This window comes from Nicotiana sylvestris, chromosome 1 (genome assembly GCF_000393655.2).
Source record: "Nicotiana sylvestris chromosome 1, ASM39365v2, whole genome shotgun sequence".
NCBI lineage: Eukaryota > Viridiplantae > Streptophyta > Magnoliopsida > Solanales > Solanaceae > Nicotiana > Nicotiana sylvestris.
In genome coordinates, this window is record NC_091057.1 from 166,885,653 (window position 1) to 166,957,741 (window position 72,089).

A 72,089-nucleotide genomic window follows, 5' to 3' on the forward strand; every position below is an offset into this window, starting at 1 on the left:
GTTCTGATAAAGTTGACCATGGGAAACTGCATTCATTCTATTTCCATCGATAATAGCCAGCTGCTCATAACGACTCTTCACCACTCTGCATCATCGAGCTCAACTTCCTATATGATCTTTAGGGAGGGAATTTCTACCTCAGCGGGAATGATGGCCTCTATACCGTAAATTAGCATATAGGGGGTTACCCCGGTTGATGTGCGGATTATTTGTGTGATATCCCAGTAAAGCAAACGATAACTTCTCATGCCACTATTTATGCTTCTCTATTATTTTCCTCAATATCTTCTTGATATATTTATTGGCATCTTCTACTGCTCCGTTCATCTGAGGTCTGTAGGCTGTAGAATTCTTGTGTCTGATCTTGAAGGTTTCACACATGGCTTTCATCAAGTTACTATTGAGATTGGAGCCATTATCGATAATGGTTGACTCTGGAATCTTGAATCGGTAAACAATGCGGTCGCAGACAAAGTCTGCCACGACCTTCTTGGTTACTACTTTGTATGCTGCTTCAACCCATTTGGTGAAATAGTCAACTGCTACCAAGATAAATCTGTGCCCGTTGGAAGCAGCAGGCTCAATTGGTCCAATAACATCCATTCCCCAAGCGGCGAACGGCCATGGCGAGCTTGTTGCATTAAGCTCATTCGGAGGTACCTTTACCATGTCTGCATGTATTGGGAAGCGGTGGTATTTTCGGACATACTAGATGCAGTCCATTTCCATAGTCATCCAAAAGTAACCAGCTCGGAGTATCTTCTTTGCTAAGACGAAGCCATTCATATGCGGATAGCAGGTCCCTGTGTGAATTTCCTCTAGTAGCCTGGATGCTTCCTTTGCATCGACACACCTTAGTAGCCCCAAATCAGAAGTCCTCCTATATAGGATCCCTCCGCTGTGAATGAAATTGTTGGACAACCTCCAAAGGGTGCATTTCTGAGTAGGATTTGCAAGTTCTGGGTATTCTCCTTTCGTCAAATATTCCTTGATATCATGAAACCAAGGTTTTCCGTCTGCTTCTTCCTCAACATAAGCACAATAAGCTGGCTAATCATGGATCTTTACCGGAATGGGATCAATGAAGTTCTTGTCTAGATATTGTATCATGGATGATAGGGTAGCCAATGCATCGGCGAATTCATTCTGGACCCTGGGAACATGTTGGAATTCTGTCTTTATGAACCTCTTTCTCAATCCCTATACATAATGCAGATACGGGAGTCTCTTGGAGTTCTTGGTTCCCATTCTTCTCAGACCTGATGTATAAGTACGTCCGAATCTCCGATCACTAGCAACTCTTGAATGTTCCTGTCAATAGCCATTTTGAGCCCTAAGATGCAGGCTTCGTATTCAGCCATGTTGTTGGTGCACCGGAACCTGAGTTTGGCAGACACCAGATAATATTTACCGGTTCCCGATACTAGGACGACTCCTATGCCAACTCCCTTAAAGTTTGCTGCTCCGTCGAAAAACATTCTCCAACTATCATAGGATTCTGCAATGTTTTCTCCTATAAATGACACCTCTTCGTCAGGAAAATACGTTTTCAGGGGTTCGTATTCTCCATCTACGGGATTTTTAGCAAGGTGATCTGCCAATGCCTGACCCTTGATTGCTTTCTGAGTCACGTAGACAATATCGAACTCATTCAACAGGATTTGCCACTTGGTTAGCTTGCTAGTGGGCATGGGCTTCTGGAAGATGTACTTTAAAGGATCCATCCTTGATATGAGATATGTAGTATAGGCACAGAAGTAGTGCCTCAACTTCTGAGCTACCCAAGTAAAAGCACAGCAGGTGCATTCCAACAGAGAATACCGGGCCTCGTACGGGGTGAACTTCTTATTGAGGTAATAAATGGAATGCTCCTTCCTCCTCGTTTCATCATGCTTCCCCAGAATGCAACCGAATGCTCCATCCAATACTGCAAGGTATAGTAATAAGGGTCTACCTGGCTCAGACGGAACTAAGACTGGTGGTGTTGACAGGTATTCCTTGATTCTGTTGAAAGCTTTTTGGCAATCATCAGTCCATTTGGTAGCGGCATCCTCCTTCAACATCTTAAAGATCAGCTCACAGATAACTGTAGATTGTGCTATGAACTGGCTGATGTAGTTAAGTCTCCCCAAGAAACTCATCACGTCCTTCTTGTTCTTTGGTGGTGGCAATTCTTGAATAGCTTTGACCTTTGATAGATCCAGTTCTATTCCTCGGTGACTCACAATAAACCCAAGTAATTTTTCAGTTGGAACCCCAAATGCACACTTCGCAGGATTCAATTTCAGGTTGTACCTCCATAATCTGTTGAAGAACTTCCTCAAATCTTCCATACGGTTAGTGGCTTTCGTGGACTTGATAATAACATCATCTACGTACACCTCTATCTTCTTGTGTATCATATCGTGGAAGATGGTAGTCATGGACCTTATGTAGGTGGCTCCTGCATTTTTCAGGCCGAACGACATCTTCTTGTAACAGCACATTCCCCACGGCGTAATGAAAGCCGTTTTCTCAGCATCTTCTTCATCCATCCAGATCTGATGATACCCAGCAAAACAATCCACAAATGACTGCAATTCATGCTTAGCACAATTGTCGATCAGGTTGTGTATGTTTTGCAAGTGGAAGTCATCTTTCGGATTGGCCCGATTGACATCCCGGTAGTCTACACAGACTCTGAACTTTTCGTCCTTCTTTGGTACTGGCACAATGTTGGCTAACCATGTTGGGTATTCTACTACCCTGAGAACATTGGCTTTGACTTGCTTAGTGACTTCTTCCTTGATTTTAGACTCATGTCAGGCTTAAACTTTTTGACCTTTTGCTTTACCAGCGGACATGTTGGATCAGTTGGCAGTTTGTGAGCCACAATAGATGTACTCAGCCCAGTCATGTCATCATACGACCAGGCGAATATGTCCCCATACTCTTTCAGGAATTTTGTGTATTCTTTCTTTTCTGATGGCGATAGGTGAACGCTGATTCGTGTTTCCTTGACGTTCTCTGCATCCCCTAGGTTAACAACTTCGGTCTCGTCCAGGTTGGACTTAGGTCTATTCTCAAAATTCTCAACTTCCTTAACAATCTCTTCTGGTATGTCATCTTCCTCTGAACCTATGTCCGTTTGTTGCGTTGTCTCGTTGCATGTCATAGTCATTGGTTCATCAAGATAAGTAATAGTAATGCTGTACAAGTAAAGTAATGAGAGAAAACAATAGTAATAAGTGTCAATTTATAAGAAAAGTCAAAATGCTTTGATAAATTGCATAATAATTGTTTTGAACATTGGAGATCTTATTGCAGGAATTGAAAACATGCGAAAAATAAAAAATCTTTTAGTAAATCAAAACAATGCTTGTTTTAGCCTTGCTACCCTGAGGCTCGTCGGGCCTTGGTTGTCCTGATGGTCCAGTTATTGGGGCGTGCTCCTCTGCCTATGGCCTATATGGAAGGGCCTTCCTCCCCCTCCTCCTCGAGAACAACACAACAATCCATGTCATTGTCCTCTAAGAACAAGTTTTTCATAGCTACCAGTGCTTCCTCTTCTTCTGGCCCACAGATAACAACGACCGGTTGGAAAGTCTGCTCCAAATGTGATATTGGCTACACCAGCGGATAGTAACGATCGCGCCATGGTGGCGACCAGTTGTTGAAATCTTCCCAGGTGTAATCATATCCCAGACCGAAAGTGGTGCCATGTTTCTTGAGTTTTATGGGCTTAGTGATTCCTTGGAGGTTCTTGCCAAGCCCCTTGCCAGGTTCATACCTACACCAATTTAGTATACTCTCTATCTTGTTGTACTACCATTTGTCTTTGTCAACAACATTCACTCGTTCAATGTGATGGTAAGTCTCTCCACCTAGCTTCTTTCTCCTTTCGATTGACGGAATGGTCTGGAGACTTTTTATGGGGTTGCTACTGTCGTCGTGAATGATCACTTCCTGGTGGTTCCATTCGAACTTTACTGCCTGATGCAGTGTTGATGCTACAGCCCCAGTGGCATGGATCCATGGCTGTCCTAACAGTATATTGTGAGATGCTGGCACGTCTATCTCTTGGAAATTGACATCGAACCAAGTTGGCCCCATTTGCAAATACAGACTAATTTCCCAATAGTGGACCTCTGGGAACCGTCAAAGGCTTTCACGCTGATTGCTCCATCCTTTATCTTGTGCAATCCCTTACCTAACTTATTGAGCGTTACCAGCGGATAAATGTTGAGGCTGGAACCCCCACCAATCAGGATCCTGGTGATAAAGTAATCCTCTCATTGCACAGTGATGTGCAGTACTTTGTTGTGCCCCAACCCTTCAGGAGGTAGCTCATCCTCATGAAAAGTAATTTTGTGACTCTCCAATACCTGTCCGACCATATTAGCCATTTTTCCGCCAGTAATGTTGCTGGGTAGGTAGGCTTCACTCAGTACCCTCAACAGAGCATTCTTATGTGACTCTAAGTTTTGTAGCAAAGCAAGTATACATATTTGCGCCGGTGTTTTGTTCAACTGGTCAATGACCGAGTATTCCTTGGCCTGTATCTTTCTCCAAAGATCATCTGGACCCATTTCAATGATGGGCGGCCGAGTAGAGGTCTGCTTGCTTGACTCGGCTAAATGTTCAGGGATATAAACTCTACCAGTTCTTGCCATACCCTGTGCGGTAATAGTTTTCTTGGTCCTACCCTTGCCTTTTCTTCTTGCCCCGACTGTATAGTCCCATGGTATAGCCTTGGTATGGAATGGTGTCCTGGTGGACATCGCCACTGGGATCGACGTGGACATCTTCATTCCTAATGGAGCATGTGTCTTGGGAGGTAAAACTGCAACTTTAAATGGTGGAGGTGCATTTGCTGGAGTCACGAATTCGACCTCAATTGGTATTGGTGTCCTTGCAGTTGCTTCGAACTCAAGTGGCACAGACATGTTTACCTCAGCATCCCTAGACGGCTGAATCTAGACTATGATTGGATTAAGAGTAACTATTGGTTTCGTTGGATCATTATCTTCTGTGATCAACCCAATCGACCCCTCGGGATCCCAATCATCCTCTATTTCGATCATGTGAACGCCTCCACCCTTATGGTCTGGTAGAGGGTTATTGCAGATATTTGGAGCAGGTTCCTTTGCCATAATAATTTTGTTGTCAATCAGAGCCTGGATCTTGTCTTTCAGAGAATGACATTCGTTGGTGGTGTGTCCCTTCATGCTGGAATGGTATGTACAGGATTTGTTTGGACTAACCCATTGAGAAGGGTTCTCAGGGGTTATGGAAGGGATAGGGGTGACATAACCAACGACTTTGAGTCTCTCGTATAACTGGTCAATGGGTTCGGTAATGGGTGTATACTATTTAGGAGGTCTGCGGTCAAAATTTGGTCGAGGTCTAGGGAAGTTTTGACGTGTAGGGGGTGATTGATAGTGGGATGGTTAAGCATTGTAGGCTTGGTTAACATGTGCGGGTTGGGAGTATCTGGGTGAAGTAGGCTGATATGTGGGAGCTGGAGGTGATTGATAAGTGGGTGGTGGAGTTTGGCAAGAGGGTGAGAGTGCTTGGTAATTTGGTGTAGGCTGATATGTGAGTGGAGGAATCAGATAGGTTTGGTATCTGATGGGAGATTTGGTTCTCTGTGCAACCATTACGGCCCATACATCCCTTTTCTTGGATGCACCACCAGACTGTAAGGCCTTGTTTATAGCTTGCAAGGCCTCAAAGTTCGTGACTATACGCTTTTGATGCCCTCTTCGATCCTCTCACCCAGCTTGATGATGTCAAAAAATTTATGGCTTTCAATCAACATTAGCCGCTTGTAATACTGTAGGTCCTGAGCCCGAATGAAGAATTTGTTCATCTGTTCTTCCTCTAAGGCAGGTCTGACTTTAGCAGCTTCGGATCTCCAGCGAGTAGCATAATTGCAGAATGATTTTGTGGGCTTCTTCTTTAGGTTCTAAATGTAGAACACATCTGGCGCATTTTTTGTGTTGAACTTGAACCTGTCTATGAAATCGGACGCCATACTCACCCAGTTTGGCCATTTCTTTGGGTCTCGGCTAATGTACCAAGATAAAGCATCTCCTTTCAGACTCCTCATGAAAAGCTTCATACTGATCCTTTCGTCTTTCCCTACTCCAACTAGCTTGTCACAATATGTTCTCAAATGGACCCTCAGATCACATGTACCATCAAACATCTCGAACTTTGGAGGTTTATGCCCCTCCGGCAGCTCAACATCTGGTTGTATGCAGAGATCTTCATAGTTTAAACCCTCAATTCCCTTGCTTTCTTCAACGCCTTGAATTTGGCTAGTCAGTTTCTTAAGTTCTTCAGCCAGGTTTCTGATGAGCAAGTCTTTATCATCAGACTCGGGTGTGCTTGAGATGGGTTGGGTGGAGTGTGTCATGGTCTCCACATAGATGGGGGTGTTGTGATGGGTGTGAAAGCGGTCATTCATGGATTTCAAAGGTTCTGGGACGAGCAGCGGAGTATTGTTGGAAGTATGGCAGGTGTTGCAGTGGTGGTGAGGAGCGAGATGGTTTTATGGATTAGGGATATTTTATGGAGGTGTGGGGTTCAGAGCATCTGGAGTGGTGAGGGAAAATGACAGATTTGCTAGATTCCAAACCCGATCAAGTTCTTCTTGGAATTTTAGCAGCTTTTGCTCAAGCTGGGATACACTTTCCTTAGGAACCAGAGTACCATGACCATGAGTGATATATACCCGTTCAGTTGAGTTCTCCTTTCTGGAATTGTTCACATCTTCCATCTTTCCTTTGTTCTTGTTTTTGACTGGACTAAGAGGAGGAGTGGGTGGAGGGCCCCTGGATCTCGTTGAATAAGATGATGTTACCATAATGCATGAACTAACCTTTGGGGAAGGGGAATAAATAAACAAAAAGTAAAAATAAAAAGGTAACAAGTTAGTGAGGATTATAAGAAAATGTGGCGATATTTAAACACATAGTGCCTGAATTATGTCCTAATTTGGGGACCTCTTTGTGCCCGAGGTAGGCCTAGCGACAAGTTAATTTGGAGAACTTAGAATGATAAATGCCTCATTTTATTGATAAAAAGTAGACGAATCCCAAATCGACACTAAATAACAGGAAATAAAATATCACTAGTGGCCATTGGCCTTATTACATTCATAAAGTGAAAAGATAAACTCCTATCTATTTGGTCGTAGAAGGACCTTCCTCAGGTTTAATGCTCTCGTTGATCAAATTCTCCAGTTCGCGTAGGTTCACCAGTAAAAATGCCTTGGCCAGTTGTTCTCCTTCGTTTCCCTAAGCGTTCTGGCAGTCGGTGACTCTCTTCCCCACTTTTCCTTCTAATTCTAGCAGACTGTATTCCAGATGCTCCAACTTTTCACTAGCTCTGGCGGCCCTCTCTTTCCACTCATTGATTTGGTCATCTGATGGAAGACTCCTCCACCAGTCTAGCAAGAGTGGGGGCGTGCTAATACGCATGATCGACTGGTTTTATTGCAAATACACCTTCTTCAGATTTAAGGGTGATACTATCGGAAGAGCGCAACCACTCATTATAAGCGTTGCTATGGTATTTTGTTTGGCACGAGTGGAATATGATGTTCAACATGATTATGCAACAATTAAAGCAAGTAGTCACATATTTGCACGTTAAGAAAACAATAAATACATTAGTTCTTCATAATTTAAAGCAGTAATAAGGGAAAGCAGTAAAGGAAAGAAATAAAGGAAAGAAACAAAAAGACAAGTCAGTTTTGCAATCGAAAAGAAAATTGAATGCTTGAAATAAATAAACAGATAATTGCGCATAAAGAAGCATACATTCACAATAATAGTCTGAAATGGTAAAATCCTAAAATCCCCAGCAGAGTCGCCACGTTGTCGCGCCCCTTTTTCTTAGCGAAATCAGGTTTATGACATTTGGAGGTATAACTCATTCCTTTTGGGAATTGGGTTTGCATTTGAAGAGTCGCCATTTAATGATTTAAGGTGCATTAGGACACCAAAAGAGGTAGATTTGAATAACCAGAGATAGTGTAAGTGAAATTATTCTAAGGGGAAGGTGTTAGGCACCCCTCAGAATCCACTAGTGTGGTTCCCGACCAGACAATTATTGTGAATTTGGGTGCAATTAACATATAAGCAAATAAGGCTCAGATAAGAGGGGATTTCACATAATGGTTTGAAAGTGAACAAAGTTTGAAATAACAAGCTGATTTAAAAAAAAGAGTTGAAATGCTAAAAGAAAAGAAATAAAGAATAAAGAGAGGGGTCCTAGGTTTATTAAAAATATGGATCACCCCACACAATGTACGGTAATCACTCCTCAATGAGGGGTTATACGTGACATTATCGCATGGTCATCATATCCATATCTACCATTCCCACCCCGTTAAGGTATTTAAAGCATGGATTGGTCTCGATTACTGATTGCATGCTATTACCCGTCCCAATCCTATCAGTCCTAGAGGCACTTAGGACTACTAATCCTAAAAAGGGAGGGATATTAGGCTTATTTTGTAGTTTCACAGGTAAAACCTCTAGGATGACATACGAAACACATATTACACATTTTGGGGGAAAGCATATAAACAAACAGGGACTCAGATATACCTCCTTAAATAAAGAAAGCATACAATTAACATGACTTACACATACTGTTTAGGTCTGATTTAAAAGGTATTAAAGACGAGTGAAAAGAGGTTGTTGAGACAGTTTCAGTTTATCATGTAACTCAGATAAGAAGTCCGAATCAGGCCTGCCTACTGGTTGTAATTATTAATAGAAGAAGATTCAGTTTAAGTACTCTCAAGCTTGCTTAGGTGTTTGGACAGGGGTCCTATAGGCATGATATCTACTGAATTCAGAAGGTGACGAGCTAGTAAAACTTGGAATGTATTATTTAAAGTCCTATATGCATACTTGCTAAACTAGTTAAGTGAGGGACTCAGATTACTAAAGAGAAGCACGATTTAAACGAATTGATAACAAGTTCTGCAAATGATGACAACCATTATTACTGATTTTAGATCTGACATTGAGTTAAGCAAATCAGATTCATTTAGAAACTCCTATAGGCATGCTTTCTAGGCGTTACTATTTTAAACCTTTATAGACGGGGTACCTAAGTGCAGAACTGTTTGAAACCTATAGACATGTTATCTAAATGCAGAAGCTGTTTAAACCTATAGATATGGTATCTAAATGCAGAAGTTGTTTAAAAACCTATAGACATGGTATCTAATGCAGTTGAATATGCAGAATTCAGAACGATCCTATAGGCATGGTTTTTATATGTGATTGAATATGCAGAATTAGAACGACCAATAGGCATGGTTTCTATATGTAATTGAATATGTAGAATTAGAACAACCTATAGGCATGGTTTCTATATGTAATTGAATATGCAGAATTAGAACAACCTATAGGCATGGTTTCTATATGTAATTGAATATGAAGAACTAGAACAACCTATAGGCATGATTTCTACCCTTTACATGCATAGTTACCCACCCCTTTTCACTAGCCAACCCCAAATGTTTATTACAACTTATTACATGTCAGAATGAATAAAATTACATCAAAAATACAAATGAAAGTACAACTAGAGGAAGCCTGATTCTGACTTCCTCTCTGAGTTGCAAGATAGACCAACTCAAAGACCATTGATCCAAAGCCTTTTTCCAATTTGAGTGTGTCAGAGTTCTCTAAGAGCCTCGATGGGACTCCGGGCAGTGCTCACACCCAAATTGTATCACCAGAATGGGAACAAGTGCAGTATGGAAGGGCCAACCCTCAAGTGTCCAAGTTCAGAGGGAGCTCAAGGGGTCCCAAGGCAAGGATCACAAGAGGGGGCAGAACTTAAACTCTAGGAGATAGTGCAAGTGCAGAAACAAGACTTTAAGAACTAGGGAAGTAAAGAAAAGGGAAAATGGTACTGGGAAATAGCTACAGAATTGATAAATTTGCACAAAAGGGGGTCGGAGATTAGGAACTAATTGCAGAGAGCCCATGCTTGGCAAGGGTAAGCTTTAGGCATGCATAACAATGGAGATGCTGGCATGCCTATAAGCCTACCAAACATACAACAACAAAGAATCATAGGGGTTAGGATCCCAGGGAAATCAAGCTTGAGTCATGGATAGTAATATTTAGTACTGTCGTTCCTCAAGCAAACCATAGTATCAAACACATTGGGGCAGGGGTTTGGGGTTCATAACAGGACAAGCAGAATGAAATTACAGCATGCTAAAGTATTGAAACATACATAAGCAGTAGACAGACAAGAATGTAAAAGTATTAAGTAAACACATTGTTATGATTGCTGAAAATCTTAATCAGAACATACCAGTTTCAAAGAGGCAAAGTACAATAAAAGCAAGTAGCCGGACTTGAAAGCAAGCCACAATTCAAATAACAAGAGAGAATGCTTTTTGAAGGTGAGTGTGAGTTCAGAAAACTAAGAGTGTCTGTGTGTGTTGTGTTAATGAAAAGCCAGGTATTTATAGTGTGAAAACAGGAAGAAATATAAGGCAAGAAAATAATTATGGAACTGTGTACCAATTAAAATTAATCAGTAAAAGAACTTCCTTTAATTAAGGAGTTAAAATCAAACGGTAACATGCAAGTGCTAAATAAGGAAAGAAATCACATATGGCTGAATATTGACCAATAAGGAAGTATCTCAAGTACACAGTAGGTAATAGAGGCTAGGTTCACTAGACTCTAATCAAGGAAAGCTCTTTAAGAATCCAATACCAATGTAATCAAGGTAAGGGATTAATCAAATTGAGTAGAAAAGGTAGGGGTCGAAAGTTCAAAGGAAAGTATTCAAATAGGTCCAAGAAACAGAGAAATCAATACAATAAGGAAAGAATCAATTAAAAGAGTGCAATCAGAATTACACAAAGATGTTTGAAATCAGTCCATAATTAAAGGGTTATTTTGAGAGGGAAATTTAGCATATAAAAGAGTGCATAACATTAGGCATGCGAGGCTAAACTCATGACAAAGAGAATAATCACATGACAGTTACATAGGTTAATAGAGAAAGGGAGAGTATCAAAAACATGCAAAAGGGTCTAGTAGAAAGACCTTTCTGAAAATACAGTCGAGTTTCAATGATAGCAGGAGATCAAAATCACATGAAGCAACAGAAGTTGAAACAAAGATTTTGAAACTCAGTCGAGCAGTAGATGAAACAACTTCAGAAACTCGAATAGGTCCAAAGAGATTAGGGTTTTGAAACCAAACAAGTTCAGAGATGAGGAACAAGCAAATCACATAGCAAATAGTCTCAAAACTCAAACGAACCCCCAAATTTTAGGGTTTTCACCATCAATCGAGTATAGAGATGAAAGACAAGAGAATCAGGCAAAAAAATATCAACAAAGAAAATAAAATCAGAAACCTTAAGAAAGAACCAAGACTTTTAACATAAAGAAACACAGTAGAAGAATCAACATAAGAAACACAGTAGAAGAACAACATAAGAAACCCGGTAGAAGAATCAACATAAGAAACACAGTAGAAGGTCAACATGAGAAGCACAATAGAACATGTTAAAAATCAGAAAAGCTTTGAAATGACTTAACAAAACCCTAAGTCTAAAACAGTAAAGGTTTTGAAGGTAAAGTTTTGAAAGAAACTTTGAGAAAACGTTTAAAAGGTTAGAGAGAACACAGATCTACAACAGATCTAGAAGAATCAGAGGAACCTCAAAGGTTAGGGTTTCGGAAGAACCTAGATGGTGAGAAAGGCTTGGAAAGTCATTGATCTAAGCAGGAGAAGTCAAGATCAGGCTTGAATAACCATGGCTGGCCAGAGCAAGGTCAGAGACAGCCATAAAACTCGAATGAAACAAAGTTTGGGCCAAGCTTCTTCAAGGTCTAACCTTGAAACCATAGTAGTCGAGCATGTAGGAGTCGTAAGAGGCAGGTACATGCCTTTAATGGCTTTGGAAACCATCGATTCCGGCGATTTTAGGGTGGAAACAAAGGGAGGCGGCTAGGGTTTGAGAGGGGGTTGAGAGAGAATTGAGAGAGAAAAGGATTCAGAGGTGGTTGGGGTTGTGAAATGGTTAGGGTTAGGGGGTAGGTCGGGATTAAAAAAGGAAAGAGTGTTTGGTGGCCGTTGATCATTTTGATCAACGGCCTGGATTAATCGGGTATGTGGGGCGGTTTAACATGGTTGGGTTTGGGTCGGTTCAAACAAGGATTGGTTCAGGGTGATTGGGTTTAAACATTGGGTTCAATTGGGGTGCCAAATCAGGCTACAATTGAAATGAACATGGGCTATCATTAAAATAGCCATTTTTCCCTCATTTATTTTATAAAAATATTAAAATAATTTTTGGAAATAAATTAATGGTACTAAAATTATTAATAATATATAATTATCAAATTAAAAATACTGGAGTCGATTTTATAAATATAATTACAATTAAATCTTGAAAGAGGCCAATATTGCAATTATATGTAATTTAGCTTTAAAATACTAAATAATAAAAATATGCAAATATTATGCTAGCTATATATTAATATAAATGTGAGAATACAATAAACTAATCACCCAAAATGATAATTTTGGGGATAATTACTAGGTTTTTCTTGATAAAATAGGGCAATAAATTGATTTAAAAATCTTTAAAATTAAGAGAAAAATAATAAAATCTTGGGACATACTTATATATGCACATGCTATTTTGAGAGTATTTTGCATATTTAAAATATACAGGAAAACATTGGGTATCAACACCAGCTTGTCGAGTGTGCATCCGGTATTTCATGTTTTTATACTCCGGAAGTATATTGGGGATCCGTCTTATGTTCTGTATTTCTGCACGGTTCAGTTGGATGATGATCTGACTTATGATGTGGAGCTAGTAGCTATTTTGGGTCGTCAGGTTCGGAAGTTGAGGTCAAAGGATATAGCTTCAGTGAAAGTGCAGTGGAGAGGTCGGCCCGTAGATGAGGCTACCTGGGATACCGAGCGGGAGATGCGAAGCAGATATCCTCACCTATTCGAGGCTTCAGATATGTTTCTTGACTTGTTCGAGGTTGAACATTTTTTTAAGTGGGGAAGGATATAACGACCCTGTGAGCACGTGATTTTTGCTTCATGGAAAAACTACTCCAAAAGAAATCGAAAAATATGAGGAAAAAAAATATAAAAAAACAAAAAAAAATAAAACAAATTACCTTCGGGTACAATTTTGAGAATATGCGTGACGTTTTTGATAATTGTTCTGTCCGTAAACACTCACCTTGCAATAGTTGAAAATACAAAAATACATGTTGCGTGCATTTAGGAATTAATGGTACATTCAGAAATCAATTAACCATAATTTGGTTAAAAGAAAATCAAAAATATATGCATGTGTGTTTCTTGCATTGAGTGATTTGATTTAATGTTAATTTGTGTGTTAATTATTATAGGTGTAAAATAATATGTGTATAATTTTATTTTTTGATTTTTTCAATTTATTTAGGAGTTTTGTTTAATTTTGTCAATTAAAGTAGAAAAGAAAAAAAATGTATATAAGAATACTCGGTTTGGGCCAAGAAATTAAAATAAATAAAAAAGGGCCCAAAAGAGTTGGCCCAATGAGTTTAAAATGGTCCGTCTCCTCAAAGGTGCCCAAACGACACCGTTTCTGTCCCAGTTGAGCAGGGCCGTTGATCTCAAATGGATCAACGGCCAGGATCACACCCCCCAGATCCGTTAACCTGACCCGGTCCATTCCCCTATCCGGTCTCACCCACCCTCATACCCAAACGACGTCGTCCCTATTTAATGAATATATCCTGGCCATTGATCACTCTCTATCCAACGGCCAGGATCAAGCCACCCCCTCCGTATATAAGCTCCCCAGCATGACCCACGCCCCCAAACCAAACCCCACCCTTCACCACTGTACACCGTCGTCCCAAACACAAACCCAAGCCCCGTTCCAAACCCTAACCGCCCCCATACACTCTCACCCTGAACCCAGCGGCCCCGACGCCGGTGACCACCAAAATAACACCCCTGATGCACCTCACCACCCCGAACACGGATTTGCTACCCCCTTGCCTCGAATCACCCTCCATCATCTCGAATCTTAATTTAAAGGTTCGAGCCCAACCCGGACCTACACCAACCCACCCCAGTTTCACACCAGTCACCACCCTGGCCTCACTCATGACCAAACCAAGTTTGGTTTGGTCCGAATCTACCTACAAATCCTTAAGCCCAAAATCGGACTGGTTTGAACCCTAGAACACAAGAACCTTGGAATCCGGTCAGTTTAATAGAGGGTTGGGGTCTAATAGACCTTAATCAAGGTGTTCTCGGTCGAGAACACCCCGATTAAAGTTTGTTCGACCTCAAATGGTCAAATTTAGTTCAGGCCTGGGTCGTTCATTGTTGAGCATCCACAGTAAGTTTTCTTTTTCTTTTCTAGTTTTGTTTGAATGTTGATTGAGTTTGTTAGCATGTTTAGTCAGTTTGTTTGGTATTTCTGATGTGTTCTTTCAATTCCCTCCATCTTCGTAAGACCTTTTTATTTGGTTGATTACTCTTCTGTTTATTGTTAAATACGTATGGTGAGATACATATTCGATTAGATTAATATCGTCGAATAGATAATTCATATAGCTTCCCTGTGTCGTGCAAAGTTGTTGAAGGCAGTTGATGCCTTGTTCGTGTTGTTTGATTGACCGACTGACTGTTCCATGTTATAATTAGTATAGCCGATTAGATAAACGTCGTCGATTAGTTTTTATAGGACTGAATGTTCAAATATCCTGATTCATATAACTTCACATGATTGATCGAACCATTGTCGTTCATTGGATGTTTGACATTGTTTGAAAGTGGTTTGTAACTGCAATGCAAACAATTAGAATTCAGTCTAGGGCAGCTTTGAATTTGAACTTTCAATAGCTCAAAATGTCCCACTGTTGCAGTAGGATAATACAGTAATAAGTTGGGGGCTAACAGGGGTAGTTTGGGGGTTTGAAAAGAGCAAAAATGATTAGTTTAAGTGAGCTGACAGTAGGGTACTGTAATAGGTTTAAACTAAGGCAATAATGGGGAACAAGTTTAAATGGCATGTGGGAGGTTGATTAAAATAAGTAGACACCCATAATTTTGATTAAATACTATAGGGTGTCCATACCTTTGGGCAGAAAACACATGCTAAGAGGGCTGTCAGGGGGATGGGCATCGGGCATTTGTTTTGATTAGTTTAAAGGAGTTATGGGCAGGAAAAGGCTGAGGTAATGAAGGCAGCCTGGGGGCCTGCCATGTCTGTCTATAAATAGGTTTATTTAGAACAAGAAAGGGGGTTCAAAAAAAAGGGAGAGGGAGGTCAGGGAGTATTGAAAGCATAGGCTGGAAAATTATTGACTATTGAGAGAGGAATAAAGCCGTTAGTTCTAAAGGGTTTGGTCCGTTACTATTTCATTAGTGTATTCTGATTTCCCTGTGGGATTACTACTGTATTCCGGGCTTCTGTATGCTGCTGATTGAGTCTGGTCTTATTGCTATTGAAGTTGTTGTTGGTTATTCGTCGAGTTGTTGAGATTATTGAATCGCTGTTACTATTGCATTGAATATTCTGGTTTTTTTCTGCTGGTTTACTACTCTGTTCTGGGATGTTGGTTGGTGTTCGACCACCTGTGGGTATATCACTGTTAAAACTGCTGTGGGTTGTTCATGAACTAGTGGTTATACTGTTGCTGTTTGTTACTGCTGTATTACTGTTGTTTGGCTGCTTGCTGCTGATATTCTTCCTCTCCTTCTTGTTCCTGTTGTCTAAATCCAGGTACACATACTAAGCTGATGTAATTCCATGTCTGAAGTTGACATTTGAAGCATGAATACACACACATGAAGAAGTTGAAGTTATAAACTGAATTTCGTTTTTCTTTACTGATTGTACTTAAGCCATTTTATGTATCACTGATATGTAAACTCCTGCCAATGAGCTGTATAACTGGACCGTTTTCATATACGCAGTCTTTTAGTTTATGAACTCCCTATGTAGGCCCTTAGCTAAAAGAAGGATATGATGCTAAAAAGCACCCTGCTTATTTCAGTCTGTTTGCAAAGATGCATGTCAAACTAGAATTAGGCCAATAGACTTCTAATTGTCATGACAGTCTAATTTTAGTACCCAAATAGTTTGAATCAAGAGTAAAACTAGATCTTTAAGTCCTTTTATGCCAACAGATTGTTTATTTTAAAACTTACAACAAACTGTTTAAATGAAATAGTATCAGTTTATCTTTCAGCTTTGCAAACTCATGAATAGGTGTAGAAACAATTAATTAGGCCCACGTCGGAACGAGGAGGGCCCAGATCCAGTGCAATACCATATGCATTGGGCCCAGGCCCATGATTTGGCAAACGGATGACCCATACGTGCCCTCGCATTCGGATTTTTATAAATTTTGTTATAAGATCGACTATAACAATTTCAAGTATGTAATGGGGTTAGGATCTCTTTTCCTCTTTCATTTTAGAGACGGACAAAAATAGAAGAATGTAGTCGCTTTAAGACATCCTTTTAAAATAAAATGAGACGAGCCTCGCCAAATAAAACGCACAAGCTGTGGGGCCCTCGTTAAATATATATATATATATATATAAATACTTAGTTTTCGGGACAGACCGTTTAGTAAATTTTACGGCCTTCCCAAAATAATAACGTGATAGTCTCTTTAGGTGCGTGTTTAATAGTTTACTTTCTTAAGCTTGGATGTGCATTTCATGCGACCCAAATCCAAATCCCAAAACATCAAATAAAATATGTTCTGGATTGTGGGTGCATTTCATGTGACACAGTCCAAAGACGTGTTTTAAGCGATGTTCACATTCTTTTTTTAAAAAAATAATAATAACAAAGTGGTAAAAAGTTAAAATTGGCACATCGGTTCATAATTGTATTAAAATCAGATAAATAAGCCGAATATGACAGTTGAGCGACCGTGCTAGAACCACAGAACTCGGGAATGCCTAACACCTTCTCCCGGGTTAACAGAATTCCTTATCCGGATTTCTGGTACGCAGACTGTAATATGGAGTCATTCTTTTCCTCGATTCGGGATTAAAATTGGTGACTTGGGACACCCTAAATCTCCCAAGTGGCGACTCTGAAATAAATAAATAAATCCCGTTTCGATTGTCCTTTAATTGGAAAAAACTCCTTGCACCCTCCTGGGGGCGGAAAAAAGAGGTGTAACAGCTCTGGCGACTCTGCTGGGGACACGTAGGAACCCAGAACCACTGGTTCAGGGTTAGAAATCGAGCTTAGAATAAATTGTTATGTTCAGCTTTATCTGATTTTGTTACATGATCTGTGCTTAATGTGCTAACTAATTGCTTTTACCGCTTTGATATTTTGTGAACTGTATATAAACTGTGCCGAAACCCATCTTCTCTCTGAGTCTTCTGAATCATGAAGAAGGGTGTACTTCGTACGACTTCTTTTCTGTATAGTGTCAAATCCCAATTTAGAACGAGGTTCGGACAAGTTGCTAAGCCGGTGAAGCTTCTGTATTCCCGGTACGCTGCCCCCCCTCGGCTCGAGCTGTCCGCTCGGGTAAGCCAGGTCTAGAACAAGCACCCAGGTTCTGAACCTAGTATAACAAAGCCACATGCCGGATCCCTAGTAGGAACGCTTATCTGCATCATGTGCATTTTTGACTTAGGGGACTCAACACAGGGGTTGGGTCCGTCTAGGAATAGCAACCTGAAACAGAAAAGACCATCCTGATGCATCCTACTCACTGCTTGTGCATTTATTTGCTTTGGACTTGCATGATGACCGGTTTTGAATATAGGGTTAATCTTCTGTTTAAAAGAAAATGTCCCAATAGCGTCGAAACTCTGACAAAATTGTTGAAAACATATTTTACATTTAATACGGTTTGTTTTATTTAAAAAAAAAAGAGTCTATCCTTTTCAGTTTGTCTGGTCTGCAGAAATGGAGAAGGGAAATATAATTTGTGCTAGTATGAGGAAAATGTCTTGATTTTTGTTTTAGCTTATTTGCCAACAAAAGCAAAAATAGTTTTTTTTTACATAGCTGTTTAAATTGGGCGAACTACGCCGGTTTGATTCTCATCGGATGTGAGATACGTAGGCAACCCTCATCGGGTCCAATTCCCCTTTTGCTAAAAAAAAAACCAAAACATGTTAAATGTTAATTTCATTAGATCTTCGCCCCCGAAGTGCTGAAAGGCCGTATTTGAAAAACCGAGTCCTTCATCTTCAAAATCCAGAAAAATCAAATATAGATAGTTCTGTTTTGAGTCTAATAAGAGTTTTTCTTTAATTACCCTAATAAATGTGCAGGATGAGCACGAAGCAAAATGAATCATTCTCGGCCTTTAGCGAGGTCCCTCTACAACTCCACATGTGGTGGAATGATCTGGAAGTCAATAGCAAAGAAGTAGTGGGAAGAGTATTGGGAGGTTTTGTCAATTTGTTGAGTATTAAGCCAAGGACAGATATTCTGGAAGCTCTAATACCGTTTTGGGACCCAACCCTCAATGTATTCCGTTTTGTTGACTTTGAACTATCACCTACGCTAGAGGAAGTCGCCGGATATGCGGGGTTGAATGAGAGGCTAAGAGGGCAGTATTTACTTTCACCAAGGCCAGTATCTCCGCATGCGTTTTTGGATTTGCTAAGCATTAGTCGCAAGGTAAAAAATGATGACTTGTCGAGAGGATGGTGTGCTCTCCAATTCTTGTATCAACGGTACGGAACTCCTCAGGGTTTTGAAGAACCAAACCTCGGATTAACTCATGGCGGGAACAGAAACAAATGGGAAGCATGACGTACTTTGGCTTTTATCACAGCATTCCTGGGAATCATAATCTGTCCCCGCAAAGATAAGAAAGTAGAGATGGGCCTTATAGGGATGGCTGATGTTGCGATCAAAAGAACCGACAGTACTGTGGTTCCTTTGATCTTGTCCGAAATCTACCGAGCTTTAACTATATGCCGAGAAGGAGGCAAGTTCTTCCAGGGGTGCAACCTGTTACTTCAGCTATGGATGCAAGAACACCTCCATCATCGAGCGGGATACATGAACCACGGGTTGACTGAAAGAAATTGTATTAGCGGTTTTGAGAAATGCATGACAGGCGACAAATTCCCTGAAGGTGTCGAGGCATGGTTCACACGATTAAGGTCAACAATAGCCGATCAGATTGAATGGGCATTCGGTTGGCTGACTGATACTGAGGTGATATACATGGCAGCTGAAGAATGTCATGTTCTTCTAATGGGACTTCGCAGCATCCAACCATATGCTCCTCATCGGGTACTGCACCAGCTAGGCAGGTTTCAAGTAATTCCTACTGATGAAGATCTAAGCAAGCACGCCATTGAGCTAAGCCCGGGAGTCGTATTTCCCGAAGGAAAGATTAGAAAACTGTGGCACGAATGTAGATTCTTGGAACCCAAGACCATGGTGCGAGAATTGGCTAAAGGTGAGGTAGACCTAAAGTACGACGCTTGGTTCGAAAGAAGGTTCCAAATTTGTCAGAGACCTGCTAAAAGAGCTCACGTCCAACAGTTCACGGATGATTCACAGGAGCAGTGGGGCTGATTAAGAAGGGAGGAAGGCTACCGAGCTGAAATCGGGATGCTAAAGCGACAAGTCGAAAGGCTTACATTTGAGAACAATGTGCAAGTCGCCTCTGAGCAGGCTGAAAAGAAAAAATTAGCCAAAGAGAACCAGACACTAAAAGCCCGCATTCGCCAAGTCAGTAAGAGTAATAGCGACCGACAGAAACGTCGCTCCGACGAAAGATTGATAGCAGATTTGAGAAATTAGGTCAGCAAAAGCCGGGAAGAATTGGAGAGATCGGAAGCTTGCATAGCAAAAATGAGGGTCAGATGGGCAAAAGGTACAATGGCCCGGAGGCAGCGTCTGCAACAAGTCATAAGGTATTATGAAATGAGCATCGGGATATTAAGGAAAACGAACTCCACTCTTCAGGAGCGGATCTTCGAACAAGCGCGAGATGCCCAGGCCGACAGAAGACGTTGCTATGATGCAATGACCAGAATGGAAAGACAAATGGAGATGTTCCAGGATCGACTTGCCAACAATGCTCAAGCACTGGGATTAAAAAACCGGCAAATAGAGCAATTGTTCATTGAAAGGGACAACATTCGAGGAAGGATTGATGAGATTGGGCACTACATCTACATGAGATGCCTAGCATGTGAGCAAATACCTCGGAAAACCCTCCTTGTTTCTATCATGGGCTGCGTCCACCGGATCATGAATGAGTTGAAGTGCTTGCAGAGAGACCTTACACCGAGGACCGTGGAAAGGCCGAATGATGCCTCGCGGGCCCCTAAGTTGGAATTTTAGTCCTTTGTTCGAGTCTTGTTTAATTGGCTTTGTTGTCTTCCCATATGTTGTTTTATTTTCTTTAATCAAATCAGATTAAGAACTTTGGAATCTGTACTACTGCTGTTCCTTGTTTGAAGTAATTTGTAATAGCAAATTTTGGTGATGAATTAATGGCTTCCAAAAGAATTTTTGTGTGTCTTTACTTTGTGGCAGAACTACGCCTGGTCTGATTTGCGCGGGGACGTGATACATAGGCAATCCACGTAAGATTCGACCACCATTAATAAAAAGAAAAAAAAAGAAAGGAAAAGAAAATATAAAAAATAAAATAAAATACAGGGGTTCCCAAAGTACTTTAAAGGGACAAATAAGCAAGCCGGGATGACGCATGTTGTTTGAAGCAAAGCATGTTAGAAACGGTTAACTGCCTAGGAGCATTGCATCCCCAATGTGTTGTTATCAAATCTGTTAAACTCTAACGCTAACAAGTTTGTTGTTTTCCACAAAAATCCAGTTAGTTGTTAAAGCATTCTGGCAACACACCCTTACCAAACCAGATCCAAAAGACCGGTAACAACGAGCATGACTACTTCAGAAAATAGTACCGAGGAAGAAAGGCCGTTGAGCCAGTTGTTAAAAGAAGCGATGGAGAAAATAAAAAGGATGGGACTAGAGATGAATACAATGCAGTTAGCTTTAGCCAAAGCACAAAAGAGCCTTGAGCCACTGGGGCACATGCCGGAATACCACCATTGCGGCCCTTCAACGAGCCTCCTAAATCACCGTTGTCTCCAGGAGAGAAGCCCCCAGGATTCCCAAGCTCCACCACCCTATCAACCTCTCCCAATACCAAATGTTCCCACTTTTGTGGGACCCACATCAGCCACCCTGCAAAGATCAACCAGTGAACCATTGTTTCAGGCTCATGATACGCAATACTATCCCCCTGAGCCCACATTTCATGCACCAGAACCCCATACCTACAATCCGCACTTAGAGGTACCGGCAGAGATTGAAAAATCGGTTAAAGTCCCAGAACAAGATGAGGTGATGAGGAAGTTCAAAAGCCTGGAGCAGTCCTTCAGGAACCTGCACGGATTGGGCAACCAGGTCAGCGTGGCCTACATGGATCTATGCCCTTTCCCGGACGTCCAACTCCCGGCTGCGTTCAAGATGCCTAAGTTTGATTTATATGAAGGGCACAGTGACCCCATGACACATTTGCGGGGCTTTTGTAGCAAAATTAGAGGGGCAGGCGGCAAGGATGAGCTACTGATAGCTTATTTCGGTCAAAGCTTAAGTGGATCGGCACTGGAATGGTATACCAGGCAGGATTCCAGCAGATGGTACACTTGGGATGATCTGGCCCAGGCTTTCGCGGGTCACTTTCAATACAATCTCGAGATAGTCCCTGACCGTCTCACATTGCTGAGGACCGGAAAGAAGCCTGGGGAAAGCTTTCGTGAGTTTGGTTTCCGCTGGAGAGAACAAGCAGCCAGAGTTGATCCTCTCATGAGAGAGGGAGAAATGGTGGACTACTTCTTGCAAACACTGGATCCAACTTACTTTGGTCACTTGGTGACGACGGTTGGGAAATCCTTCAATGAAGTGGTAAATATAGGGGTCATGATAGAGGAGGGTCTGAGGTCTGACAAAATCCTAAATTACTCAGCGATCAAGGCAACGACCCAGGCTATTCAGAGCGGCACGGGAGGTGCGCTGGGGAGGAAGAAGAAAGAAGAAATTGCCACGATTGAGGCAAGCAGTTGGTCCAGGTCTGGCAAGCCATACTCCAACCAACCCAGACCCCACAGGCCAAACTACCCATACAGCCCACCACAACACTACTATCCACCTCAAGAACCATATTTCACCGTCCATCAAGCCCAGACATACACCCAACCTCCGGTTCGCCCACAATGGCGCGCGCTAGCTCCCCACAATACATACCCTCCTCCACACAATACCTACCCGCCACCACAAAACACCTATCCACCGCCAAGAGCCTACAGGAACCCTCCAAGGATGGGTTTCAAGGGAAATCCGATTTCCAGAAATGATAGACTGTAGAGGCAAAGAACCTTTACTGAGCTGGGAGAAACTTATACTGCCTTGTTCCACAAATTGAGGCAGTTGGGTTTATTAAATCCTGTTGAGCCTAGCTTGCCAAATCCCTTACCCCAAAATTTGGACCGATTAATAAGCTGTGGGTACTGCTCAGGGATGGTGGGGCATGATATTGAAAAATGCTGGAGATTGAAACATGCAATACAAGATCTCATTGATGCCAACAAGATCGAGGTCCAGACGCCGGAGGCACCTAACATTAACCAGAACCCATTGCCAACACACCACGAAGCTCACATGATCGAGTTGGTGTACGAGGGAGGAGAGCTAATGAGACCATCCCAGACAGTGATGACAATCCAAGCCGCTCCGAAAGAGGAATCGACCGGTGGAAGACCAGGGGTACAGTCGCAGGGAGAAGGCGTTAAGCCAGTAGTGATATTGGGAAAGAGTCTGTCCACCGTAACAAAGAAATCCGAGCCAGCCAAGTTGGTAATATCAGGGACTCCACCCACACCCGCAGTTGTGTTGAAAGGGGTATACAGGGAGCTAGTCACCATAAAGCCTGTAGTCCAACTGCCAATGATTGATAGCAAGGCCGTGCCTTGGAAATATGAGAAGGCAGTGGTGATGTACAAAGGGAAAACAAGTAAAGGAAGATAGTTGTGAAGCGCAAGGGCTGACTCGAGCAGGACGGTGCTTCGCTCCGGTGGAGCTGAGAAGACCCAACCCAGCTGCAACAAAGAAACCTGTGTCCGAAGAAAAAGCTGAGGAATTCTTGAGGAAGATGAAAATACAGGATTATTCTGTGGTCGAACAGCTGAAGAAAACACCGGCCCAGATCTCGCTGCTATCATTACTAATCCATTCTGATGAACATCGTCGGGCCCTGATGAAGATACTGAATGAAGCTCATGTGCCCAACGAGATTTCTGTAAATCACTTGGAAACGATTGCCAACAAAATTTTCGAGGTGAACAGGGTAACATTCTCAAATGATGATCTGCCGGTAGAAGGCACAGAGCATAACAAAGCTCTCTACCTAACCGTTAAATGTGAAGATTCGACGGTTACTCGGGCATTGGTGGATAACGGCTCAAGTGCCAATATTTGTCCATTATCCACACTAAACCAGTTAAAGATCGGCCATGGAAGAATCCACAAGAATAGCATTTGCGTCCGAGGATTTGACGGAAATGGAACAGCCACCGTGGGGGACATTGTACTCGAATTGACCATCGGTCCAGTCCAGTTTACCATGGAATTCCAGGTCTTGGATGCCGCGGTATCCTATAACCTTCTGTTGGGATGACCGTGGATCCACGCAGCTAAAGCAGTGGCTTCCACCTTGCATCAAATGGTCATGTTCGAGTGGGATAGACAAGAGGTCGTACTGCACGGCGAGGACACTGCGTACACCATGGGTGGCACCATTGTGCCCTTCATAGAGACCAATGATGACAAGGTTCCTTGGGTTTACCAGATTTTCGATGCAATGTCGGCAAACAAGATTTCTAAGGGTGAGATCATTCAGCACCCTAGGGTAACTTCCGCAACGATCATGATGGTCTCAGAAATGCTGGGTAATGGGTTTGTGCCGGGAAAAGGCCTGGGGGTTGAGCTTCAGGGGATTGTCCAACCTGTCTCCCTACCCAAGAATTTGGAGACTTTCGGGTTGGGGTTCAAACCAACCGCAGCAGATGTAAAGCGAGCACGGAAAATGAAGAAGAAAGTCTGGTTTCTTCCCAAACCTGTGCCACGTCTCTCAAGATCTTTTGTCAGAGCATGTGCTAAGGGGTCACCGGTCCCAAAAATTCTCGGATCATTGATTGGGATGGACGGGGACCTGAATCAGAATTCCGAGAGGCTATTCGCTGATGTCAATATGGTAGAAGTTGGAAAACGTTCCAGCAGAGCGGACATACAGTTTGTGGGGCCTGAGGCCAAAACCAACAATTGGACGATTATTCCTCTTCCTATCCGGGGGGAGTCCTGGTAGTAGGCTTTGATTTTTGCTTTTTCGTGTTCGGATTATCCCAAGATGTAATCCAAATTTTATTTGTGTTTTGTAAAAGTGTGAACCCTGTTATCCCACGAGTTTAATAAAGTTCTCTTCTTTTGTCTCATTTTAATTTTGTTTTGTTCTTTTTCTTTCTGAACAGTTCTCTTTTTACTGGTTCTAATGACATGACATGCTCAACGGATCTTCGACCTAGTCTAATAAATCAATTCGACTCCGGCTTAATGATACAAGAGGACGTTTGTGACAATGAGTCTGAATATGACGAGGATGAAGCCTTCGAAGAGATAAACCGAGAACTGTGCCAATTTGAAGAGAAACCCAAGCCTAACCTAAATGACACTGAGGCTGTGAATCTAGGAGATGCGTATAATGTCAGAGAAACCAAAATTAGCATCCACATTGAGCCAAACGTCAGGGAAGAATTGATCAAAACCCTCGTGGAATTCAAAGATGTTTTTGCATGGTCATATGATGATATGCTGGGATTAAGCACCAATCTAGTGGTTCACAAATTACCCACTGACCCGGCATACCCTCCGATCAAGCAAAAGTTAAGGAAATTTAAAACAGAGATGAGTGTAAAGATCAAAGAAGAGGTGATTAAACAGTTGCAGGCGAAGGTCATTCGGGTCACTCGATATCCCGAGTGGTTGGCCAATGTGGTACCAGTTCCAAAGAAGGATGGGAAAATCAGGGTATGCGTCGACTACCGCAATCTCAACAAAGCAAATCCTAAGGACAATTTCCCATTGCCCAACATCCATATCCTGATCGATAATTGCGCGGGGCACGAGATCGGATCCTTTGTGGATTGTTATGCAGGATATCATCAGATCCTAATGGACGAAGAAGATGCGGAAAAGACAGCTTTATTACACCATAGGGAACTTACTGTTACCGGGTAATGCCGTTCGGATTGAAGAATGCTGGGGCAACGTACATGCGAGCAATGACTACTGTATTTCACGACATGATACACAAAGATATTAAGGTGTACGTAGATGATGTGATCATAAAGTCTTGGCATCAGGAAGACCATGTAGCAGACCTAAGGAGATTTTTTCAAAGACTTCGAAGGTATGATATCAAGATCAACCCGGCCAAATGCGCATTCGGGGTTCCATCTGGAAAGCTGTTAGGATTCATCGTCAGTCGACGGGGTATTGAGTTAGACCCATCCAAGATCAAATCCATCCGAGATTTGCCACCGCCAAAGAACAAAACAGAGGTAATGAGTCTGTTGGGGAGACTCAATTACATCAGCAGGTTCATCTCCCAACTCACGGCAACTTGTGAACCCATATTTCGGCTATTGAGAAAAGATGCTGCGGTAGACTGGACGGCGGAGTGTCAAGAGGCTTTCGACCAAATCAAAGGGTATCTGTCCAATCCACCTGTGTTGGTTCCCCCTAAGCCAGGGAGGCCATTAATTCTTTATCTGACAGTCCTGGAAAATTCATTTGGTTGTGTACTGGGGCAACACGATGTCACAGGAAGGAAAGAGCAGGCCATTTATTATCTTAGCAAGAAGTTCACAGTGTATGAGGGCAAGTACACCCAACTCGAGAAAACATGCTGCGCCCTGACTTGGGTGGCTCAGAAGTTGAAGCACTACCTGTCCTCGTATACTACTTATCTCTTATCCCGTTTGGACCCTTTGAAGTACATTTTTCAGAAACCTATGCCTACAGGGAGGTTAGCAAAATGGAAAATTTTTCTCACAGAATTTGATATCGTCTATGTGATGAGGACGACCATGAAAGCCCAAGCGCTGGCCGACCATTTGGCAGAGAATCCCGTCGATGAAGAATACGAGCCTTTAAGGACGTATTTTCCCGACGAAGAAGTGATGCATACAGGTGAGCTGGAATAACCCGAGGAACCGGGTTGGAAGCTTTTCTTCGATGGAGCCGCGAACGCGAAAGGGGTTGGAATAGGAGCAGTACTCATTTCTGAAACAGGATGTCACTATCCTGTTACAGCTCAACTACGCATCTATTGCACCAATAATATGGCTGAGTACGAAGCCTGCATTTTGGGTCTACGATTAGCTGCGGACATGGATATCCAGGACGTTCTGGTCTTGGGAGATTCGGACCTCTTGATACATCAGATTCAGGGTGAGTGGGAAATACGGGATTTGAAACTCATACCCTATCGACAATGTTTGCATGATCTGAGCAAGCGATTTCGATCAGTGGAATTCAAACATATACCAAGAGTCCATAACGAGGTTGCCGATGCATTGTCCACCTTAGCATCAATGTTACACCACCCCGACAAAATGTATGTTGACTTGTTGCACATTCAGGTTCGTGATCAGCATGCTTATTGCAACGCGGTAGAAGAGGAAGTAGATGGCGAGCCTTGGTTTTATGATATAAAGGAGTACCTCAAAATGGGGATATATCCGGAACAGGTCACTGGAGACCAAAAAAGAGCCCTTCGGCGTTTGTCGAATGGTTTCTTCCTCAGCGGAGGGGTGTTGTACAGAAGAACCCTAGACTTGGGATTGTTAAGATGTATAGATGCCGGTCAAGCCACGACGGTTATGGCAAAGGTGCATGCTGGAGTTTGTGGGCCACATATGAGTGGATATGTATTGGCAAAGAAGATTCTTCGGGCAGGGTACTATTGGCTCACTATGGAACATGACTGTATCACTTTCGTGAGGAAATGCCATCAGTGTCAAATACATGGAGACCTGATTCATTCTCCGCCGGCAGAGTTGCATACGATGTTAGTGCCCTGGCCATTTGTCACATGGGGCATGGATGTCATTGGACCTATCGAGCCGGCAGCAGCCAACGGCCATAGGTTTATTCTAGTGACCATCGACTACTTCACCAAATGGGTTGAGGCTAAAACCTTCAAGTCGGTAACTAAAAAGGCAGTGGTGGATTTTGTTCACTCCCATATCATCTACAGATTTGGGATCCCAAAAGTGATCATCACGGATAATGGTGCAAATCTTAACAGCAGCCTGATGGGAGAGGTATGCCAACGATTCAAGATTACACACCGAAATTCCACCCCATATCGTCCTAAGGCGAATGGAGCGGTCGAAGCAGCCAACAAGAACATCAAGAAGATACTGCGGAAGATGGTGGAAGGATCTAGACAATGGCACGAGAAATTACCCTTTGCCTTGTTGGGTTATTGCACTACAGTCCAGACTTCCATAGGTGCAACTCCTTATTTGTTGGTATACGGAACTGAGGCAGTAATACCAGCGAAGGTCGAAATTCCGTCCCTCCGGATTGTCGCTAAAGCCGAGATTGATGATGATGAATGGGTCAAAGCTCGACGGGAACAGTTGAGCTTGATAGACAAAAAAAGATTGGCAGCTGTGTGCCATGGTCAGTTGTATCAGAGGAGAATGGCCAGGGCGTACAATAAGAAGGTACGCCCCAGAAAATTTGAAGTAGGGCGGCAGGTATTGAAACGGATCCTCCCGCATCAGGTCGAAGCAAAAGGCAAGTTCGCCCCAAATTGGAAAGGGCCTTATGTCGTGACCAGAGTGTTGTCCAACGGTGCTTTGTGCCTAACAGATGTCGAGGGAAGATATGTCGACATGGCTATCAATTCTGATGCAGTCAAAAGATATTATGCGTAATTTCTTCGATTATGATAGTTATTGATTCGTTGGTTTGTATTTGGTACTTATTGGATAATGAAATGACAAAGACAATTTTTTCTTCTATCCAAACACTTTTAACCCTTGCTTTCCCCTTTTGAGCTTTAAGTTATTCTTTCATACCCCTCTTTTGGAATCGCTAAATGGGGAAAGAAACAAAAAAAAAGATAAAGATCACAAGAAAAACAAGAGAGGAATCCACTCCTGAATGAGTGATCCTGGGAAAATGCTCTGCCTTCTCTCTACTTTCTCTCTCTAGAAAATACCCGCAGTCACTGTAGCATTGCATACGAGCTACTGTTCATCGCAGTATTTTTTGCAATTTGAACTTGCTCATGCTCGTGTAAGGCAGCAATGGCTGCGTTGAACTCTCCCCAGTCCTTGGCTGTGGGAGAGCAAACACCCAGGGTCAACATTCCTCTAAAACTAAATTATGCAGCAACTGTGACTAAAGGAAATGTGCGACAAATCCAACATACAGTTCTATGTCCAGTTAGATTCGAACATGGAGAACCAATCGTTGAATTCACCACAGATGATGTGAAAGAGTTTGTCATAGAGGAAGGTTTACACCAAGCAGTTGTCATCAAATTCTCTTATGGAAAACCAGAACTTCACGACTTCAGAAGAATTTTTCCAAAACAGTTCGATATGAAGGGATCGTGTAACATCGGGCAGCTGGAGTTTAGACATTTACTGGTATGATTCGAGCTTTATGAAGACTATGTAAACTTTGTTTCCAGATCTACTGGGCACATTAACTCAAATGGAGATGAGTTCTTCTTCAGAACTTTTCCTTGGACGATTGGATTCGATCCAAGAATTGAGACATCGAAGGCTGTGGTGTGGATCTTATTCCCAGATCTTCCACCAAATTATTTTGCTAAGAAATCTTTGATATCAATTGCATCTGCAGTTGGAAAACCTCTTGCTATTAATAAGGCGACGAAAGATTGAACAAGGCCAAGCACTGTGAGGGTTAAAGTATTGACGGATCTGCTGGATAAGCATCCCAAAAAAGTAAAGATTTTAGTCGTCGACAAAATTTCTGGAAAATCTAATGATTTCAGTCAAAAGGTTATATATGATTACCTTCCAATGTACTGTACATGTTGTAAGCACCAAGGGCATGATGAAATTTCATGTCGCGCGATGAAAGGAAGAAATAAAAATGCAAAGGAAAATACAGAGCAAATTAGTCGAACTGATTTGGATGAGAATTGCGTTGAACAACTTCAGGGGGATGCAAGGCAATTATTGAATGCAATAAGAGATGCCAATCAGCTGGAAGATAATGACAATGTGACTAAAATGCAGGGAGTGGTTGATGACACTTCACATACTCAGAATAAGTCTAAAGATAAGGCTACTGCTACAGGAACTTTGGTGATCTTCACAGGTCAAAAGCCTACTGGACATGTAGGATGACAATGGATATAGGTGAAGGATAAGCGTGTGAAGCCTGTCAATAATGAGAATTGTGTTAAAACAAAAACAAGACATGAGACAATGGCATTGACTGCTGCAACCAAGGAGAATCAGATGATAAATGTTTTGGCATTGGTGGAAATCGAAGATGAGCAGGCAGACCATGTTCAGATTCAGAATAGCTTTGCAGTCTTAGAAATGGAAAAAACTGATGACAATGAAGGAAATAATCTGATGTTGATAGGGGAAACCTCTGCTGTCAAAAATAGAGCTAACATGGAACCAAATGGCAATTTGATTGCAACTGCAGATGCTATTACTCAAATTCCAAACTATGATGCTCGTACAAAACAATTGTCAAAAGATGCAAATCAGTTAAATCCAAATGCTATTGCTTTTAATCTTTCTGCTAAAGAGAATGAGCATCAAAAGCATAGAAAACAAGAGTCCACAGCACAATGGGCTAATAAGATCTTTGGAAGCAAGTTAGTTACCACTAATCACTCGTGTCAGGATATCCCATCTCAAGACACATATGGATCATCGGAACAAATGAATGAGAAGGACAGACTAGCTCTGACTAGTGGCAAGATTTGGGAGGATCAAGCGGAGGAGGATTCTGAAGAAGGAGAAATTCCAAAAGGAATTAATGAAGAAGCTGAAGCTGATCAGGAAGTCATAGAGGAGGAAGATCAAAGTGTAAATGATAATGCAGCTGTTGTAGCAGAACATACTAGAGCTCCAAACAGAGCAAATACTCTGTTTCAAAACAGAGAAAAGGTAAAAAACATACCAGAGGAGGAAAATCATGTTGCAGAATGCAGTGAAGCCAGGAAACAAGCAGATACAATAATTACAGGTGCCTCAATGCACTTGGGCAAAAATGATAAGTTGGATGGATTAAAATGCAACGCTGAAGGGGAACAAGGGATGATTAAAAAAGCTGACAATCAAAAAGAGTTTGGTGATAACAGTAGGGTGAGGATACTCAAGTATAATGATTCCAAAGGCGTAATGACAAGCTGTCCCTCTCATGAATTGGCAAGACCAGTTATGAATCAAGAAAAAGAAGATGAAAACATTCTGGGAAATGGAAGAGATTTAGGTGAGGAATCAACAACTCAAAACTTCATCAATGTGGCAAGAAAAGGTGATATCTCTCCAACTCATATAGCCAAAGTTAAATCTGCTGCAAAAGGAAAAAAAGGAAAGATTAACAGAAACAATTCTGGCATGCCTACTGCTGGGATCCAAACTCGACGAGGTTGTTCTAAATCAAATAATTGTTAATGGATGCAATTATTTGGAATATTAGATTCGTCAATACACAGCGATCCTTTGAGAGGCTCGTAAAAATGCATAGACAACATGATTTCGATTTTGTTGGTCTCATGGAACCAATGCAGGATGGTTCAAAGCTGGAATTATACAGAAGACAGATAGGTTTTTCTAAAGCATTTTCTAACATTTCAAATAAGGTGTGGGCTTTCGTTGACGAACTGTACGACGTCACAATTCTATATGACATGGAGCAGCAGCTGACATTACAAATGACTCATACAGAAACACGCATTGTCCAAAATGTTACTTTGGTCTATGCCAAGTGTGATGCAATAGAAAGAATAGAGCTTTGGGACTCATTATACGCAATGGCAGCAGATATGGATGTTCCTTGGCTTGTTGGAGGTGACTTCAATGTCATATGGGATGATGAGGAGAAGTTTGGGGGACGTCCAGTGACTTTGAATGAAGTAGACGATTTTCGACATTGCATGAACACCTATAATCTATTTGACTTGGGATTCAAATTAAGTATATATACTTGGTGGAATGGAAGAGCGGAGGAAGATTGCATTTTCAAAAGACTTGACAGATGTATGGCTAACATTGATTTCCAACAAATGTTCCCTGGAATAGAAGTCACTCATCTGCCAAAAACTGGATCCGACCATTGTCCCATGTTGCTAAAATGTAATCTTGAATCGACTGTGATAAAGAAATCCTTCAGATTTCTCAATTTTTGGACAAAACATCCGACGTTTAAAGATGTGGTCAATGAAAATTGGAACGCAGATTTTGAAGCAAATCCTTTCACTTTATTCAACCACAAAATGAAAAAAGTGAAAAAGGACTGTCACAATGGAGCAAGTCAACATATGGAGATATTTTCAAGAAGATATCTAGTTTGGAAGAGGTAGTCAAGGTTCATGAGGCTCAATTTGAAATAAATCCAACTCGGGCAAATAGGGAAAGATTGTGTTAAGTTCAAGCACAACTTATCAAATTTCTTGCTCTTGAGGAACAATTTTGGAAACAAAAGGCAGGGATGGCTTGGTTCAAAGATGGAGATAGAAACACTAAATTCTTTCACGCTCAAGTCAACGGCAGAAGGAAGAGATTGCAGCTACGAGGGATTCAAAACAGAGATGGAATCTGGATAGATGACAATACTCAAATCGCAGAAGAAGCAGTTCATTTCTTTAAAGAACAGTTCCATGAAGAAAGATGCTCATCTGATTTTGAAATTATAGGCCATGTTCCAAAATTAGTAGGAACGGAGTAGAACATTCAGTTGATGAAGCAGCCCACAAAAGATGAGGTCCAACAGGCTACGATGGGGTTAAATGGAGAAAGCGCAGCTGGCCCAGATGGTTTCACAGGAGCTTTTTTCATTCATGTTGGGATATCATTGGTGACGATTTAACATGGTCAAGAGTTTCTTCAATGGTCATGAACTACCAAGATATGTTACACATACAAATCTAGTTCTATTACCAAAGAAGAAAGAAGTGCAAACATTTTCAGATCTACGTCCAATAAGCCTGAGCAATTTCATCAACAAAGTTATTTCAAGGGTCATCCACGAGAGGCTAGTTAGTCTACTTCCTACTCTTATTTCTGACGAACAAGCGGGGTTTGTAAAGGGTCGAAACATAGTTGAAAATGTGCTCCTCACTCAAGAGATAATCACTGATATTAGACTGAGATCGAAGCCCGGAGCAAACGTAGTGATTAAACTAGATATGACGAAAGCCTATGATCGTCTTTCTTGGTTATTCCTCACTAAAGTCCTGAGGAAAATGGGTTTCTGTGAAACATTTATTGACTTGGTTTATGGAATTGTGTCTAACAATTGGTACACCGTTCTCATCAACGGTCAGCCACATGGATTTTTCAAGTCTACTAGGGGCGTCAAGCAAGGAGACCCTCTATCACCAACCCTATTCATACTTGCAGCTGAGGCGTTTTCAAGGGCGTTAAATGATTTGCACCTTAATTTATACTTCTGTGGCTTTGGAATGCCAAAGTGGAGTCCAAAAATAAACCATCTAGCATACGCCGACGACACTATAATTTTTTCTTCTTCAGATGCTAAGTCGTTGCAGCTGCTAGTTAGGATTTTGGTAGCATATGAAAAAGCTTCTGGACAACTCATTAATAAGTCAAAATCAGCAGTCTACATGCATGATTCTTCACCTGAAGATGTTGTAAATAAGGTTCAAAGAATCACGGGTTTTTGCAAGCAGGAATTCCCTTTCATATACCTTGGATGCCCAATTTTCTACACTCGAAGGAAAATGGAATACTATGATGGCTTGATCAATAAAGTCAGGGACAAATTGCAAGCATGGAAAGGAAAATTATTATCGATTGGTGGTAGGGCAATTTTAATCAAACATGTCCTACAAAGCATGCCTATCCATCTCTTATCGGCAATGAATCCACCTCCATTTGTCATTAACAAGCTACACAAGATATTCACACAATTCTTTTGGAGTAGCTCTATTGGTGGCAAAAGGAGGCACTGGGCATCATGGAGTACTCTATGTCGACCTTATGAAGAAGGAGGAGCAGGTTTTCGATCTCTACACGATGTTGCAAAAGCTCTTTTTGTAAGCTCTGGTGGAACTTCAGGACAAAACCAACTTTATGGAGCTCTTTCATGTCCCAAAAATACTGCAAAAAATTAAATCCCATTGTAGTACCTTGGAAAAAAGGTTCGCATGTTTGGAGACGAATGCTGGAATGTCGGGACATTATAGAACATCAAAATTAGGTGGCGTCTGAAAATGGGATCTTCGTTTTTTTGGTTTGACAACTGGACTGGATTGGGAGCATTATACTTCAACACACCTGATGGCTTTTACATTGATGAATCAGTTAACAATGTTACTGATGTTATGCATACAGGAGCTTGGGATGCAGACAAGTTAACCAACATTCTGCCTGGGGAATATGCAGCACACATTATCGACAATATCAAACCACCAGGGGAGCAGCAATTGCTTGACGTACCTTACTGGTGCCTTGAGAATGGAGGAATTTTTTCAGTGAAATCAGCGTGGGAGTATTTAAGGCAGAGAAAGGACACGGGGGCAGCATACATAAAGATGTGGGTAAAAGGATTACCATTCAAGATATCGTTCTTTATGTGGAAAGTATGGAAAGCAAAACTACCACTAGACGACCATATGAAGAAAATGGGATACGCAATGCCTTCTCGATGCTGGTGCTGTGTGCAACCAGGAGAAGAAACGTTACAGCACCTTTTCTTTACTTCGTTTGCTGCGAAAAAAGTGTGGTCATACTTCCTAATGCATGCTGGAATTAAAATAGAGGGACTGTCTATGCACCAGGTAATTGTAAAGTGCTGGACACTTACAGTAATATCAAGATTGCAGCCAATTTTTCAAGCACTTCCTGCCATCATTATGTGGGAGCTGTGGAAGAGAAGAAATAGTTACAAACATGGGGAAACAATGACGATTAGACGGGTGATTTATCAGGTTTCCACAACCATTCAATCGCTTGTTAGATTGAGGAAACCTACAGTGGCTAACATTCCTCATAACTGGCCAGACATCCTGCAAATGATGGAATAGTACACGCCTAAATTGAAGGTTACTAAAGTCTTGTGGGAATTACCAACACAAGGATGGATTAAAGTTAACTGCGATGGGGCATCGAGGGGAAATCCGAGCAGGAGCTCAATTGGATATGCACTTCGAGATGATGAAGGCAATATAAAGTATGCATGTGGAAAGGTGATACATGACACAACAAACAATGAGGCAGAGGCATTGGCAATTTTGGAAGCTCTAAAATACTGTGAGGAGAAAGGATACAATAGAATTATTTTGCAAACAGATTCGCTACTCTTGAAGAACACTATAGAAGGATTGTGGAATGTTCCTTGGGTCATTTAAGAATATCTAGAAGATATTGCAAAGGTCATGTCAACGATTGATGTGAAGCTATCACATATCTTGAGAGAAGGGAATTGCTTGGCAGACCATCTGGCAAATCAAGCACTTGACATGGGCAACGTCGAAGCACATAGTTTTCAAGAACTGGATACAAAAGGAAGGAGAATTGTCAATAACGACAAATTACAATGCCCATATCTAAGGGTGAAAGTTGCGAGACAATAAGGATGAGCAAGATAAAGGAGACGGGGACAGCTGAAAGATTGCACTTTTATAATAACTCAGCTTTATTTTTTGCAGGAATAGCTTGTATGCCATACTTGTGGTTTGGAATTCAAAGGGTGATAGTTCTAAATAATGTCCATTATGTCGGAGCAAAAACAATAGTAAGCTCATACAGTTTGGCTCAGGAACAGGAAGGATATCAGCTCGTGCACAAACTGGAAGTAAACATATACTTGACAAGGGCAATGGACAGGTGTGCTGCCAGAAATTCGCAGAAAATACACAATAAGGCTCACAGTACAACAATCGAGTCATTGGTACAAGAAAATGGAAGACAAATCTGTGCATACACAGATAATATTTGGGGCAGAACTGAGCAGGAATGTTTTAAATCTGTGGACCAGTCATGTCCAGAACTGTGGGAACAATGTATTGGCTCAAATCTGGGATTCGACCACTACTCAAAATTACAGGACAAATGCAGTAAATCGTGTAGAACCAATCGTACACAGAAAACATGGTACAACAATGTACAAGAGACAACACAATGCTTGTATGGCAATAAAAATGGATGCTCATTTCACTCAAATGACAAATCTGGGCGGCTGCATTCATGTGAAGGAAGGAACAAAAGCAAATGCTGGGACACTCAAAGAGCAGGCAATATTCATGTTCGAATCCTTATGAAGGAGAACATGATAAAGCAGGGAGATATCACACGTACTGACCATACTTTGCTTCAAACAAGCTCGTCAAGCCAAATGAAGCAACAATACCAAGTATGTTGTATTCGTCGGCGGCTACTGAGATTACAAAGTATAATTTTTCAGATTATACATCATCACATTAGGCGCGTTATTAGTATACAAATTGTACTATCAATGATGAGTATTTTACTTAACATTGGTAATAGTATTTATGTGCGTCTTATATTTTACTTCTTTCATCGTTCAAGAACACCAGAATTGTTGTAATAGTTGTAATTCTCTATTTCTACTTTTATATATATAAAATTAGCCCTAGGCACTTGCCTAGAAGATTGCCAAAAAAAAAACAAGAGAGGTAGGAACTACGTTTGACCTAATTCCTCAAAGAGGATACGTAGGCGCCTCACGGCTCGGTTATAGTGTGCATAATGCGCATAGATTAACATAGTGTAAATAGTAAAATTCCCCAAGCAAGAGAACTGGGGCAGGAGTTCTGTTTTGGATCTTCGAAAAGGCTTTGATTCCAAGAGTTGTAACATTTCACCCATCAAAGTTACATTTTTTACACACAACCCAACGTCGATATCCAAAAAAAAGACCTCCCGATCAATATTCGAGAATTGCCAAGTTAGATCACTGGAAGCCGAGGATAATACGCTGATATCCAGTGAAGAAGGGGATCACAAATGAGAAATGAATTGATAGCCAGAAAGAATCTCCGAAAGAGAGATTCGTGACGGCAGCACCCCAATTCCCCGTTGAAGGGAAAAATGAGAGAGTCTTGTCGGTAAAAACCTTTGCAGGCACCATAAGGCGACGAAAGGTGAGAGATATAAAACGAGAGAGTCTTATCGGTGAAAACCTTCACAGGCACCGTAAGGCGCCGGGAGCTGAGAGAAAAGAGAGAGTCTTATTAGTGAAATCCCCTCGAAGGGCACTGTAAGGGGACAAGACAGATTGACAAAAGATCCGCATTTATGGAGAAAACGGACACCTATGTATCCCCAACAAGTAAGGGCATCAGGCAGGATGATTGGTACAAATAGACTTGGTCGTGAATCCATGGTGAACGACATGATCATAAGGACCAGTCATGCCATCCAGATAAGTTCTTTTCTTTTTTCTTTCCCCCCAACATTTGTTCAGAAAGAGTTTTCTCTTTTTCTATCTTTTCGTTTCTTCCCAGAAATTTGTTTTGAAAAGGATTTTTCAGAGTTTACTACCAGGGGTCGAAGTAGTACAAAGCAAAATGTGAATAGGACAGGCCAAAGCTGAGGCAATAAGACAGAAGACATTTGTTGCAAAACCAAAGGACAAATTGTTTAGGAAGTTAAGGGTAATGTGAAGAAAAACGGAAAAACGACGGTTGAGGGACTTATGGACCAAGCCGCAAGAGAGATCCCCTCCCCCCCCCCCCGCAGAACGTCGATAGATCACGAACTGAGATCCGAGGCAGGGGGAATTGGCCCGCCGCAAGACAACCCTAACAAGGATATCCCCAGATGATAACGTCCTATGCCCTGCAGTTCTGGGAAAGAATAAAACTTCCAAGAAAATGGTGTTGGAATTAAAGAGGACTCCCACAACTTGTTTTGAAACAAGAAGGCAGGGAAGAGATAAATGGAAGCCATCCCAGCAGACATTCCATCCCCAGCAAGCGGTTTTAACCCCAACTAGTTTTGAGAGCACAAAAGGGGAAAAGGAAAAATCATCCCCCAGCAGGAAGGACACGACTGCTCACCATGATTAAAACTAACAAAATCCTCTTTGTCTGCTGCAGGAAAATAAAGGTTGATGATGGCAGAGGGACGCGATGCAAGAAAGGTCACCAAAACTGGGGCAGAAAATTCTCTGCCATTTTCAACATTTTCTCGGAGGAACGAGGAAACAGAGAAATATTTTCATGTCTTAGGTTAAATAGGAGCCAACCTGTATAACAAGAGGAATATTTTCATGTCTTAGTTTAAATAGGCGTCCACCTGTATAACAAGAGGAATATTTTTATGTCTTAGTTTAAATAGGCGCCCACCTGTATAACAAGAGGAATAGTTTCATGTCTTAGTTCAAATAGGCGCCCACCTGTATAACAAGAGGAATATTTTCATGTCTTAGATTAAATAGGCGCCCACCTGTATACCAAGAGGAATATTTTCATGTCTTAGTTTAAATAGGCGCCCACCGGTATAACGAGAGAAATATTTTCATGTCTTAAAATAAATAGGCGCCCACCTGTATAACAAGAGGAATATTTTTATGTCTTAGTTTAAATAGGCGCCCACCTGTATAACAAGAGGAATATTTTTATGTCTTAGTTTAAATAGGCGCCCACCTGTATAACAAGAGAAATATTTTCATGTCTTAGTTTAAATAGGCGCCCACCTGTATAACAAGAGGAATATTTTTATGTCTTAGTTTAAATAGGCGCCCACCTGTATAACAAGAGGAATATTTTCATGTCTTAGTTTAAATAGGCGCCCACCTGTATAACAAGAGGAATATTTTTATGTCTTAGTTTAAATAGGCGCCCACCTGTATAACAAGAGGAATATTTTTATGTCTTAGTTTAAATAGGCGCCCAAATGTATAACAAGAGAAATATTTTCATGTCTTAGATTAAATAGGCGCCCAAATGTATAACAAGAGGAATATTTTCATGTCTTAGATTAAATAGGCGCCCACCTGTATAACAAAAGGAATATTTTCATGTCTTAGTTTAAATAGGCGCCCACCTGTATAAGAAGAGGAATATTTTTAAGTCTTAGTTTAAATAGGCGCCCACCTGTATAACAAGAGGAATATTTTCATGTCTTAGATTAAATAAGCGCCCACCTGTATAACAAGAGGAATATTTTCATGTCTTAGTTTAAATAGGCGCCCACCTGTATAACAAGAGGAATATATTTATGTCTTAGTTTAAATAGGCGCCCACCTGTATAACAAGAGGAATATTTTTATGTCTTAGTTTAAATAGGCGCCCACCTGTATAAAAAGATTAATATTTTTATGTCTTAGTATAAATAGGCGCCCACCTGTATAACAAGAGGAATATTTTCATGTCTTAGTTTAAATAGGCGCCCACCTGTACAACAAGAGGAATATTTTTATGTCTTAGTTTAAATAGGCGCCCACCTGTATAACAAGAGGAATATTTTTATGTCTTAGTTTAAATAGGCGCCCACCTGTATAACAAGAGGAATATTTTCATGTCTTAGTTTAAATAGGCACCCAAATGTATAACAAGATGAATATTTTCATGTCTTAGATTAAATAGGCGTCCACCTGTTTAACAAGAGGAATATTTTCATGCCTTAGTTTAAATAGGCGCCCACCTGCATATCAAGAGGAATATTTTTATCTCTTAGTTTAAATAGGCGCCCACCTGTATAAAAAGAGGAATATTTTTATGTCTTAGTATAAATAGGCGCCCACCTGTATAACAAGAGGAATATTTTCATGTCTTAGTTTAAATAGGCGCCCACCTGTATAACAAGAGAAATATTTTCATGTCTTAGTTTAAATAGGCGCCCACCTGTATAACAAGAGGAATATTTTTATGTCTTAGTTTAAATAGGCGCCCACCTGTATAACAAGAGGAATATTTTTATGTCTTAGTTTAAATAGGCGCCCACCTGTATAACAAGAGGAATATTTTCATGTCTTAGTTTAAATAGGCACCCAAATGTATAACAAGAGGAATATTTTCATGTCTTAGATTAAATAGGCGCCCACCTGTATAACAAGAGGAATATTTTCATGCCTTAGTTTAAATAGGCGCCCACCTGCATATCAAGAGGAATATTTTTATGTCTTAGTTTAAATAGGCGCCCACCTGTATAACAAGAGGAATATTTTCATGTCTTAGATTAAATAGGCGCCCACCTGTATAACAAGAGGAATATTTTTATGTCTTAGTTTAAATAGGCGCCCACCTGTATAACAAGAGAAATATTTTCATGTCTTAGTTTAAATAGGCGCCCACCTGTATAACAAGAGGAATATTTTTATGTCTTAGTTTAAATAGGCGCCCACCTGTATAACGAGAGGAATATTTTTATGTCTTAGTTTAAATAGGCGCCCACCTGTATAACAAGAGGAATATTTTCATATCTAAGATTAAATAGGCGCTCACCTGTATAACAAGAGGAATATTTTCATGTCTTAGTTTAAATAGGTGTGCCCACCTGTATAACAAGAGGAATATTTTCATGTCTTAGATTAAATAGGCGCCCACCTGTATAACAAGAGGAATATTTTCATGTCTTAGTTTAAATAGGCGCCCACCTGTATAACAAGAGGAATATTTTCATGTCTTAGTTTAAATAGAAGCCCACCTGTATAACGAGAGGAATATTTTTATGTCTTAGTTTAAATAGGCGCCCACCTGTATAACGAGAGGAATATTTTTATGTCTTAGTTTAAATAGGCGTCCACCTGTATAACAAGAGGAATATTTTCATATCTAAGATTAAATAGGCGCCCACCTGTATAACAAGAGGAATATTTTCATGTCTTAGTTTAAATAGGCGCCCACCTGTATAACAAGAGGAATATTTTCATGTCTTAGATTAAATAGGCGCCCACCTGTATAACAAGAGGAATATTTTCATGTCTTAGTTTAAATAGGCGCCCACCTGTATAACAAGAGGAATATTTTCATGTCTTAGTTTAAATAGAAGCCCACCTGTATAACGAGAGAAATATTTTTATGTCTTAGTTTAAATAGGCGCCCACCTGTATAACGAGAGGAATATTTTTATGTCTTAGTTTAAATAGGCGTCCACCCGTATAACAAGAGGAATATTTTCATATCTAAGATTAATTAGGCGCTCACCTGTATAACAAGAGGAATATTTTCATTTCTTAGTTTAAATAGGCGCCCACCTGTATAACAAGAGGAATATTTTCATGCCTTAGTTTAAATAGGCGCCCACCTGCATATCAAGAGGAATATTTTTATGTCTTAGTTTAAATAGGCGCCCACCTGTATAACAAGAGGAATATTTTCATGTCTTAGATTAAATAGGCGCCCACCTGTATAACAAGAGGAATATTTTTATGTCTTAGTTTAAATAGGCGCCCACCTGTATAACAAGAGAAATATTTTCATGTCTTAGTTTAAATAGGCGCCCACCTGTATAACAAGAGGAATATTTTTATGTCTTAGTTTAAATAGGCGCCCACCTGTATAACAAGAGGAATATTTTTATGTCTTAGTTTAAATAGGCGCCCACCTGTATAACAAGAGAAATATTTTCATGTCTTAGTTTAAATAGGCGCCCACCTGTATAACAAGAGGAATATTTTTATGTCTTAGTTTAAATAGGCGCCCACCTGTATAACGAGAGGAATATTTTTATGTCTTAGTTTAAATAGGCGTTCACCTGTATAACAAGAGGAATATTTTCATATCTAAGATTAAATAGGCGCTCACCTGTATAACAAGAGGAATATTTTCATGTCTTAGTTTAAATAGGCGCCCACCTGTATAACAAGAGGAATATTTTCATGTCTTAGATTAAATAGGCGCCCACCTGTATAACAAGAGGAATATTTTCATGTCTTAGTTTAAATAGGCGCCCACCTGTATAACAAGAGGAATATTTTCATGTCTTAGTTTAAATAGAAGCCCACCTGTATAACGAGAGGAATATTTTTATGTCTTAGTTTAAATAGGCGCCCACCTGTATAACGAGAGGAATATTTTTATGTCTTAGTTTAAATAGGCGTCCACCTGTATAACAAGAGGAATATTTTCATATCTAAGATTAAATAGGCGCCCACCTGTATAACAAGAGGAATATTTTCATGTCTTAGTTTAAATAGGCGCCCACCTGTATAACAAGAGGAATATTTTCATGTCTTAGATTAAATAGGCGCCCACCTGTATAACAAGAGGAATATTTTCATGTCTTAGTTTAAATAGGCGCCCACCTGTATAACAAGAGGAATATTTTCATGTCTTAGTTTAAATAGAAGCCCACCTGTATAACGAGAGGAATATTTTTATGTCTTAGTTTAAATAGGCGCCCACCTGTATAACGAGAGGAATATTTTTATGTCTTAGTTTAAATAGGCGTCCACCTGTATAACAAGAGGAATATTTTCATATCTAAGATTAAATAGGCGCTCACCTGTATAACAAGAGGAATATTTTCATGTCTTAGTTTAAATAGGCGCCCACCTGTATAACAAGAGGAATATTTTCATGTCTTAGTTTAAATAGGCGCCCACCTGTATAACAAGAGGAATATTTTCATGTCTTAGATTAAATAGGCGCCCACCTGTATAACAAGAGGAATATTTTCATGTCTTAGTTTAAATAGGCGCCCACCTGTATAACAAGAGGAATATTTTCATGTCTTAGTTTAAATAGGCGCCCACCTGTATAACGAGAGGAATATTTTTATGTCTTAGTTTAAATAGGCGCCCACCTGTATAACGAGAGGAATATTTTTATGTCTTAGTTTAAATAGGCGCCCACCTGTATAACAAGAGGAATATTTTCATGTCTTAGTTTAAATAGGCGCCCACCTGTATAACAAGAGGAATATTTTCATGTCTTAGTTTAAATAGGCGCCCACCTGTATAACAAGAGGAATATTTTTATGTCTTAGTTTAAATAGGCGCCCACCTGTATAACAAGAGGAATATTTTTATGTCTTAGTTTAAATAGGCGCCCACCTGTATAACAAGAGGAATATTTTTATGTCTTAGTATAAATAGGCGCCCACCTGTATAACAAGAGAAATATTTTCATGTCTTAGTTTAAATAGGCGCCCACCTGTATAACAAGAGGATTATTTTTATGCGCCCACCTGTATAACAAGAGGAATATTTTTATGTCTTAGTTTAAATAGGCGCCCACCTGTATAACAAGAGGAATATTTTCATGTCTTAGTTTAAATAGGCACCCAAATGTATAACAAGAGGAATATTTTCATGTCTTAGATTAAATAGGCGCCCACCTGTATAACAAGAGGAATATTTTCATGCCTTAGTTTAAATAGGCGCCCACCTGCATATCAAGAGGAATATTTTTATGTCTTAGTTTAAATAGGCGCCCACCTGTATAACAAGAGGAATATTTTCATGTCTTAGATTAAATAGGCGCCCACCTGTATAACAAGAGGAATATTTTTATGTCTTAGTTTAAATAGGCGCCCACCTGTATAACAAGAGGAATATTTTCATATCTAAGATTAAATAGGCGCCCACCTGTATAACAAGAGGAATATTTTCATGTCTTAGTTTAAATAGGCGCCCACCTGTATAACAAGAGGAATATTTTCATGTCTTAGTTTAAATAGGCGTCCACCTGTATAACAAGAGGAATATTTTCATGTCTTAGATTAAATAGGCGCCCACCTGTATAACAAGAGGAATATTTTCATGTCTTAGTTTAAATAGGCGCCCACCTGTATAACAAGAGGAATATTTTCATGTCTTAGTTTAAATAGGCGCCCACCTGTATAACGAGAGGAATATTTTTATGTCTTAGTTTAAATAGGCGCCCACCTGTATAACGAGAGGAATATTTTTATGTCTTAGTTTAAATAGGCGTCCACCTGTATAACAAGAGGAATATTTTCATATCTAAGATTAAATAGGCGCTCACCTGTATAACAAGAGGAATATTTTCATGTCTTAGTTTAAATAGGCGCCCACCTGTATAACAAGAGGAATATTTTCATGTCTTAGTTTAAATAGGCGCCCACCTGTATAACAAGAGGAATATTTTTATGTCTTAGTTTAAATAGGCGCCCACCTGTATAACAAGAGGAATATTTTTATGTCTTAGTATAAATAGGCGCCCACCTGTATAACAAGAGAAATATTTTCATTTCTTAGTTTAAATAGGCGCCCACCTGTATAACAAGAGAAATATTTTCATGTCTTAGTTTAAATAGGCGCCCACCTGTATAACAAGAGGAATATTTTTATGTCTTAGTTTAAATAGGCGCCCACCTGTATAACAAGAGGAATATTTTCATATCTAAGATTAAATAGGCGCCCACCTGTATAACAAGAGGAATATTTTCATATCTAAGATTAAATAGGCGCCCACCTGTATAACAAGAGGAATATTTTCATGTCTTAGTTTAAATAGGCGCCCACCTGTATAACAAGAGGAATATTTTCATGTCTTAGTTTAAATAGGCGCCCACCTGTATAACAAGAGGAATATTTTCATGTCTTAGTTTAAATAGGCGCCCACCTGTATAACGAGAGGAATATTTTTATGTCTTAGTTTAAATAGGCGCCCACCTGTATAACGAGAGGAATATTTTTATGTCTTAGTTTAAATAGGCGCCCACCTGTATAACAAGAGGAATATTTTCATGTATTAGTTTAAATAGGCGCCCACCTGTATAACAAGAGGAATATTTTCATGTCTTAGATTAAATAAGCGCCCACCTGTATAACAAGAGGAATATTTTCATGTCTTAGTTTAAATAGGCGCCCACCTGTATAACAAGAGGAATATTTTTATGTCTTAGTTTAAATAGGCGCCCACCTGTATAACAAGAGGAATATTTTTATGTCTTAGTTTAAATAGGCGCCCACCTGTATAACAAGAGGAATATTTTTATGTCTTAGTATAAATAGGCGCCCACCTGTATAACAAGAGAAATATTTTCATGTCTTAGTTTAAATAGGCGCCCACCTGTATAACAAGAGGATTATTTTTATGCGCCCACCTGTATAACAAGAGGAATATTTTTATGTCTTAGTTTAAATAGGCGCCCACCTGTATAACAAGAGGAATATTTTCATGTCTTAGTTTAAATAGGCACCCAAATGTATAACAAGAGGAATATTTTCATGTCTTAGATTAAATAGGCGCCCACCTGTATAACAAGAGGAATATTTTCATGCCTTAGTTTAAATAGGCGCCCACCTGCATATCAAGAGGAATATTTTTATGTCTTAGTTTAAATAGGCGCCCACCTGTATAACAAGAGGAATATTTTCATGTCTTAGATTAAATAGGCGCCCACCTGTATAACAAGAGGAATATTTTTATGTCTTAGTTTAAATAGGCGCCCACCTGTATAACAAGAGGAATATTTTCATATCTAAGATTAAATAGGCGCCCACCTGTATAACAAGAGGAATATTTTCATGTCTTAGTTTAAATAGGCGCCCACCTGTATAACAAGAGGAATATTTTCATGTCTTAGTTTAAATAGGCGTCCACCTGTATAACAAGAGGAATATTTTCATGTCTTAGATTAAATAGGCGCCCACCTGTATAACAAGAGGAATATTTTCATGTCTTAGTTTAAATAGGCGCCCACCTGTATAACAAGAGGAATATTTTCATGTCTTAGTTTAAATAGGCGCCCACCTGTATAACGAGAGGAATATTTTTATGTCTTAGTTTAAATAGGCGCCCACCTGTATAACGAGAGGAATATTTTTATGTCTTAGTTTAAATAGGCGTCCACCTGTATAACAAGAGGAATATTTTCATATCTAAGATTAAATAGGCGCTCACCTGTATAACAAGAGGAATATTTTCATGTCTTAGTTTAAATAGGCGCCCACCTGTATAACAAGAGGAATATTTTCATGTCTTAGTTTAAATAGGCGCCCACCTGTATAACAAGAGGAATATTTTTATGTCTTAGTTTAAATAGGCGCCCACCTGTATAACAAGAGGAATATTTTTATGTCTTAGTATAAATAGGCGCCCACCTGTATAACAAGAGAAATATTTTCATTTCTTAGTTTAAATAGGCGCCCACCTGTATAACAAGAGAAATATTTTCATGTCTTAGTTTAAATAGGCGCCCACCTGTATAACAAGAGGAATATTTTTATGTCTTAGTTTAAATAGGCGCCCACCTGTATAACAAGAGGAATATTTTCATATCTAAGATTAAATAGGCGCCCACCTGTATAACAAGAGGAATATTTTCATATCTAAGATTAAATAGGCGCCCACCTGTATAACAAGAGGAATATTTTCATGTCTTAGTTTAAATAGGCGCCCACCTGTATAACAAGAGGAATATTTTCATGTCTTAGTTTAAATAGGCGCCCACCTGTATAACAAGAGGAATATTTTCATGTCTTAGTTTAAATAGGCGCCCACCTGTATAACGAGAGGAATATTTTTATGTCTTAGTTTAAATAGGCGCCCACCTGTATAACGAGAGGAATATTTTTATGTCTTAGTTTAAATAGGCGCCCACCTGTATAACAAGAGGAATATTTTCATGTATTAGTTTAAATAGGCGCCCACCTGTATAACAAGAGGAATATTTTCATGTCTTAGATTAAATAAGCGCCCACCTGTATAACAAGAGGAATATTTTCATGTCTTAGTTTAAATAGGCGCCCACCTGTATAACAAGAGGAATATTTTTATGTCTTAGTTTAAATAGGCGCCCACCTGTATAACAAGAGGAATATTTTTATGTCTTAGTTTAAATAGGCGCCCACCTGTATAACAAGAGGAATATTTTTATGTCTTAGTATAAATAGGCGCCCACCTGTATAACAAGAGAAATATTTTCATGTCTTAGTTTAAATAGGCGCCCACCTGTATAACAAGAGGATTATTTTTATGCGCCCACCTGTATAACAAGAGGAATATTTTTATGTCTTAGTTTAAATAGGCGCCCACCTGTATAACAAGAGGAATATTTTCATGTCTTAGTTTAAATAGGCACCCAAATGTATAACAAGAGGAATATTTTCATGTCTTAGATTAAATAGGCGCCCACCTGTATAACAAGAGGAATATTTTCATGCCTTAGTTTAAATAGGCGCCCACCTGCATATCAAGAGGAATATTTTTATGTCTTAGTTTAAATAGGCGCCCACCTGTATAACAAGAGGAATATTTTCATGTCTTAGATTAAATAGGCGCCCACCTGTATAACAAGAGGAATATTTTTATGTCTTAGTTTAAATAGGTGCCCACCTGTATAACAAGAGGAATATTTTCATATCTAAGATTAAATAGGCGCCCACCTGTATAACAAGAGGAATATTTTCATGTCTTAGTTTAAATAGGCGCCCACCTGTATAACAAGAGGAATATTTTCATGTCTTAGTTTAAATAGGCGTCCACCTGTATAACAAGAGGAATATTTTCATGTCTTAGATTAAATAGGCGCCCACCTGTATAACAAGAGGAATATTTTCATGTCTTAGTTTAAATAGGCGCCCACCTGTATAACAAGAGGAATATTTTCATGTCTTAGTTTAAATAGGCGCCCACCTGTATAACGAGAGGAATATTTTTATGTCTTAGTTTAAATAGGCGCCCACCTGTATAACGAGAGGAATATTTTTATGTCTTAGTTTAAATAGGCGTCCACCTGTATAACAAGAGGAATATTTTCATATCTAAGATTAAATAGGCGCTCACCTGTATAACAAGAGGAATATTTTCATGTCTTAGTTTAAATAGGCGCCCACCTGTATAACAAGAGGAATATTTTCATGTCTTAGTTTAAATAGGCGCCCACCTGTATAACAAGAGGAATATTTTTATGTCTTAGTTTAAATAGGCGCCCACCTGTATAACAAGAGGAATATTTTTATGTCTTAGTATAAATAGGCGCCCACCTGTATAACAAGAGAAATATTTTCATTTCTTAGTTTAAATAGGCGCCCACCTGTATAACAAGAGAAATATTTTCATGTCTTAGTTTAAATAGGCGCCCACCTGTATAACAAGAGGAATATTTTTATGTCTTAGTTTAAATAGGCGCCCACCTGTATAACAAGAGGAATATTTTCATGTCTTAGTTTAAATAGGCGCCCACCTGTATAACAAGAGGAATATTTTCATGTCTTAGTTTAAATAGGCGCCCACCTGTATAACGAGAGGAATATTTTTATGTCTTAGTTTAAATAGGCGCCCACCTGTATAACAAGAGGAATATTTTCATGTCTTAGTTTAAATAGGCGCCCACCTGTATAACAAGAGGAATATTTTCATGTCTTAGATTAAATAAGCGCCCACCTGTATAACAAGAGGAATATTTTCATGTCTTAGTTTAAATAGGTGCCCACCTGTATAACAAGAGGAATATTTTTATGTCTTAGTTTAAATAGGCGCCCACCTGTATAACAAGAGGAATATTTTTATGTCTTAGTTTAAATAGGCGCCCACCTGTATAACAAGAGGAATATTTTTATGTCTTAGTATAAATAGGCGCCCACCTGTATAACAAGAGAAATATTTTCATTTCTTAGTTTAAATAGGCGCCCACCTGTATAACAAGAGAAATATTTTCATGTCTTAGTTTAAATAGGCGCCCACCTGTATAACAAGAGGAATATTTTTATGTCTTAGTTTAAATAGGCGCCCACCTGTATAACAAGAGGAATATTTTTATGTCTTAGTTTAAATAGGCGCCCACCTGTATAACAAGAGGAATATTTTCATGTCTTAGTTTAAATAGGCACCCAAATGTATAACAAGAGGAATATTTTCATGTCTTAGATTAAATAGGCGCCCACCTGTATAACAAGAGAAATATTTTTATGCCTTAGTTTAAATAGGCGTCCACCTGCATATCAAGAGGAATATTTTTTTAAATAGGCGTCCACCTGTATAACAAGAGGAATATTTTCATGTCTTAGATTAAATAGGCGCCCACCTGTATAACGAGATGAATATTTTTATGTCTTAGTTTAAATAGGCGCTCACCTGTATAACAAGAGGAATATTTTCATATCTAAGATTAAATAGGCGCCCACCTGTATAACGAGATGAATATTTTTATGTCTTAGTTTAAATAGGCGCCCACCTGTATAACGAGAGGAATATTTTTATGTCTTAGTTTAAATAGGCGTCCACCTGTATACAAGAGGAATATTTTCATGTCTTAGATTAAATAGGCGCCCACCTGTATAACAAGAGAAATATTTTCATGTCTTAGTTTAAATAGGCGCCCACCTGTATAACAAGAGGAATATTTTTATGTCTTAGTTTAAATAGGTGCCCACCTGTATAACAAGAGGAATATTTTTATGTCTTAGTTTAAATAGGCGCCCACCTGTATAACAAGAGGAATATTTTCATGTCTTAGTTTAAATAGGCACCCAAATGTATAACAAGAGGAATATTTTCATGTCTTAGATTAAATAGGCGCCCACCTGTATAACAAGAGGAATATTTTCATGCCTTAGTTTAAATAGGCGCCCACCTGCATATCAAGAGGAATATTTTTATGTCTTAGTTTAAATAGGCGTCCACCTGTATAACAAGAGGAATATTTTCATGTCTTAGATTAAATAGGCGCCCACCTGTATAACAAGAGGAATATTTTTATGTCTTAGTTTAAATAGGCGCCCACCTGTATAACAATAGGAATATTTTCATGTCTTAGTTTAAATAGGCGCCCACCTGTATAACGAGATGAATATTTTTATGTCTTAGTTTAAATAGGCGCCCACCTGTATAACGAGAGGAATATTTTTATGTCTTAGTTTAAATAGGCGTCCACCTGTATAACAAGAGGAATATTTTCATGTCTTAGTTTAAATAGGTGCCCACCTGTATAACAAGAGGAATATTTTCATGTCTTAGTTTAAATAGGCGCCCACCTGTATAACAAGAGGAATATTTTTATGTCTTAGTTTAAATAGGCGCCCACCTGTATAACAAGCGGAATATTTTTATGTCTTAGTTTAAATAGGCGTCCACCTGTATAACAAGAGGAATATTTTCATGTCTTAGTTTAAATAGGTGCCCACCTGTATAACAAGAGGAATATTTTCATGTCTTAGTTTAAATAGGCGCCCACCTGTATAACAAGAGGAATATTTTTATGTCTTAGTTTAAATAGGCGCCCACCTGTATAACAAGCGGAATATTTTTATGTCTTAGTTTAAATTGGCGCCCACCTGTATAACAAGAGAAATATTTTCATGTCTTAGTTTAAATAGGCGCCCACCTGTATAACAAGCGGAATATTTTTATGTCTTAGTTTAAATTGGCGCCCACCTGTATAACAAGAGGAATATTTTTATGTCTTAGTTTAAATAGGCGCCCACCTGTATAACAAGAGGATTTTTTCATGTCTTAGTTTAAATAGGCGCCCACCTGTATAACAAGAGAAATAATTTTATGTCTTAGTTTAAATAGGCGCCCACCTGTATAACAAAAGGAATATTTTCATGTCTTAGTTTAAATAGGCGCCCACCTGTATAACAAGAGGAATATTTTTATGTCTTAGTTTAAATAGGCGCCCACCTGTATAACGAGAGGAATATTTTCATGTCTTAATTTAAATAGGCGCCCACCTGTATAACAAGAGGAATATTTTCATGTCTTAGTTTATATAGGCGCCCACCTGTATAACAAGAGGAATATTTTTATGTCTTAGTTTAAATAGGTGCCCACCTGTATAACAAGAGGAATATTTTCATTTCTTAGTTTAAATAGGCGCCCACCTGTATAACGAGAGGAATATTTTTATGTCTTAGTTTAAATAGGCACCCACCTGTATTACGAGAGGATTATTTTTATGTCTTAGTTTAAATAGGCGCCCACCTGTATAACGAGAGGATTATTTTCATGTCTTAGTTTAAATAGGCGCCCACCTGTATAACAAGAGCAATATTTTCATGTCTTAGTTTAAATAGGCGCCCAAATGTATAACAAGAGGAATATTTTCATGTCTTAGATTAAATAGGCGCCCACCTGTATAACAAGAGGAATATTTTCATGTCTTAGTTTAAATAGGTGCCCACCTGTATAACGAGAGGAATATTTTTATGTCTTAGTTTAAATAGGCGCCCACCTGTATAACGAGAGGAATATTTTTATGTCTTAGTTTAAATAGGCGTCCACCTGTATAACTAGAGGAATATTTTCATGTCTTAGTTTAAATAGGTGCCCACCTGTATAACAAGAGGAATATTTTCATGTCTTAGTTTAAATAGGCGCCCACCTGTATAACAAGAGGAATATTTTTATGTCTTAGTTTAAATAGGCGCCCACCTGTATAACAAGAGGAATATTTTATGTCTTAGTTTAAATTGGCGCCCACCTGTATAACGAGAGGAATATTTTTATGTCTTAGTTTAAATAGGCGTCCACCTGTATAACAAGAGGAATATTTTCATGTCTTAGATTAAATAGGCGCCCACCTGTATAACAAGAGGAATATTTTCATGCCTTAGTTTAAATAGGCGCCCACCTGCATATCAAGAGGAATATTTTTATGTCTTAGTTTAAATAGGCGTCCACCTGTATAACAAGAGGAATATTTTCATGTCTTAGATTAAATAGGCGCCCACCTGTATAACAAGAGGAATATTTTTATGTCTTAGTTTAAATAGGCGCCCACCTGTATAACAATAGGAATATTTTCATGTCTTAGTTTAAATAGGCGCCCACCTGTATAACGAGATGAATATTTTTATGTCTTAGTTTAAATAGGCGCCCACCTGTATAACGAGAGGAATATTTTTATGTCTTAGTTTAAATAGGCGTCCACCTGTATAACAAGAGGAATATTTTCATGTCTTAGTTTAAATAGGTGCCCACCTGTATAACAAGAGGAATATTTTCATGTCTTAGTTTAAATAGGCGCCCACCTGTATAACGAGATGAATATTTTTATGTCTTAGTTTAAATAGGCGCCCACCTGTATAACGAGAGGAATATTTTTATGTCTTAGTTTAAATAGGTGCCCACCTGTATAACAAGAGGAATATTTTCATTTCTTAGTTTAAATAGGCGCCCACCTGTATAACGAGAGGAATATTTTTATGTCTTAGTTTAAATAGGCACCCACCTGTATTACGAGAGGATTATTTTTATGTCTTAGTTTAAATAGGCGCCCACCTGTATAACGAGAGGATTATTTTCATGTCTTAGTTGAAATAGGCGCCCACCTGTATAACAAGAGCAATATTTTCATGTCTTAGTTTAAATAGGCGCCCAAATGTATAACAAGAGGAATATTTTCATGTCTTAGATTAAATAGGCGCCCACCTGTATAACAAGAGGAATATTTTCATGTCTTAGATTAAATAGGCGCCCATCTGTATAACAAGAAGAATATTTTCATGTCTTAGTTTAAGTAGGCGCCCACCTGTATAACAAGAGGAATATTTTCATGTCTTAGATTAAATAGGCGCCTACCTGTATAACAAGAGGAATATTTTTATGTCATAGTTTAAATAGGCGCCCACCTGTTTAACAAGAGGAATATTTTCATATCTAAGATTAAATAGGCGCCCACCTGTATAACAAGAGGAATATTTTCATGTCTTAGTTTAAATAAACGCCCACCTGTATAACAAGAGGAATATTTTCATGTCTTAGTTTAAATAGGCGCCCACCTGTATAACAAGAGGAATATTTTCATGTCTTAGATTAAATAGGCGCCCACCTGTATAACAAGAGGAATATTTTCATGTCTTAGTTTAAATAGGCGCCCACCTGTATAACAAGAGGAATATTTTCATGTCTTAGTTTAAATAGGCGCCCACCTGTATAACGAGAGGAATATTTTTATGTCTTAGTTTAAATAGGCGTCCACCTGTATAACTAGAGGAATATTTTCATGTCTTAGTTTAAATAGGTGCCCACCTGTATAACAAGAGGAATATTTTCATGTCTTAGTTTAAATAGGCGCCCACCTGTATAACAAGAGGAATATTTTTATGTCTTAGTTTAAATAGGTGCCCACCTGTATAACAAGAGGAATATTTTTATGTCTTAGTTTAAATAGGCGCCCACCTGTATAACAAGAGGAATATTTTCATGTCTTAGTTTAAATAGGCACCCAAATGTATAACAAGAGGAATATTTTCATGTCTTAGATTAAATAGGCGCCCACCTGTATAACAAGAGGAATATTTTCATGCCTTAGTTTAAATAGGCGCCCACCTGCATATCAAGAGGAATATTTTTATGTCTTAGTTTAAATTAGGCGTCCACCTGTATAACAAGAGGAATATTTTCATGTCTTAGATTAAATAGGCGCCCACCTGTATAACAAGAGGAATATTTTCATGTCTTAGTTTAAATAGGCGCCCACCTGTATAACAAGAGGAATATTTTTATGTCTTAGTTTAAATAGGCGCCCACCTGTATAACAAGAGGAATATTTTATGTCTTAGTTTAAATTGGCGCCCACCTGTATAACGAGAGGAATATTTTTATGTCTTAGTTTAAATAGGCGTCCACCTGTATAACAAGAGGAATATTTTCATATCTTAGATTAAATAGGCGCCCACCTGTATAACAAGAGAAATATTTTCATGTCTTAGTTTAAATAGGCGTCCACCTGTATAACAAGAGGAATATTTTTATGTCTTAGTTTAAATAGGTGCCCACCTGTATAACAAGAGGAATATTTTTATGTCTTAGTTTAAATAGGCGCCCACCTGTATAACAAGAGGAATATTTTCATGTCTTAGTTTAAATAGGCACCCAAATGTATAACAAGAGGAATATTTTCATGTCTTAGATTAAATAGGCGCCCACCTGTATAACAAGAGGAATATTTCATGCCTTAGTTTAAATAGGCGCCCACCTGCATATCAAGAGGAATATTTTTATATCTTAGTTTAAATAGGCCTCCACCTGTATAACAAGAGAAATATTTTCATCCTGTATAACAAAAGGAATATTTTTATGTCTTAGATTAAATAGGGGCCCACCTGTATAACAAGAGGAATATTTTCATGTCTTAGTTTAAATAGGCGCCCACCTGTATAACGAGATAAATATTTTTATGTCTTAGTTTAAATAGGCGCCCACCTGTATAACGAGAGGAATATTTTTATGTCTTAGTTTAAATAGGCGTCCACCTGTATAACAAGAGGAATATTTTCATGTCTTAGTTTAAATAGGTGCCCACCTGTATAACAAGAGGAATATTTTCATGTCTTAGTTTAAATAGGCGCCCACCTGTATAACAAGAGGAATATTTTTATGTCTTAGTTTAAATAGGCGCCCACCTGTATAACAAGCGGAATATTTTTATGTCTTAGTTTAAATTGGCGCCGACCTGTATAACAAGAGGAATATTTTTATGTCTTAGTTTAAATAGGCGCCCACCTGTATAACAAGAGGATTTTTTCATGTCTTAGTTTAAATAGGCGCCCACCTGTATAACAAGAGAAATAATTTTATGTCTTAGTTTAAATAGGCACCCACCTGTATAACAAAAGGAATATTTTCATGTCTTAGTTTAAATAGGCGCCCACCTGTATAACAAGAGGAATATTTTTATGTCTTAGTTTAAATAGGCGCCCACCTGTATAACGAGAGGAATATTTTCATGTCTTAGTTTAAATAGGCGCCCACCTGTATAACAAGAGGAATATTTTCATGTCTTAGTTTAAATAGGCGCCCACCTGTATAACAAGAGGAATATTTTTATGTCTTAGTTTAAATAGGTGCCCACCTGTATAACAAGAGGAATATTTTCATTTCTTAGTTTAAATAGGCGCCCACCTGTATAACGAGAGGAATATTTTTATGTCTTAGTTTAAATAGGCGCCCACCTGTATTACGAGAGGAATATTTTTATGTCTTAGTTTAAATAGGCGCCCACCTGTATAACGAGAGGAATATTTTCATGTCTTAGTTTAAATAGGCGCCCACCTGTATAACAAGAGCAATATTTTCATGTCTTAGTTTAAATAGGCGCCCAAATGTATAACAAGAGGAATATTTTCATGTCTTAGTTTAAATAGGCGCCCACCTGTATAACAAGAGGAATATTTTCATGTCTTAGTTTAAATAGGCGCCCACCTGTATAACAAGAGAAATATTTTTTCATGTCTTAGTTTAAATAGGCGCCCACCTGTATAACTTGAGAAATATTTTCATGTCTTAGTTTAAATAGGAGCCCACCTGTATAACAAGAGGAATATTTTTATGTCTTAGTTTAAATAGGCGCCCACCTGTATAACAAGAGGAATATTTTTATGTCTTAGTTTAAATATGCGCCCACCTGTATAACAACAGGAATATTTTCATGTCTTAGTTTAAATAGGCACCCAAATGTATAACAAGAGGAATATTTTCATGTCTTAGATTAAATAGGCGCCCACCTGTATAACAAGAGAAATATTTTTATGCCTTAGTTTAAATAGGCGCCCACCTGCATATCAAGAGGAATATTTTTTTAAATAGGCGTCCACCTGTATAACAAGAGGAATATTTTCATGTCTTAGATTAAATAGGCGCCCACCTGTATAACGAGATGAATATTTTTATGTCTTAGTTTAAATAGGCGCTCACCTGTATAACAAGAGGAATATTTTCATATCTAAGATTAAATAGGCGCCCACCTGTATAACGAGATGAATATTTTTATGTCTTAGTTTAAATAGGCGCCCACCTGTATAACGAGAAGAATATTTTTATGTCTTAGTTTAAATAGGCGTCCACCTGTATACAAGAGGAATATTTTCATGTCTTAGATTAAATAGGCGCCCACCTGTATAACAAGAGAAATATTTTCATGTCTTAGTTTAAATAGGCGCCCACCTGTATAACAAGAGGAATATTTTTATGTCTTAGTTTAAATAGGTGCCCACCTGTATAACAAGAGGAATATTTTTATGTCTTAGTTTAAATAGGCGCCCACCTGTATAACAAGAGGAATATTTTCATGTCTTAGTTTAAATAGGCACCCAAATGTATAACAAGAGGAATATTTTCATGCCTTAGTTTAAATAGGCGTCCACCTGCATATCAAGAGGAATATTATTATGTCTTAGTTTAAATAGGCGTCCACCTGTATAACAAGAGGAATATTTTTTCATGTCTTAGATTAAATAGGCGCCCACCTGTATAACAAAAGGAATATTTTTATGTCTTAGTTTAAATAGGTGCCCACCTGTATAACAATAGGAATATTTTCATGTCTTAGTTTAAATAGGCGCCCACCTGTATAACGAGATGAATATTTTTATGTCTTAGTTTAAATAGGCGCCCACCTGTATAACGAGAGGAATATTTTTATGTCTTAGTTTAAATAGGCGTCCACCTGTATAACAAGAGGAATATTTTCATGTCTTAGTTTAAATAGGTGCCCACCTGTATAACAAGAGGAATATTTTCATGTCTTAGTTTAAATAGGCGCCCACCTGTATAACAAGAGGAATATTTTTATGTCTTAGTTTAAATAGGCGCCCACCTGTATAACAAGCGGAATATTTTTATGTCTTAGTTTAAATTGGCGCCAACCTGTATAACAAGAGGAATATTTTTATGTCTTAGTTTAAATAGGCGCCCACCTGTATAACAAGAGGATTTTTTCATGTCTTAGTTTAAATAGGCGCCCACCTGTATAACAAGAGAAATAATTTTATGTCTTAGTTTAAATAGGCGCCCACCTGTATAACAAAAGGAATATTTTCATGTCTTAGTTTAAATAGGCGCCCACCTGTATAACAAGAGGAATATTTTTATGTCTTAATTTAAATAGGCGCCCACCTGTATAACGAGAGGAATATTTTCATGTCTTAGTTTAAATAGGCGCCCACCTGTATAACAAGAGGAATATTTTCATGTCTTAGTTTAAATAGGCGCCCACCTGTATAACAAGAGCAATATTTTCATGTCTTAGTTTAAATAGGAGCCCACCTGTATAACAAGAGGAATATTTTCATGTCTTAGTTTAAATAGGCGCCCACCTGTATAACAAGAGGAATATTTTTATGTCTTAGTTTAAATAGGTGTCCACCTGTATAACAAGAGGAATATTTTCATTTCTTAGTTTAAATAGGCGCCCACCTGTATAACGAGAGGAATATTTTTATGTCTTAGTTTAAATAGGCACCCACCTGTATTACGAGAGGAATATTTTTATGTCTTAGTTTAAATAGGCGCCCACCTGTATAACGAGAGGAATATTTTCATGTCTTAGTTTAAATAGGCGCCCACCTGTATAACAAGAGCAATATTTTCATGTCTTAGTTTAAATAGGCGCCCAAATGTATAACAAGAGGAATATTTTCATGTCTTAGATTAAATAGGCGCCCACCTGTATAACAAGAGGAATATTTTCATGTATTAGATTAAATAGGCGCACATCTGTATAACAAGAGGAATATTTTCATGTCTTAGTTTAAGTAGGTGCCCACCTGTATAACAAGAGGAATATTTTCATGTCTTAGATTAAATAGGCGCCTACCTGTATAACAAGAGGAATATTTTTATGTCATAGTTTAAATAGGCGCCCACCTGTATAACAAGAGGAATATTTTCATATCTAAGATTAAATAGGCGCCCACCTGTATAACAAGAGAAATATTTTCATGTCTTAGTTTAAATAAACGCCCACCTGTATAACAAGAGGAATATTTTCATGTCTTAGTTTAAATAGGCGCCCACCTGTATAACAAGAGGAATATTTTCATGTCTTAGATTAAATAGGCGCCCACCTGTATAACAAGAGGAATATTTTCATGTCTTAGTTTAAATAGGCGCCCACCTGTATAACAAGAGGAATATTTTCATGTCTTAGTTTAAATAGGTGCCCACCTGTATAACGAGAGGAATATTTTTATGTCTTAGTTTAAATAGGCGCCCACCTGTATAACGAGAGGAATATTTTTATGTCTTAGTTTAAATAGACGTCCACCTGTATAACTAGAGGAATATTTTCATGTCTTAGTTTAAATAGGTGCCCACCTGTATAACAAGAGGAATATTTTCATGTCTTAGTTTAAATAGGCGCCCACCTGTATAACAAGAGGAATATTTTTATGTCTTAGTTTAAATAGGCGCCCACCTGTATAACAAGAGGAATATTTTCATGTCTTAGTTTAAATAGGCGCCCACCTGTATAACGAGAGGAATATTTTTATGTCTTAGTTTAAATAGGCGTCCACCTGTATAACAAGAGGAATATTTTCATGTCTTAGATTAAATAGGCGCCCACCTGTATAACAAGAGAAATATTTTCATGTCTTAGTTTAAATAGGCGCCCACCTGTATAACAAGAGGAATATTTTTATGTCTTAGTTTAAATAGGTGCCCACCTGTATAACAAGAGGAATATTTTTATGTCTTAGTTTAAATAGGCACCCACCTGTATAACAAGAGGAATATTTTCATGTCTTAGTTTAAATAGGCACCCAAATGTATAACAAGAGGAATATTTTCATGTCTTAGATTAAATAGGCGCCCACCTGTATAACAAGAGGAATATTTTCATGCCTTAGTTTAAATAGGCGCCCACCTGCATATCAAGAGGAATATTTTTATGTCTTAGTTTAAATAGGCGCCCACCTGTATAACGAGAGGAATATTTTCATGTCTTAGTTTAAATAGGCGCCCACCTGTATAACAAGAGCAATATTTTCATGTCTTAGTTTAAATAGGCGCCCAAATGTATAACAAGAGGAATATTTTCATGTCTTAGATTAAATAGGCGCCCAAATGTATAACAAGAGGAATATTTTCATGTCTAAGATTAAATAGGCGCCCACCTGTATAACAAGAGGAATATTTTCATGTCTTAGATTAAATAGGCGCCCATCTGTATAACAAGAGGAATATTTTCATGTCTTAGTTTAAGTAGGCGCCCACCTGTATAACAAGAGGAATATTTTCATGTCTTAGATTAAATAGGCGCCTACCTGTATAACAAGAGGAATATTTTTATGTCATAGTTTAAATAGGCGCCCACCTGTATAACAAGAGGAATATTTTCATATCTAAGATTAAATAGGCGCCCACCTGTATAACAAGAGAAATATTTTCATGTCTTAGTTTAAATAAACGCCCACCTGTATAACAAGAGGAATATTTTCATGTCTTAGTTTAAATAGGCGCCCACCTGTATAACAAGAGGAATATTTTCATGTCTTAGATTAAATAGGCGCCCACCTGTATAACAAGAGGAATATTTTCATGTCTTAGTTTAAATAGGCGCCCACCTGTATAACAAGAGGAATATTTTCATGTCTTAGTTTAAATAGGTGCCCACCTGTATAACGAGAGGAATATTTTTATGTCTTAGTTTAAATAGGCGCCCACCTGTATAACGAGAGGAATATTTTTATGTCTTAGTTTAAATAGACGTCCACCTGTATAACTAGAGGAATATTTTCATGTCTTAGTTTAAATAGGTGCCCACCTGTATAACAAGAGGAATATTTTCATGTCTTAGTTTAAATAGGCGCCCACCTGTATAACAAGAGGAATATTTTTATGTCTTAGTTTAAATAGGCGCCCACCTGTATAACAAGAGGAATATTTTATGTCTTAGTTTAAATTGGCGCCCACCTGTATAACGAGAGGAATATTTTTATGTCTTAGTTTAAATAGGCGTCCACCTGTATAACAAGAGGAATATTTTCATGTCTTAGATTAAATAGGCGCCCACCTGTATAACAAGAGAAATATTTTCATGTCTTAGTTTAAATAGGCGCCCACCTGTATAACAAGAGGAATATTTTTATGTCTTAGTTTAAATAGGTGCCCACCTGTATAACAAGAGGAATATTTTTATGTCTTAGTTTAAATAGGCGCCCACCTGTATAACAAGAGGAATATTTTCATGTCTTAGTTTAAATAGGCACCCAAATGTATAACAAGAGGAATATTTTCATGTCTTAGATTAAATAGGCGCCCACCTGTATAACAAGAGGAATATTTTCATGCCTTAGTTTAAATAGGCGCCCACCTGCATATCAAGAGGAATATTTTTATGTCTTAGTTTAAATAGGCGCCCACCTGTATAACGAGAGGAATATTTTCATGTCTTAGTTTAAATAGGCGCCCACCTGTATAACAAGAGCAATATTTTCATGTCTTAGTTTAAATAGGCGCCCAAATGTATAACAAGAGGAATATTTTCATGTCTTAGATTAAATAGGCGCCCACCTGTATAACAAGAGGAATATTTTCATGTCTTAGATTAAATAGGCGCCCATCTGTATAACAAGAGGAATATTTTCATGTCTTAGTTTAAGTAGGCGCCCACCTGTATAACAAGAGGAATATTTTCATGTCTTAGATTAAATAGGCGCCTACCTGTATAACAAGAGGAATATTTTTATGTCATAGATTAAATAGGCGCCCACCTGTATAACAAGAGGAATATTTTCATATCTAAGATTAAATAGGCGCCCACCTGTATAACAAGAGGAATATTTTCATGTCTTAGTTTAAATAAACGCCCACCTGTATAACAAGAGGAATATTTTCATGTCTTAGTTTAAATAGGCACCCACCTGTATAACAAGAGGAATATTTTCATGTCTTAGATTAAATAGGCGCCCACCTGTATAACAAGAGGAATATTTTCATGTCTTAGTTTAAATAGGCGCCCACCTGTATAACAAGAGTAATATTTTCATGTCTTAGTTTAAATAGGCGCCCACCTGTATAACGAGATGAATATTTTTATGTCTTAGTTTAAATAGGCGCCCACCTGTATAACGAGAGGAATATTTTTATGTCTTAGTTTAAATAGGCGTCCACCTGTATAACAAGAGGAATATTTTCATGTCTTAGTTTAAATAGGTGCCCACCTGTATAACAAGAGGAATATTTTCATGTCTTAGTTTAAATAGGCGCCCACCTGTATAACAAGAGGAATATTTTTATGTCTTAGTTTAAATAGGCGCCCACCTGTATAACAAGCGGAATATTTTTATGTCTTAGTTTAAATTGGCGCCGACCTGTATAACAAGAGGAATATTTTTATGTCTTAGTTTAAATAGGCGCCCACCTGTATAACAAGAGGATTTTTTCATGTCTTAGTTTAAATAGGCGCCCACCTGTATAACAAGAGAAATAATTTTATGTCTTAGTTTAAATAGGCGCCCACCTGTATAACAAAAGGAATATTTTCATGTCTTAGTTTAAATAGGCGCCCACCTGTATAACAAGAGGAATATTTTTATGTCTTAGTTTAAATAGGCGCCCACCTGTATAACGAGAGGAATATTTTCATGTCTTAGTTTAAATAGGCGCCCACCTGTATAACAAGAGGAATATTTTCATGTCTTAGTTTAAATAGGCGCCCACCTGTATAACAAGAGGAATATTTTTATGTCTTAGTTTAAATAGGTGCCCACCTGTATAACAAGAGGAATATTTTCATGTCTTAGTTTAAATAGGCGCCCACCTGTATAACAAGAGGAATATTTTTATGTCTTAGTTTAAATAGGCGCCCACCTGTATAACGAGAGAAATATTTTCATGTCTTAGTTTAAATAGGCTCCCACCTGTATAACAAGAGGAATATTTTCATGTCTTAGTTTAAATAGGCGCCCACCTGTATAACAAGAGGAATATTTTCATGTCTTAGTTTGATTAGGCGCCCACTTGTATAACAAGAGGAATATTTTTATGTCTTAGTTTGAATAGGCGCTCACCTGTATAACAAGAGGAATATTTTTATGTCTTAGTTTATATAGGCGCCCACTTGTATAACAAGAGGAATATTTTCATGTCTTAGATTAAATAGGCGCCTACCTGTATAACAAGAGGAATATTTTTATGTCATAGTTTAAATAGGCGCCCACCTGTATAACAAGAGGAATATTTTCATATCTAAGATTAAATAGGCGCCCACCTGTATAACAAGAGGAATATTTTCATGTCTTAGTTTAAATAGGCGCCCACCTGTATAACAAGAGGAATATTTTCATGTCTTAGTTTAAATAGGCGCCCACCTGTATAACAAGAGGAATATTTTCATGTCTTAGATTAAATAGGCGCCCACCTGTATAACAAGAGGAATATTTTCATGTCTTAGTTTAAATAGGCGCCCACCTGTATAACAAGAGGAATATTTTCATGTCTTAGTTTAAATAGGTGCCCACCTGTATAACGAGAGGAATATTTTCATGTCTTAGTTTAAATAGGCGCCCACCTGTATAACAAGAGCAATATTTTCATGTCTTAGTTTAAATAGGCGCCCAAATGTATAACAAGAGGAATATTTTCATGTCTTAGATTAAATAGGCGCCCACCTGTATAACAAGAGGAATATTTTCATGTCTTAGATTAAATAAGCGCCCACCTGTATAACAAGAGGAATATTTTCATGTCTTAGTTTAAATAGGCGCCCACCTGTATAACAAGAGGAATATTTTCATGTCTTAGTTTAAATAGGCGCCCACCTGTATAACGAGAGGAATATTTTTATGTCTTAGTTTAAGTAGGCGCCCACCTGTATAACAAGAGGAATATTTTCATGTCTTAGATTAAATAGGCGCCTACCTGTATAACAAGAGGAATATTTTTATGTCATAGTTTAAATAGGCGCCCACCTGTATAACAAGAGGAATATTTTCATATCTAAGATTAAATAGGCGCCCACCTGTATAACAAGAGGAATATTTTCATGTCTTAGTTTAAATAGGCGCCCACCTGTATAACAAGAGGAATATTTTCATGTCTTAGTTTAAATAGGCGCCCACCTGTATAACAAGAGGAATATTTTCATGTCTTAGATTAAATAGGCGCCCACCTGTATAACAAGAGGAATATTTTCATGTCTTAGTTTAAATAGGCGCCCACCTGTATAACAAGAGGAATATTTTCATGTCTTAGTTTAAATAGGCGCCCACCTGTATAACAAGAGGAATATTTTTATGTCTTAGTTTAAATAGGCGCACACCTGTATAACAAGAGGATTTTTTCATGTCTTAGTTTAAATAGGCGCCCACCTGTATAACAAGAGAAATAATTTTATGTCTTAGTTTAAATAGGCGTCCACCTGTATAACAAGAGGAATATTTTCATGTCTTAGTTTAAATAGGCGCCCACCTGTATAACAAGAGGAATATTTTTATGTCTTAGTTTAAATAGGCGCCCACCTGTATAACGAGAGAAATATTTTCATGTCTTAGTTTAAATAGGCGCCCACATGTATAACAAGAGGAATATTTTCATATCTTAGTTTAAATAGGCGCCCACCTGTATAAAAGAGGAATATTTTTATGTCTTAGTTTAAATAGGTGCCCACCTGTATAACAAGAGGAATATTTTCATTTCTTAGTTTAAATAGGCGCCCACCTGTATAACGAGAGGAATATTTTTATGTCTTAGTTTAAATAGGCGCCCACCTGTATAACGAGAGGAATATTTTTATGTCTTAGTTTAAATAGGCGCCCACCTGTATAACGAGAGAAATATTTTCATGTCTTAGTTTAAATAGGCGCCCACCTGTATAACAAGAGCAATATTTGCATGTCTTAGTTTAAATAGGCGCCCAAATGTATAACAAGAGGAATATTTTCATGTCTTAGATTAAATAGGCGCCCACCTGTATAACAAGAGGAATATATTCATGTCTTAGATTAAATAGGCGCCCACCTGTATAACGAGAGGAATATTTTTATGTCTTAGTTTAAGTAGGCGCCCACCTGTATAACAAGAGGAATATTTTCATGTCTTAGATTAAATAGGCGCCTACCTGTATAACAAGAGGAATATTTTTATGTCATAGTTTAAATAGGCGCCCACCTGTATAACAAGAGGAATATTTTCATATCTAAGATTAAATAGGCGCCCACCTGTATAAAAGAGGAATATTTTTATGTCTTAGTTTAAATAGGTGCCCACCTGTATAACAAGAGGAATATTTTCATTTCTTAGTTTAAATAGGCGCCCACCTGTATAACGAGAGGAATATTTTTATGTCTTAGTTTAAATAGGCGCCCACCTGTATAACGAGAGGAATATTTTTATGTCTTAGTTTAAATAGGCGCCCACCTGTATAACGAGAGAAATATTTTCATGTCTTAGTTTAAATAGGCGCCCACCTGTATAACAAGAGCAATATTTGCATGTCTTAGATTAAATAAGCGCCCATCTGTATAACAAGAGGAATATTTTCATGTCTTAGTTTAAATAGGCGCCCACCTGTATAACAAGAGGAATATTTTCATGTCTTAGTTTAAATAGGCGCCCACCTGTATAACGAGAGGAATATTTTTATGTCTTAGTTTAAGTAGGCGCCCACCTGTATAACAAGAGGAATATTTTCATGTCTTAGATTAAATAGGCGCCTACCTGTATAACAAGAGGAATATTTTTATGTCATAGTTTAAATAGGCGCCCACCTGTATAACAAGAGGAATATTTTCATATCTAAGATTAAATAGGCGCCCACCTGTATAACAAGAGGAATATTTTCATGTCTTAGTTTAAATAGGCGCCCACCTGTATAACAAGAGGAATATTTTCATGTCTTAGTTTAAATAGGCGCCCACCTGTATAACAAGAGGAATATTTTCATGTCTTAGATTAAATAGGCGCCCACCTGTATAACAAGAGGAATATTTTCATGTCTTAGTTTAAATAGGCGCCCACCTGTATAACAAGAGGAATATTTTCATGTCTTAGTTTAAATAGGTGCCCACCTGTATAACGAGAGGAATATTTTTATGTCTTAGTTTAAATAGGCGCCCACCTGTATAACGAGAGGAATATTTTTATGTCTTAGTTTAAATAGGCGTCCACCTGTATAACTAGAAGAATATTTTCATGTCTTAGTTTAAATAGGTGCCCACCTGTATAACAAGAGGAATATTTTCATGTCTTAGTTTAAATAGGCGCCCACCTGTATAACAAGAGGAATATTTTTATGTCTTAGTTTAAATAGGCGCCCACCTGTATAACAAGAGGAATATTTTTATGTCTTAGTTTAAATTGGCGCCCACCTGTATAACAAGAGGAATATTTTTATGTCTTAGTTTAAATAGGCGCACACCTGTATAACAAGAGGATTTTTTCATGTCTTAGTTTAAATAGGCGCCCACCTGTATAACAAGAGAAATAATTTTATGTCTTAGTTTAAATAGGCGTCCACCTGTATAACAAGAGGAATATTTTCATGTCTTAGTTTAAATAGGCGCCCACCTGTATAACAAGAGGAATATTTTTATGTCTTAGTTTAAATAGGCGCCCACCTGTATAACGAGAGAAATATTTTCATGTCTTAGTTTAAATAGGCGCCCACATGTATAACAAGAGGAATATTTTCATATCTTAGTTTAAATAGGCGCCCACCTGTATAAAAGAGGAATATTTTTATGTCTTAGTTTAAATAGGTGCCCACCTGTATAACAAGAGGAATATTTTCATTTCTTAGTTTAAATAGGCGCCCACCTGTATAACGAGAGGAATATTTTTATGTCTTAGTTTAAATAGGCGCCCACCTGTATAACGAGAGGAATATTTTTATGTCTTAGTTTAAATAGGCGCCCACCTGTATAACGAGAGAAATATTTTCATGTCTTAGTTTAAATAGGCGCCCACCTGTATAACAAGAGCAATATTTGCATGTCTTAGTTTAAATAGGCGCCCAAATGTATAACAAGAGGAATATTTTCATGTCTTAGATTAAATAGGCGCCCACCTGTATAACAAGAGGAATATATTCATGTCTTAGATTAAATAGGCGCCCACCTGTATAACAAGAGGAATATTTTCATGTCTTAGTTTAAATAGGCGCCCACCTGTATAATAAGAGGAATATTTTCATGTCTTAGTTTAAATAGGCGCCTACCTGTATAACGAGAGGAATATTTTCATGTCTTAGATTAAATAGGCGCCCACCTGTATAACAAGAGGAATATTTTCATGTCTTAGTTTAAATAGGCGCCCACCTGTATAACAAGAGGAATATTTTCATGTCTTAGTTTAAATAGGCGCCCACCTGTATAACGAGAGGAATATTTTTATGTCTTAGTTTAAATAGGCGCCCACCTGTATAACGAGAGAAATATTTTTATGTCTTAGTTTAAATCGGCGTCCACCTGTATAACAAGAGGAATATTTTCATGTCTTAGTTTAACTAGGTGCCCACCTGTATAACAAGAGGAATATTTTCATGTCTTAGTTTAAATAGGCGCCCACCTGTATAACAAGAGGAATTTTTTCATGTCTTAGTTTAAATAGGCGCCCATCTGTATAACAAGAGAAATAATTTTATGTCTTAGTTTAAATAGGCGCCCACCTGTATAACAAGAGGAATATTTTCATGTCTTAGTTTAAATAGGCGCCCACCTGTATAACGAGAGGAATATTTTCATGTCTTAGTTTAAATAGGCTCCCACCTGTATAACAAGAGCAATATTTTTATGTCTTAGTTTAAATAGGCGCCCACCTGTATAACAAGAGGAATATTTTCATGTCTTTGTTTAAATAGGCGCCCACCTGTATAACAAGAGGAATATATTTATGTCTTAGTTTAAATAGGCGCCCACCTGCATAACAAGAGGAATATTTTTATGTCTTAGTTTAAATAGGCGCCCACCTGTATAACAAGAGGAATATTTTCATGTCTTAGTTTAAATAGGCGTCCACCTGTAAAACAAGAGGAATATTTTCATGTCTTAGTTTAAATAGGCGCCCACCTGTATAACAAGAGGAATATTTTCATGTCTTAGTTTGATTAGGCGCCCACTTGTATAACAAGAGGAATATTTTTATGTCTTAGTTTGAATAGGCGCCCACCTGTATAACAAGAGGAATATTTTTATGTCTTAGTTTAAATTGGCGCTCACCTGTATAACAAGAGGAATATTTTCATGTCTTAGTTTAAATAGGCGCCCACCTGTATAACAAGAGGAATATTTTCATGTCTTAGTTTAAATAGGCGCCCACCTGTATAACAAGAGCAATATTTTCATGTCTTAGTTTAAATAGGCGCCCACCTGTATAACAAAAGGAATATTTTCATGTCTTAGTTTAAATAGGCGCCCACCTGTATAACAAGAGGAATATTTTTATGTCTTAGTTTAAATAGCCGCCCACCTGTATAACAAGAGGAATATTTTTATGTCTTAGTTTAAATAGGCGCCCACCTGTATAACAAGAAGAATATTTTCATGTCTTAGTTTAAATAGGCGTCCACCTGTATAACAAGAGGAATATTTTCACGTCTTAGTTTAAATATGCGCCCACCTGTATAACAAGAGGAATATTTTCATGTCTTAGATTAAATAGGCGCCCACCTGTATAACGAGAGGAATATTTTCATGTCTTAGTTTAAATAGGTGCCCACCTGTATAACGAGAGGAATATTTTCATGTCTTAATTTAAATAGGCGTCCACCTGTATAACAAGAGGTATATTTTCATATCTTAGTTTAAATAGGCGCCCACCTGTATAACAAGAGGAATATTTTTATGTCTTAGTTTAAATAGGTGCCCACCTGTATAACAAGAGGAATATTTTTATGTCTTAATTTAAATAGGCGCCCACCTGTATAACCAGAGGAATATTTTCATGTCTTAGTTTAAATAGGCGCCCACCTGTATAACAAGAGGAATATTTTCATGTCTTAGTTTAAATAGGCGCCCACCTGTATAACGAGAGGAATATTTTCATGTCTTAGTTTAAATAGGCGCCCACCTGTATAACAAGAGGAATATTTTTATGTCTTAGTTTATATAGGCGCCCACCTGTATAACAAGAAAAATAATTTTATGTCTTAGTTTAAATAGGCGCCCACCTGTATAACGAGAGGAATATTTTCATGTCTTAGTTTAAATAGGTGTCCACCTGTATAACAAGAGGAATATTTTTATGACTTAGTTTAAATAGGCGCCCACCTGTATAACAAGAGGAATTTTTTATGTCTTAGTTTAAATAGGCGCCCACCTGTATAACAAGAGGAATATTTTTATGTCTTAGTTTAAATAGGCGCCCACCTGTATAACAAGAGGAATATTTTCATGTCTTAGTTTAAATAGGCGCCCACCTGTATAACAAGAGGAATATTTTCATGTCTTAGTTTAAATAGGCGCCCACCTGTATAACAAGAGGAATATTTTCATGTCTTAGTTTAAATAGGCGCCCACCTGTATAACAAGAGGAATATTTTCATGTCTTAGTTTAAATAGGCGCCCACCTGTATAACAAGAGGAATATTTTCATGTCTTAGTTTAAATAGGCGCCCACCTGTATAACAAGAGGAATATTTTTATGTCTTAGTTTAAATAGGCGCCCATATGTATAATAAGAGTAATTTTTTCATGTCTTAGTTTAAATAGGCGCCCACCTGTATAACAAGAGGAATAATATTATGTCTTAGTTTAAATAGGCACCCACCTGTATAACAAGAGGAATATTTTCATGTCTTAGTTTAAATAGGCGCCCACCTGTATAACAAGAGGAATTTTTTCATGTCTTAGTTTAAATAGGCGCCCACCTGTATAACAAGAGGAATTTTTTCATGTCTTAGTTTAAATAGGCGCCCACCTGTATAACAAGAGGAATTTTTTCATGTCTTAGTTTAAATAGGCGCCCACCTTTATAACAAGAGAAATATTTTCATGTCTTAGTTTAAATAGGCGCCCACTTGTATAACAAGAAGAATATTTTTATGTCTTAGTTTAATTGGCGCCCACCTGTATAACAAGAGGAATATTTTTATGTCTTAGTTTATATAGGCGTTCACCTGTATAACGAGAGGAATTTTTTCATGTCTTAGTTTAAATAGGCGCCCACCTGTATAACAAGAGGAATAATTTTATGTCTTAGTTTAAATAGGCGCCCACCTGTATAACAAGAGGAATATTTTCATATCTTAGTTTAAATAGGCGCCCACCTGTATAACAAGAGGAATATTTTTATATCTTAGTTTAAATAGGCGCCCACCTTTATAACAAGAGGAATATTTTCATGTCTTAGTTTAAATATGCGCCCACCTGTATAACAAGAGAATATTTTCATGTCTTAGTTTAAATAGGTGCCCACCTGTATAACAAGAGGAATATTTTTATGTCTTAGTTTAAATAGGCGCCCACCTGTATAACAAGAGGAATATTTTTATGTCTTAGTTTAAATAGGCGCCCACCTGTATAACAAGAGGAATTTTTTCATGTCTTAGTTTAAATAGGCGCCCACCTGTATAACAAGAGGAATAATTTTATGTCTTAGTTTAAATAGGCGCCCACCTGTATAACAAGAGGAATATTTTCATGTCTTATTTTAAATAGGCGCCCACCTGTATAACAAGAGGAATATTTTTGTGTCTTAGTTTAAATAGGCGCCCACCTGTATAACGAGAGGAATATTTTCATGTCTTAGTTTAAATAGGCGTCCACCTGTATAACAAGAGGAATATTTTTATGTCTTAGTTTAAATAGGCGCCCACATGTATAACAAGAGGAATTTTTTCATGTCTTAGTTTAAATAGGTGCCCACCTGTATAACAAGAGGAATAATTTTATGTCTTAGTTTAAATAGGCACCCACCTGTATAACAAGAGGAATATTTTCATGTCTTAGTTTAAATAGGCGCCCACCTGTATAACAAGAGTAATATTTTCATGTCTTAGTTTAAATAGGCACCCACCTGTATAACGAGAGGAATATTTTCATGTCTTAGTTTAAATAGGCGCTCACCTGTATAACAAGAGGAATATTTTCATGTCTTAGTTTAAATAGGCGCCCACCTGTATAACAAGAGGAATATTTTCATGTCTTAGTTTAAATAGGCGCCCACGTGTATAACCAGAGGAATATTTTCATGTCTTAGATTAAATAGGCGCCCACCTGTATAACAAGAAGAATATTTTTATATCTTAGTTTAAATAGGCGCCCACCTGTATAACAAGAGGAATATTTTTATGTCTTAATTTAAATAGGCGCCCACCTGTATAACCAGAGGAATATTTTCATATCTTAATTTCAATAGGCGCCCACCTGTATAACAAGAGGAATATTTTCATGTCTTAGTTTAAATAGGCGCCCACCTGTATAACGAGAGGAATATTTTCATGTCTTAGTTTAAATAGGCGCCCACCTGTATAACGAGAGGAATATTTTTATGTCTTAGTTTAAATTGGCGCCCACCTGTATAACAAGAGGAATATTTTTTTGTCTTAGTTTAAATAGGCGCCCACCTGTATAACAAGAGGAATTTTTTCATGTCTTAGTTTAAATAGGCGCCCACATGTATAACAAGAGAAATAATTTTATGTCTTAGTTTAAATAGGCGCCCACCTGTATAACAAGAGGAATATTTTCATGTCTTAGTTTAAATAGGCGCCCACCTGTATAACAAGAGGAATATTTTTATGTCTTAGTTTAAATAGGCGCCCACCTGTATAACAAGAGGAATTTTTTCATGTCTTAGTTTAAATAGGCGCCCACCTGTATAACAAGAGGAATTTTTTCATGTCTTAGTTTAAATAGGCGCCCACCTGTATAACGAGAGGAATATTTTCATGTCTTAGTTTAAATAGGCGCCCACCTGTATAACAAGAGGAATTTTTTCATGTCTTAGTTTAAATAGGCGCCCACCTGTATAACAAGAGGAATATTTTCATGTCTTAGTTTAAATAGGCGCCCACCTGTATAACGAGAGGAATATTTTCATGTCTTAGTTTAAATAGGCGCCCACCTGTATAACAAGAGGAATATTTTCATGTCTTAGTTTAAATAGGCGCCCACCTGTATAACAAGAGGAATTTTTTCATTTCTTAGTTTAAATAGGCGCCCACCTGTATAACAAGAGGAATTTTTTCATGTCTTAGTTTAAATAGGCGCCCACCTTTATAACAAGAGAAATATTTTCATGTCTTAGTTTAAATAGGCGCCCACCTGTATAACAAGAGGAATTTTTTCATGTCTTAGTTTAAATTGGCGCCCACCTGTATAACAAGAGGAATATTTTTATGTCTTAGTTTAAATAGGCGTCCACCTGTATAACAAGAGGAATTTTTTCATGTCTTAGTTTAAATAGGCGCCCACCTGTATAACAAGAGGAATAATTTTATGTCTTAGTTTAAATAGGCGCCCACCTGTATAACAAGAGGAATATTTTCATGTCTTAGTTTAAATAGGCGCCCACCTGTATAACAAGAGGAATATTTTTATATCTTAGTTTAAATAGGCGCCCACCTTTATAACAAGAGGAATATTTTCATGTCTTAGTTTAAATATGCGCCCACCTGTATAACAAGAGAATATTTTCATGTCTTAGTTTAAATAGGCGCCCACCTGTATAACAAGAGGAATATTTTTATGTCTTAGTTTAAATAGGCGCCCACCTGTATAACAAGAGGAATATTTTCATGTCTTAGTTTAAATAGGCGTCCACCTGTATAACAAGAGGAATTTTTTCATGTCTTAGTTTAAATAGGCGCCCACCTGTATAACGAGAGGAATATTTTCATGTCTTAGTTTAAATAGGCGCCCAACTGTATAACAAGAGGAATATTTTTATGTCTTAGTTTATATAGGCGCCCACCTGTATAACAAGAAAAATAATTTTATGTCTTAGTTTAAATAGGCGCCCACCTGTATAACGAGAGGAATATTTTCATGTCTTAGTTTAAATAGGCGTCCACCTGTATAACAAGAGGAATATTTTTATGACTTAGTTTAAATAGGCGCCCACCTGTATAACAAGAGGAATTTTTTATGTCTTAGTTTAAATAGGCGCCCACCTGTATAACAAGAGGAATATTTTTATGTCTTAGTTTAAATAGGCGTCCACCTGTATAACAAGAGGAATTTTTTCATGTCTTAGTTTAAATAGGCGCCCACCTGTATAACAAGAGGAATAATTTTATGTCTTAGTTTAAATAGGCGCCCACCTGTATAACAAGAGGAATATTTTCATGTCTTATTTTAAATAGGCGCCCACCTGTATAACAAGAGGAATATTTTTATGTCTTAGTTTAAATAGGCGCCCACCTGTATAACCAGAGGAATATTTTCATGTCTTAGTTTAAATAGGCGTCCACCTGTATAACAAGAGGAATATTTTTATGTCTTAGTTTAAATAGGCGCCCACATGTATAACAAGAGGAATTTTTTCATGTCTTAGTTTAAATAGGCGCCCACCTGTATAACAAGAGGAATAATTTTATGTCTTAGTTTAAATAGGCACCCACCTGTATAATAAGAGGAATATTTTCATGTCTTAGTTTAAATAGGCGTCCACCTGTATAACAAGAGGAATATTTTTATGACTTAGTTTAAATAGGCGCCCACCTGTATAACAAGAGGAATTTTTTATGTCTTAGTTTAAATAGGCGCCCACCTGTATAACAAGAGGAATATTTTTATGTCTTAGTTTAAATAGGCGTCCACCTGTATAACAAGAGGAATTTTTTCATGTCTTAGTTTAAATAGGCGCCCACCTGTATAACAAGAGGAATAATTTTATGTCTTAGTTTAAATAGGCGCCCACCTGTATAACAAGAGGAATATTTTCATGTCTTATTTTAAATAGGCGCCCACCTGTATAACAAGAGGAATATTTTTATGTCTTAGTTTAAATAGGCGCCCACCTGTATAACCAGAGGAATATTTTCATGTCTTAGTTTAAATAGGCGTCCACCTGTATAACAAGAGGAATATTTTTATGTCTTAGTTTAAATAGGCGCCCACATGTATAATAAGAGGAATTTTTTCATGTCTTAGTTTAAATAGGCGCCCACCTGTATAACAAGAGGAATAATTTTATGTCTTAGTTTAAATAGGCACCCACCTGTATAATAAGAGGAATATTT

The 72,089-nt window shown here is 38.3% G+C and overlaps 1 protein-coding gene across 1 annotated transcript; it reads left to right on the forward strand.

The window, feature by feature from the left end:
- The first annotated feature begins 30,859 nt into the window (after positions 1-30,859).
- Positions 30,860-31,702, forward strand: LOC138876925 (uncharacterized). The gene has a single exon (XM_070156175.1). The coding sequence runs from the start codon at positions 30,860-30,862 to the stop codon at positions 31,700-31,702; it is 843 nt and encodes a 280-aa protein (XP_070012276.1).
- Positions 31,703-72,089: the final 40,387 nt, after the last annotated feature.

Coding starts and splice junctions, on each gene's coding strand:
- LOC138876925 (XM_070156175.1), top strand. CDS start 30,860: ATGCATAGACAACATGATTTCGATTTTGTTGGTCTCATGGAACCAATG.